Below are 72,089 nucleotides of genomic sequence, written 5' to 3'. Positions count from 1 at the left end.
TCTAGTCAGTCCTCACAGTAGTCACATAGGACAGTTACTGCCGTTAGCTCTACTTTGCATCTGGAGAACTGCACTAGTAAGTGGTAGGGGTAGACTTTGAATTTTGGTTTTTCTCATTCTAAAAATTTTTTGTTTCTCACTAAATTACACTATTTCCTTTGTCACTCCCTCCTTAGCATCACTTTTGTACTTTGTAGACACTTATCATTCTCTTTACCATAATTATTATTAGTAAGGCCCGTGTCTTGATAACCTCTTTAGCTTCAGCACTCAATACAATCCTTGATATTAACAGGTATTCAGAAGGTGTTTGCTAGACACATGCATCAGCTATTGGATGGCTACATTCTCAGCTGGCCTGTTGTCCTGCTTGGTCCTCTGGTGCTCTTAACTTACTACTACCCTCTGGACACTCCTCTTGGCCAGACTTACAGAGTCCTTACCATTAAGTGCCTTTTAGGTCTTATTTCTCCATTTTTCCTGTCTTGCTAGAATTGACAGCCATGCCACATTGATTCCTGAAATATGACATTCTAAATGCTTTTGTTCTGGCTGTAAGGCTGGGGCTTGTGTGCTGCAGTGCATGGCTCATCAGTAAGAGTGAAGAAAATAGGCTCTTCCAGAAAATAAGTATTTTGGTTTTTTAAAATATGTCTTGAGTGATTTCAGAGAGGAAGGGAGAGGGAAAGAGAGATAGAAACATCAGTGATGAGTCACTGATCGGCTGCCTCCTGCATGCCCCCTGCTGGGGATCCAGCCCAAAACCCGGGCATGTGCCCTGACCAGGAATCAAACTGGGATCTCCTGGATCCTGGGTCGATGCTCAGCCACTGAGCCATGCTGGCTGGGCAAAAATAAGTATTGTTACTTGAGGTTATTTGGCTAGGGAGCCTGAGAAGCTTAACATATATCTCACATGAATTTTTTTGGTCTTAGCTATGACTTACATGTTTTATTATGACAGAAAAAATGAACCAGTTATTGCTAGTTACACCATGTGCCCCCAAAAGTGATCTTTTGTTGAATACAAGGATCTTATTAATAAGATTTATTATGACTAAGGGTTGTAGTTGTTGGGGACTTACCCTAGCTATCAGAAACCCTTTGAATTTGATAATAGGGTCTATCACCAAAATAAACTGTTATGTGTTTATATCCTTCTAGACTCCTGAAAACAAAAAGTCTGGAGTAGAATATAAGTATGGGAGTGCAGTTACAATATCTTGTCTGATAGGGAACCTTTCATAAGCAGGTGGAAACAGAGTAAAGATTAGGTTCAGGCTTTGTATAGGGGTTTTGGTGTTTTGATCTAGAATGAGAGCTTCCAGATGGAGTGAGGATTGCTGGTGTGTTTTTTTTGCCAGGAGACTTACATAAGAATATTCTGACTTTGTTTACATGACAGGCCACTGGCTGTCTTACACTAGGCAAGTACATTGTACATTATATTTGTAAGCTGTAAAACACTTTCCATAAATCAGTGAATGACTTTCAATCAACAATCCTTATATAATGGAGGCCTTTTCCTGGCTGGAAGATGACAGAACATAGTTCCTGCCCTGAAGGGGTTCAGGGTTAAGAGAAATAGTTTTTGTTGTTTTCTGTTTTACTAAATTAATATTATTTCTACAGAAACTTGAAATCAAGGACCATGACATCTATTTTTGGTGTCTTGTTGTAGACTGTTTGGAGTTGTCCAGTGTGCAGAGATATGGCCACAGGAGGAAAGTTGCTGGATTCCTCTGAGTTGTGCTGCCAGTACTGAACGTGGTCTTGAGGGCCAGAGTGCCGTGTCTCACGCGGTGTGCAACATCTGGATCGGAGCGCTCTATCACACATTTCCTTAGCTAGCAAGTTTCGTGGAAAGTTGATGAGTTGGGGAAGTTCCTGTCTTTCAATATTTCTGGGAGTATTTGGCATTCAGGAAAGGCACTCTGACCACACTTACATTAATACATTTTATTAATGCAAAATTATTCATTTGATAAGTGAAGTTTGCAAACCTCTCAAATTTACTGTCAAATTCTTAATCTTTTTGATCTTTTGCTAATTGGATTAATATTCCTGAGTACATATTTACTTTGTGTGTGTGTGTGTGTGTGTGTGAGAACATTTAAGTTCTACTCTCTTAGAAAATTTCAATGTTTAATACAGTATTATCAATGGTAGTCACCATGTTAAACATTAGTCAGACTTTATCCATGTTATGACTGAAATTTGTACCCAATAGGTGAAGTGGTGGATGTGTTAATTAACTAGATGGGGGAATTCTTTCACAATTTATACATATATCAAATTATCAGAGTGTATATTTTAATTATCTTGTGATTTTATTTGATCAACAAAATGAAAAGGGAGCCCACTGTATGGGAGAACTTATTTGCCAATAATACATCTGATAAGGGGTTAATTTCCAAAATATATAATGAACTTATACAACTCAACACCAGGAAGACAAACAATCCAATTAAAAAATGGGCAAAGGACCTAAATAGACACTTCTCCAAAGAGGACACACAGATGGCCATTAGACATATGAAAAAATGCTCAACATCACTTACCATCAGAGAGATGCAAATTAAAACCACAATGAGATACCACCTCACACCTGCCGGAATGGCTACCATTGGTAAACCAACAAACAACAAATGCTGGTGAGAGTGTGGAGAAAAGGGACCCTCATCCACTGCTGGTGGGGATGCAGACTGGTGCAGCCACTGTGGAAAACAGTATGGAGTTTCCTCAAAAAATTAAAAATGGAACTGCCTTTTGACCCAGCGATCCCACTTCTAGGAATATATCCAAAGAAACATGAAAGATTAATTTGAAAGAATATATGCACCCCTATGTTCATTGCAGCATTATTTACAATAGTCAAGATTTGGGAGCAGACCAGGTGTCCATCAGTAGATGAGCGGATAAAAGATTGGTGGTACATTTACACAATGGAATACTATGTGGCCATAAAAACAAAGGAACACTTACCTTTTGCAACAGCATAGATGGATCTGGAGATTAGTCAAAAAACATGCATGCATAACCCATAGACACAGACAACAGTGTGGTGATAGCCAGAGGAAAGAGGGTGTGGGGGCTGAGTCACGGTGGGCAAAAGGGGGGAAATGGGGACATCTGTAATAGTGTCAACAATAAAAATAAAGTAAAAAAATAAAATACTGTTACAGAGAAAAATAATTATACCTCAATAAAGCTGGGGGGGAAAAGATTCCTGAATACAAGAATACTATTTTCTTTTAAGCATCCTGGATGGAGCGTAGCTGAGGTTCAGGTGACAATCCTCAGAGTGGTTCTCCTTCTCTTCTAGTCTGTTGGCAACGTGTTTTTTGTCTGCCTTAGCTACATGTGGGCCCACTTCTCACACTTCGCCTATATGCTCTGCTTTCATGAGTGGCAGGAAATCTTATTTCCTTGTTCTCACAGCATCTTTTCTTCACTTTATTTAGCTTTTTCTTCTTCTCCAGCCAGGGCCAATGCTCCTCAGCACGTGAGCCCCATCTCCGCCCTTCCTCTTCCTGCCATCACCCCGCCGGGGTCAGTCCTAACAGTGCTGCTCTGCCGCAGGGGGACGGATTGGGTGAGATGAGTTTGGGGCTCTAACTGGTTTGGCCTGGTTTGTGGTAGAAAAGCAGGATTCCCATTGCAATTCCTTTAACTGTTTGCTGTGCCTCAGTTGATCATTAGAAGGAGTGATTCATCTTCGTAGACTTTTAGGGCTATTAGGAACCTCCAGACATCCTAGTCTATGTTTAAACACCTCTGATTTCCTGCCAACTGACCTTCTAACTTCTACTTTGTATACTTCTAGTGACTGAGTCTTTTCTTTTATCTTTCCCAGTTCTAGCTGTTAGGAAGTCCTCTATGTTAGATTGAAATTGGCACATACCCTCTCTTTGAGTCACACAGAAGACTAATTCCTTAGGCCTAAGCCCCCACAGGTCTTTGCAGAGTGCCCTTGCCTTCCCTTTGAGATAGCCCCCCTCCATGGGGCCCTCCTTTCCTTGGTGACTCTGCCTAAATGATTCTTGATTCTGGCTCTGTCCCACAAAACTAACAGGCAGAAGTTTTTATTGCATGTCTGTTATGTACAAGGACAGGTCTACAGTGGCACAAAGGTCGCTGGCTTCAGGTTGCGTATTTTGTACAGGGAGAAGAGACACTCGATAGCAACAGGGAAGAATCAGGGAAAGGGTCTCCTGGTTTTATCCGGTCTCTTTAATCCACACTTTCTTAGTAAAGTCTGTTCTTACCTTAAACTGTAGGTATGGGGGCCACATTTAAGACTGTCCCTCCAGACTATGGCTTAATTGGTAAGGAATATTATGCGAATTAAAATGGAAAGAAACACTAATAAGCACGCATGAACTATTAAACATTTTTTAAAAATCTGTGAAATAATGTAAATTTTAAATACAGTGTAAATCCTCTTGTAAGACAACACAGACTCATTTCCCTAATCATGCCCTTGGTGGAAATAGGGAACAAGTGCTGGTCCCCTTAAAAGGTGACGCTGTGCACTGGAAGCTCACGCGGCCCTTGCTAGGCTCTGTGGGCATGCTGTGAAAACAAGTTGGAAGTGACTGTGCCGTCGTTCAGCTTGGTGTCAGACAATCCAAGTCCTTTTCTTCACTTGAATAGAACATGTTTTTGACCGAATTGACTGACTGTTTAGGTTTCTGTGGACACAGTCTTAGCAAAGAAAACTAAAAAATTGTTTTTGGGGAAGAAAATTGTAGCTAGTTATATCTCATAAAACCATTCTTGTGTTCATTTTCTTGAGGAAATTGCTGTAAGTGTATCTTCTAGGGCCAATAAGGTAAGGAACCTTTTTATGCTCAAATAAAAGCTCAGACATTTTTCCTATCAGAGTTGTTCCATTGACTTGTCTTAGTTCTGAAAATAAAATGGAAATCTTTACCAAAGGGAAGCTCACACGTTAGTTAAATACTGACATGATTTGAACTTACTTTATTTGTTTACATATTGTCTAATACCTATGCTGTCCAGTCTTTGGAGACACCAAGAAACACTATTATATTAGAAGCTTCTTTGGTTTTCTAATATATTTTTTTTATATCTAAAGTCCTGTTTAAACATAATTCTCTGATTCTATAGAAGAGTTATTCATCTTTGTGTTTGCATAAAGATATGTTAGGTTTGCAATACTTGATTAATTTTATGCCTCTAAAATATGAATGACATTATATGGCCTGCTAGATAGTAGATTTATTTTAGTAACAAATATTTCATATCAATTCATAAATGAGAAAGAAAGAAATGTGAGTAAACATTTGTTCTATTTTGATTTTTAAGCTAAAATAATTAGAATTCAGCCAGCCAAAAAGGAATTATATTTGAAATCTAAATCTTGTCAAGAAATTTCACATGCAGCTGTTCAACCTATTGTTTTCTTAGAATTGCTGTGGTAAGAATGTAGAGCATTACTTTGGCAAATGTAGTGGTTGGTAGGTTAGAGAGCAGAAATGAAATTCCTCAGTGAATAATAGGAGCTCCTATGCTTTCTGAATACGGCTACTAAATAATTCCAGGGCAATTGATAAATCCGAAACTGGAACAAGAAAGTGCTCAGAAGTCTGTGTCAGTATCAGTGATATTATGATAATATGATTTATTCAGAAATTGATGAAAAAATGGAAGGAAATACGTTCTGAACAGAGCTAAGAAAAAGATAACTGTTTTTTGATTCACAAAAAAAAATACATCTTAAAAATGGGAAATTTAATATTTAAAGATCCTGTTGAAAGTATGCACGCACACACACACACACACACACACACACTTGAAGGATAGGGTAAGCACACTTTTAGGAGTACTGTCTGTAATGAACTCAGCCACACTTTAAATAAACCTTTGCATTATGAACACTTTCTTCATTTTCTCATAAAAAGTGCTGTAAAGTCAGTATTCTCAATGCACATATAGAATGATGCCTCACACATCCGACAAGGGACTTTTCTACACCTGCAGAGAGAGAATGCTATTTTTCCTAAACAGAAAGGTGGTTATTTGCAGATGTACTTCACTGCTCTGAGTCACTGATGGTTACAGGCTTTATATTTAACCTGAAATGCAAAGCATTTTCTTCCAAGGCCTGGAGTTAAATCATTTTGTAAAGTGTATACAAATATATTCTGAGGTTTTTTTGTCTTGCTACATATACTTGAAAAACAAAGTCAAACATTTGTAAGAAGGGTGTGTGTGTGTGTATGTGTTTAGTGGCATCAGTTATATTCTTTTTTCCTTCTACCTGGATGCTTTTTTTCTTTTTTTAATCCTCACCTGGGGATATTTTTTCCATTGCAGAGAGAATGGAAAGAGGGGGGGCAGAGAGAGAGAGAGAGAGAAAGGGAGAGAGGAGGGAGAGGAGGGGGAGGGGGAGAGAGAAAGAGAAAGAAAGGGGAGGGAGGAAAAAGGGCTGAGGATGGAGCCTGCAACCGAGGTACATGCCCTGGACCGGAATCGAACCCGAGACCCTTCAGTCCGCCACTCTAACCACTGAGCCAAGCCAGCTAGGGCGAGGATACTTTTTATACACCTTTTCCAATGCACATCATCATGAGTTTTAATCACAGCAGGAGAAATTTTTCACACCACTAAATTGAAATGTCATATTTATTGGGCTGACTGGTCCATTATTGCTATCTAATAATCTTACAGGGTGCTGCACACATTTCCTGGGGTAAACACAAGTGCAGCATTACGATTTTTGCTTCTGTTTGAGAATGAGACTGGCCTGTTCAGAACTCCTTTTCCCCTTTTGAGATTGCTGCCATGGTCAGATTTTGGTTATTCCCCCTGAATGAAATTAACTGGATGGCTTTTCATTGCTCTGAAGCGGTTTATATAGGAATCACCTGTTCCCTAAAAGTAGGAAAGAACTCTGGGGAAGAACTCCTGAGTGAAATGATAAGTGCTATGAAAAAAAATAAAGCAGGGTAAGGGGACAGAGTAAACAGGCCTTTGTTTCAGATGTGGTTAGAATAGGTCTCTCAGATGAGCAGAACCACCATGAAGCAAGGGAGCTAGCCATGCAAATGCCTGAAGACAGATCGTCCTAGGCAGAGGAAGCCAAAGGGCCAAAGCCATGAGAAGGACATATGCTTGCCATGTTCGAGCAACAGCCGGTCCCTAGTGTATCTAGAGCAAGGGAGAGAAAGGCAAGATATGAAGTTGGAGAAGTAGTGAGGGGTCAGTTTACTTAGGGCCCTGTAGTCAAAATTCAACAAAACCTACATTTCATTGTCATTTATATTCATCTTAAATTTTATTCCTTAATCATATTTTTCTCTTTTTGCTTTGACAGCTCATGTGGTATATTTTAAATATTTTTTTCAGTTTTTAATGAAGGTTTAAGAATATAAGTTTTCTTTTAAGTACAGCTTTGCTTGCATTCTGTAAGGTTCATGGCCACAAGTCACGTCTCCATCCCTAAGCTACAAGAGAGGCTAGCAAATAAACTTTAATGAGCACATCGCTGCCCCAGACAAAATCAGGATTCTGTTAGTAAGGAAGGATGGGAGAATAAATATTGGATAAACTACTAGCAATACCATAGAATCCTATGGACCTAGGAGATTTTCCTTCAGATTCCCATACTATACAGATTGTTACCAAGCATTGTGAAATGGAAAGATAACCAATTTATTTTATTAAACTATCCAGAATCTTGTATCAAAATCTGACAAAGAAGGCCAAAAAGAAAAATTATAGACCAGTTTAACTTATGAATATAACTATGAAAACTCAAAATACAAACATGTCAATTTTTCAGCACATTAAAAGAATCATCCATCATGATCATGTAGGGTTCATACTATAAATACAAGAATGCTTTAATATTAGGAAAGCTTTTGACACACTAGAACATATAAAAAGAGTCAATAAGAAAAAATATAATCATAATTGATAAAAATTTGATAAAAGTCAGCACTCATTTCTGATTAGAAAACCAGTCTTAGGTGAGTTTCTAACTAATCTAAAGCTAGAAAGGTATTTCTTTAATAAAATAAAGACATCTAAATTCTTATTCAGTTCAAGTTTATTCCAGTTCAAAGGGCAAAGGTATAGTCCATGTATATTCAGCCTTTTATTCTCCTGCTGTGATTAAAACTCATAATGATGAGCATTGGTAAAGGTATATAGGTCAAGACTTCTGAACAAGATGGCAGAGTAGGTAAACTCTGTGCTTGCCTCTTCCCATGGACACATCAAAATTACAACTAAGTTATAGAACAACTATCATTGAGAACCACCTGAAGACTAACTGAACAGTATTACTATAACTAAGGATATAAAAATGCAGCCATGTTGAGATTGGTGGGAGGAGTGGAGACACAGAACAGGCAGGTACCATACCCACAGTGTGGAGATTAAGAATTGGGAGGAATACTTTGGCTCTGGAGGTACCCCCTAAGGAGTGAGGGGATCCAGTCTCACACTGGGCTCCAGTGCCAGAAATCTGGGGCATCAGTGCCAGAAAGAGGAGTCTCCACAGTCTAGCTGTGAAAACCAGCAGGGATTATGTCCCAGAGACATTTCCAATCAGAATGGTATAAAACTAGAAATCAATTACAAGAAAACTAAAAAACACATAAACACGTTGAGGCTAAATAACATGCTACTAAACAATAAATGGATTAACAAGGAATAAAGTAAGAAATCAAAAGATAACTTGAGACAAATGAAAATGAAAACACAATAACCCCAAATCTATGGGATGCAGCCAAAGCAATTCGAAGAGGGAAATTCATAGCAATACAGGTGTACCTCAAGAAATGAGAAAAATCTCAAAAAAGTCAATCTAACCTTACACCTAAAGGAACTAGGAAAAGAGGAACAAACAAAGCCTAAAGTGAAGAGAAGGAAGAAAATAAAGATTAGAACAGAAGTAAATGAAATAGGGTCTCAAAATTACGATGGAAAAGATCAATGAAACTAAGAGCTGGTTCTTTGAAAAGTTAAAATTGATAAACTTTTAACCAAGCTCATCAAGAAAGTAAGAGAGAGGGCACAAATTAAAAAAATCAGAAATGAAACAGGAGAAGTGACAACCAACACCATGGAAACACAAAGGAAATAGAAATGAACCATTATATGCCAACAAATTGGACAACATGGAAGAAATGGATAAATTCCTAAAAACATTTAAACCTCCAAGTCTGAACCAGGAAGAAATAGAAAATCTGAACAAACCAATAACTACTAACAAAGTCGAATCAGTAATCAAAAAACTCCTAACAAATATAAGTTGTGGATCAGATGGCTTCACAGGAGAATTTTGCCAAAAAAGAATTAATACCTTTTCTCAAACTATTCCAAAAAATTGGAGAGGAGTGAAGGCTCCCAAACTCATTTTACAAAGCCGGTATTACTCTGATGCCAAAATCAAAGACACTACAAAAAGAACTATAGGTCATTATCCCTGATGAACATCCACACAAAAATCCTCAACAAAATATTAGCAAACCGAATTCAGCAATATATTAAAAGGATCATACACTATGATCAAATGAGATTTATTCCTGGGATGCAGAGTTGATTTGATACCTGTAAATCAATTAATGTGATACACCACTTAAACAAAATAAGGCTAAAAATCATACGATCATTTTAATAGATGCAGAAAAAGCATCTGACAAAATCCAACATTAATTTATAATAAACTCTCAGCAGAATGGGGATAGAGGAAATGTAACTCAACATAATAAAGGCCATATATGACAAACCCACAGCTAACATTGTACTCAGTGGTGAAAAACTAAAAGCTTCTCCTTAAGATCAGGAACAAGACATGGAAGTCCACTTTCATCAGTTTTATTCAACATAGTATTAGAAGTCCTAGCCACAGCAATCAGACAAGAAAAGAAATAAAAGCATCCAAATTGGAAAGGAAGAAATAAAACTGTCATTATTTGCAGATTATTTGATACTGTATATAGAGAATGGTAAAGATTCCACCAAAAAACTATTAGAACTAATAAATGAATACAGTAAAGTAGCAAGACACAAAATTAATATTCAGAAATTATTTGCATTTTTATACACCAATAACAAGCTATCAGAAACAGAAATTAAGAAAATGATCCCATTTACAATTGCATCAAAAAAATAAAATACCTAGGCATAAATTTAATCAAGGAGGTAAAAGACCTGTACTCGGAAAACTATAAGACATTGAGGAAAGAAACTGAAGAATATAACAAATAAAAGAGAATCTATTCCATGCTGATGTATAAGAAGAATTAACATTGTTAAAATGTCCATACTACCCAAAGCTATCAAAATACCAATGGCATTTTTCACAGACCTAGAAAAAAAATAATCTAAAAACTTACATGGAAACACAGAAGGCCCTTAATAGCCCAAACAATCTTGAGAAATAATTACAAAATTGGAGGTATCACACTACCTTATATCAAACTATGCTACAAGCTTATAGTAGTAAGCATGGTACTGGCATAAGAACAGACATATGGGTCATTGGAACAGAATATAGAGTCCAGAAATAAACCCTTGCCTATATGGTCAATCTGTGATAAAGGAGGCAAGAATATACAATGAGGTGAAGATACTCTCTTCAATGTGATACATATATACAATGGACTATTACTCAGCCACAAAAGGAAACCTTACAATTTGTGACAGCATGGATAGACCTAAAGGGTATTATGCTAAGTGAAATAAGTCAGACAGAGAAAGACAAAACCATATAATTTCACTTATGTGGGAAATCTAAAAAAAAAAAAAACAGCAAACAAAACAAAAAACTCATAGGTACAGAGAACATTTTGATGGCTGCCAGATGGGAGAGGGGTTGGGGGATGGGTGAAAGGGATTAAGAAGTATAGATTACCAGTTATAAAAATAGTTACAGAGATGTAAAAAGTACAGCTTAGGGAATATAGTCAGCACTGTTGTGATAACTATATATGGTCATAGGGGTACTAGACTTATTGGGGTGAGCAATTCATAAGGTATATAAATGTCTGATCACAATGTAGTATACCCGAAACCAATATAATATTGTATGTCAAGAGTAATTGAAAAATAAGTAAATAAATAAAAGCAATAAAAAGCTTTGTCAAATGTAAAATGCTATCTAAATGTGAATTACAATTTTGATTTTGTGCTCTTTGGAATAAATTTCAACTTTAAATGACAAGCCATCTTTGTGAAATGCCAATAGCTTCGATAAATACTCAGCTTTACAATTTCCGATCAGTTATCCAAGGTGGCATAATAATGTTTGTTTTTTTGCCCATGAGTGCAATTTCATTTTCTTCATCTTGATATTACTTTATTGAGAAAAAAATAAATATTTTATTTCTGGTTGACAAAAAGAGAAAGAAAAGGTCTATAAAAAGTACCCTCTGGACAGGCAGAGGGGCAGAAGAATGCAACTGATGCCAGTAAGCAGGTGTGTGCACGCACACACACACACACACACTAAAAAGTGCTAGACCTTGTTTTTCCACAAAAACCTGTGACTACAAAATACAGGGTGGGGCAAAAATCGGTTTACAGTTTTGAGTACACGAAACACTTTGTTTTTATATCATTTATTAATTATTGTATTACTTTTCATTGAACAACCGTAAACTGACTTAAATAATATCTGAAATAGTATAGCACAAGACTATAATAACGTACTCCCAGTTACTCCTGGAAGTTTCTCCAGGTATTCTCTTATATGTACCACAGAACATACTCCTCCCTCCTTCCTCAGCTCAGATCTTTCCAACTTCCCACCGTATAACTGCCAATAATCCCAGTTAGGTAGCTTGCTGGGCATACCTATTCTACACTCAGGGAAAAACAGCACCTGTCATTTCCTATTTTTGCTATTTGAGTTAAAAATGAGTATACTTCTAATATTGCCTTTGAAGTTTATTTCTTTGTGATGTGTGTTGTATGAATCTTCTCTAATAATTAGTAGACTAGGGTTTAAATTTTGAAATTACGGTAATGTATGTTTTACACTAGTATTTTAAGCCTTTTTTTAAAAACCAAAGTCACATTAAGGAATACATTTTATAATGTCACCACGTATACACATGCACACACACACACAAATATTACATATGTATATGTGATTAAATGTATATATATAATTTAAATTTTTACAAAACTTACCAAAGATCTATGCAAAACACTCTGATATTATCTATTCTATTTCATTTAAAAAATTATCAACCCACCTAATTGATTTCCTTAGACCATGCTTTTCAGCAGTTTCATGGTTCTCAACAGAGAGGGCGATTCTTTTGATTGTTAAATACAATTTCTGGAGTTCAAGAATTCAGTTTTGAAAGATGAGGATCCATTGCTTTTTAGAAATATGTCTTAATTTTGTTGTAAATGTTAACTTTTCATTTACAGGCAGGATGCTTTTGGTGCTAATTGCTAGCTTTTCTCTCATTTCTAGGAGAGTGGTAGGGTAAGAAAGAATTTTCTAAATGGTGATTTCTTTTCTTTCTGCAGCTCTCATGTGTGAATATAAGTCTAGTGCATCATTAACACAAGGACCTCACCAATTGGAAGTTACAAATCTTGCCATCAGCTTACCTTATCCTTTTTGGTCTGGTTCTTTTTCTCAGAGCGGAAACATCTTTCTTTCAAGTTGCTTTTGTTGCAGAGTTCAGAAAATGGCTGATAGTGGCTTGGGGAAAAACCCCGCCAAGTGTCCCATCTGTTCGTCTACTCAGAAAGGTGCACTTTGTGTATGTTCCTATAAACCAAGGTTTTCTCCAGTGGTGGTGGTGCAAGCGTCAGCAACATCAAGCCTTGATTATTCAGACTCTTCCGCTTCATCAGACAGGAAAAAAGAACAACACATTATTAAAGATAAGGCCTCCGCAAAAGATTTGGTAAATATAAAAAATTCTACCTCTCAACACAAGTTGAAACCCCATTCTCTAACCCTGTCCCTAGCTCCCTTCATGGGCCCTTGCCAGCTAATTCATTACCTTTTTAACTGTTAAAGAAACATTTCTTTCTTACATGAGAGGTGAGCAAGTTGGTTAGCACATTCTTATATGATATTTCCAACACGGCCCTAATTAATTATTTCCCAAGATTGTAATAATTTGGAATGTTGTTCCAGCTGCTGCTCCTGCTTTTTTAAATCCTCATCTGAGGATATTTAAAATTGACATGAGAGGGACACATCAGTTGGTTGCCTCCACATGAGCCCTAACCAGGGCCAGGGATTGAACCTGGCAACCGAGGTATGTGCCCTCGACTGGGAATCGTACCCAAGACCCTTCAGTCCACAGGCCGACACTAACCACTGAGCAAACCAGTCAGGTCTGTTCCAGCTTCTTTTTAAAAGTAGTTTATATAGAAATAAATTGATTTTCAAGTTGAATTAAATCTGAATTTGGGGGCACTTTTTTCAATGCAGAATGAGATTTATGGTTGTAGTTAAGTATAGGTAGTTGTTATTTAAGACAATTTCTGGTTATCAGATGGAATATCAAATATACTCTACAAAATCAATTTGCATTAGTTATAAGCAATCTATGACTACCCAGTTGGACTGGTTTGGGTGTACTCACTTTTCTAGAGGCAGTGTGGAAGATTTTACTTGATATAGCACAGCTTTAGAGACAGAAAGCAGTACGTTTAAGAAACATTAGGCTCTCAGCCCTCAAAGTCTTACCTTTTTCAAATTCTCGCCCTAAACTGTTTCTTTCCTGATTTGTATCACAGTATAGTTATTGCCATATGGGCATCTCTGAGTTAGGCGTTACTGAGTGAACTGCTACTATGTTTTCATTCGAAGCACATTTTGTGAATATCTGGCCGATAATTTTTTTGTATAACCTATTTGCAGTGGTGGTTATGTTTTGAAACAAGGATGATTGAGAAAGCTGTGAAGTTGCCTTCTCACGATTTTAAAGAATCATTGAGGAGGTTCCGACCTAGCTGCTATGCAGGTTGTAATGTACACTTGCTTGGATTTAGGAGATTCGACTGAGGGACTTCTTAAGGTCTCTTTTAGCCTAATAAGCCAATAAATTGTATAGGGCTTAGAATTTGAAAAAGACAGTGAATTATATTGTACATAATAAATATCATGCCACACACTAAAGATTTGTCATATAATCTAAAATTAGGGTTCGTTCTTTGTCAACATGTGTGTTATATCTTAATATTACTTTTTTGTGTGTTCCTTTTTCGTCTAAGCCCTCAACAATCTCAAAAACCTCAAATGTAGAGAGAAAGGTATCTCAACAACAGTGGAGTCGGGGCAACTTTGCAGAAGTAAAAGTTCCTCACGTCAGGATGGACAATGGAGCTGCTCTTCAGGTATTTAGAAAGCAAAGTGAAGTGACTGGGAACTTTCAGGTTTCTTCTGTGTCCATGGTTAATGGCAAAAATGATTTAAAAGTAAGTCTCTAAAGGAAGGGAAGGAAAGAAAAGGGGAAATGTACCATTTTCAAGTATGCCGAAGTCTTTACTACAGAAAAGGCATACTATTTTTCCACTCATAGAGGACCAAAGGGAAAGCGGAGGGCATTTTTATTAGATCAGATGAGAACATTTTGGTCTTCAGGTCCTGCCTGCTGCTGAGGGCAATCGTAGGGTCTGTGTAGACCTCTGTAAGGTGCAGACAGAGAGGCCAGATGACTTGAGATGGTTTGTGTTCACTTCCTTGAGGCCTTTCTTTGAAGCCTCTGATTGGATGAATACCAGTGCTGTCTTCCTAGGATTCTAGTTACAACACAAATATTAATTAAATATTAGTGCCATTTTAGAAATTAAATGTGTCCTTTTAACATCAGTTTAAAGGAACTTCAGTGAGAAGAACTACAAGAAGAAATTTGCATTAATGTTAACTTTAAAAAAATGTTCTAAGAGATATTTGGCAATATGCTTGAAGTGATCAGAAAAACTTACGAGAAATTCTGACTTGAAAAGTTTAAATCTCTCCTTTTAAAGGGAAGGTGTGCATTTTTAAAAATCTACAAATTTGCTGAGTTTTAAATTTAGTCATAAGAACTTCTATAAAATAAAGGTGTGTATGGTGTGAGAAATTAGGAAAATATAGATAGAAAAGTGAAGAAAATAAAAATCATGAGCCAGATATAAGCAATTTTAACATTTATCACCTTTACTTCACTTTCTGTGCATGTGTAAGTCATCCTATTTTTTCTTTTCAGTTTTTTCCCCATTTTAAATTGTGAAAGATTCCAAGTATGTACATATTTTTAAGAAATAGCCTTAACTGGTATAGTTGAAATTTTTCTTCCTCCTCTTAATGGACAGGCTCATTTTGAAGACTTTAAACATTTCAGTAGAGTACAAAAAGGAAGTTGCAATCATCCAAAATTCTATTTCCTGGTGATAACTACTCAAAATTTAAATGAACATCATTCCAAACATTAATGTAAACACCCCCTGCCGATCCCCCCCCCACACACATTTTCAACATTTTCATAATGGGGTTGTATCATGCATGCTTTCACACTCCACACTATATCATGGACTTATTCTTTGTCAATAAAATAGACCTATATTACTATTTTAATAGCATCCTCTTAAATTAATACAAATAAGTCATTTTCCTCTTATTTTTACCACTATGTAATGATGTCAAAGTAGGTAGTGAAGAAAAAGATCAGTTTATAAAAAAACTAGTTGGGCAATTGGGCTATTCCTCTACCCAGACCTCATTTTTAAAAGTCCTGTTTAAACAGTATTAAAATTCTGTGTCCAGGTTGTGGTTCCATAAGTTTAGAAAGAAAATGAGAGTTTAGTTTTTAAAGGTCAAGAAAAATTGGGGAAATGGTTATGGAGTTGAGATTATTTTGTTCTGTGGTGGGGGGAAGGGTAAATGACCATTTACATTTAGACTGAACTCATTTTACATAATATATAGTTGGGAGTGGCATATAAATATAATAAAAGTAAAATATTTTGTCTTATTTTAATAATCTTAGTTTCCCAACTTTAATGCTCGCTATTAAGTGGTAGCAGGGGAGGGAGGGGAGCCAAAGTAATTATAAGTCCTCAGAAAGCAGTGTCTTGGCGACAGGATGTGCCCCACGTGAGCCTAGGGGTCTCCTTTTACAATAGTCAAGGCCATAAATCGAGCTCCTCCCACAGGGTTCAGCTTCACATACCCAGCCTGTCATTTCCCTCAGCTGTGTATATGCAGGAGGATTCTGACTGGCTGGCTTGCTGACTGGATTTATTGCTTCACTCATCTATCAGTTTGCTAACTCATTCCACATTTGCACTGCTGTCCCTTTGGAATGCCTTCCTTGCCTTGCTTGGATTATTGGCGGGGGGAAAAATCTCAATTTGTTTTGGCCTTTGTTCCCTTCCATGCCAATCTCAGAAGCCCCTCTTTCACAGTGTTTCCCTTTACCCTCCCAGTGTTTTAGCTCTGGTCTCAGGCTCCAATGCCATTTTGTATTTTTATTTTAACTTAAGACTTTCTGATATAAGAATAATCTTGTCTCTTGAGGAGATGACAAATTCTGAGAAAACAGGAATTATATTTTACTCAACTGTGTAGCCCCCAAAGTGTATTTATCACAAGGAAATAGCTAAGGAAAGTCTAACATGTTAAAACTGAATTATTTCCTTCTTTTCTTCCCTTTCCTTCCCTTTCCTTCCCCCTCCCTCCTCTCTCTCCCTCTCTCTCCCCCCATCTCTTTCTCTTTTTCTTTCCCTTTCCTTCCATTTTTCCTTTTCTCTCTCTTTTCTTCCTCCCCTCTCCTCCCCTTCTCTGCCTTTCCCCCCTCCCCCCTAAGCCTCCCTCCCTCCCTCCCTCCCTCCCTCCCTCCCTCCCTCCCTCCCTCCCTCCCTCCCTCCCTCCCTCCCTCCCTCCCATCTCTGTCCTCCATGCACTAAACATGACTATTTTGCCTACAAGATTTCAGGGTACGCTTTTTAAAGGATACAAAAGAAGCAGCTTCTTAAGGAGCTTCTAGACCAACATGGGGGGTGGCGGGAAGTGAGTGAAATAAGCAAGAGAGTAATAATAGTGTTTGGGGACCAGTGCATACATGCTGCAAGGAGTCAATAAAAGGAACAGTCTGACCACAGTGCAGTTAGGCAGGGCAGCCCTTCATGAAAGAGGTAAATAATCAGTTGGACATTGAATCTTCTTTTACTAAAGTAAGAAAGCAAAGTAAGCAGTAGAAAATATGAAGACTAGCAACTAATTTACCTGTTGCATGGTGAAGGTAAAGGTGAAGGTGATCACAGGGAAAGAGCAGCAGTTCTAGGGAAGACTGGCTGCAGACCCAGCAGAGGTGTCACCTAGTGGTATTACCTCAGCTGTTCTCTCTTGTTCAGAAACTCTCAATATCCAGAAATTCTTGTTAATGCCCTCAAGTTGGTTTGGATTATGGAAACTGACTCCTCCCAACCAAATTCACAGGAAATGAAAGTGTAAATGAGTGGCTGGTTATCTTACAGTGTGAACCAGAATGCTGGTGTTGGCAAAACCAGTGCTTTCTGTGTTTGTAGGCAGAAGCTGAATGGTAAGTGGAAGGATTCTTGGTCTGGACAGTATTACTACAGATGGTTTTTGTTTTCTTCTCAGTGCTGATTTATATTAAAATTTCTGTCACATATTGCTTTTTCTAGAATAAAACAACAAAAGTGATTTTTAATAAATTAATGAAGATAAAGTGTTATTTGGCAAACAAGAAAGCAATTGTCAATGGTTAATATGTGTTAATTTTATAGTACAGCTCTCAGAGTTTTGGGATAATTTTGGGTGTGAATATATTTTATACACATATATGTACGTATGTATTAATATTCCATTGTTTCTTTTTCTTATGAAGATATTTTATTAATATTATAGTTTGCAAGGGGTTCATTTTCATACTTTTGTGGCTTTCCACATTTCTTCATTAGGATTTTTATGGTTTTCCTCCAAAGGACATTTAATGAAATTCACCAAAGCTTATTTTGTTTAATTAAGATGTGTTTATTAATTTTGAATCAGATACGTGGCATCTTTTATTTGATTTTACCCTGGAGCGGAACCTCTCTTCCCTGGGGTGGATATCTGTCAGCATTGTGTATTCATTTGTAACACCCAACGAACCCTTGTTTTTTACCCAGGAACTATATGTATTTGGAAGAATATTGGGAAAAGGGAGCTTTGGAGTGGTCATTGAAGCTACAGACAAGGAAACAGAAACTAAGTGGGCAATTAAAAAAGTGAACAAAGAAAAGGTAAGGCTTACTAGCAGCATCCCACCGAGGCGGTGGCAGTGGCCGTGCCGGGCGGGGCGCGGCGGGCAGCACAGTTCCGACGCGAACACGCCTGCCTCTGACCTTGTGGGCCGGGGTCGGGCTGCTCCCCGGGGCCTGTGCACGTTTCTCTAGCCTTCTGCGAAGGGATCAGTTCTTAAACGCGGGTAGACAAGTGTGTCTGGAAAAAGCACATGGAAAGATAGCTCCCATAGCCAGTATAACCAAATATAGGTACAGGTTACCAGAGTGAGCTGAAGGTGAGGCCTGCTGGTCAGAGGTGTGAATGCAGGGCTGCCGGCGGGCGGTGTCCAGGCCAGCAGCGCGCCGGGCCTCTCCTCGCGTCGCTCTGCCCTGCTCCCTCCTGCCCCTCTCCTCGCGTCGCTCTGCCCTGCTCCCTCCTGCCCCTCTCCTCGCGTCGCTCTGCCCTGCTCCCTCCTGCCCCTCTCCTCGCGTCGCTCTGCCCTGCTCCCTCCTGCCCCTCTCCTCGCGTCGCTCTGCCCTGCTCCCTCCTGCTCCTCTCCTCGCGTCGCTCTGCCCTGCTCCCTCCTGCTCCTCTCCTCGCGTCGCTCTGCCCTGCTCCCTCCTGCCCCTCTCCTCGCGTCGCTCTGCCCTGCTCCCTCCTGCCCCTCTCCTCGCGTCGCTCTGCCCTGCTCCCTCCTGCTCCTCTCCTCGCGTCGCTCTGCTCTGCTCCCTCCTGCTCTCCCCTTTCCTGTGACTTCCCCTTTCCTCGTTGTTAGTTTATTCTGTGCGTTCACCCTGCCTGCTCCTTCAGTGTGAACCACCTTTTCCCCAACTATCTATTATGCTGTTAACTTGTATCCCCTGGATTCCTCACTGGATTTCTCCTGGGCCGGAGAATGACTGGGCTTCTCTTTAAGAGAGAGCCTAAGTTCTCAGGTTGAAACCTGATCATTTCGTCAACTCTTCAAAGATTTCTGTGCCTGGGGAAAAACTATGATTTTTTTCCCTTAGATTTCTCTTTTCTTCTTTTCTTTTCTTTTCTTTTTTCTTTTCTTTTCTTTTCTTTTCTTTTCTTTTCTTTTCTTTTCTTTTCTTTTCTTTTCTTTTCTTTTCTTTTCTTTTCTTTTCTTTTCCTTTCCTTTCCTTTTCTTTTCTTTTCTTTTCTTTCCTTTTCCTTTTCCTTTTCCTTTTCCTTTTCTTTCCTTTTCCTTTTCCTTTTCCTTTTCCTTTTCTTTCCTTTTCCTTTTCCCTTTCCTTTCCTTTCCTTTCCTTTCCTTTCCTTTCCTTTCCTTTCCTTTCCTTTCCTTTCCTTTCCTTTCCTTTCCTTTCCTTTCCTTTCCTTTCCTTTCCTTTCCTTTCCTTTCCTTTCCTTTCCTTTCCTTTCCTTTCCTTTCCTTTCCTTTCCTTCTTTTCTTTTCTTTTCTTTTCTTTCCTTCTTTCTTTCTCTCTCTCTCTCTCTCTCTCTCTCTCTCTCTCTCTCTCTCTCTCTCTCTCTCTCTTTCTTAAAAAGTAACTGTCATGTGTGTTGCAATGTTCTCACTCGTGTTTTATCTTATTTTATTATTTTTTAAAATTGACTTTTAGAGAGAGAGAAAGGAAAGGGGAGAGAGAGAGAGCAAAACATCGAGCTGCTGCCTCCTGCACGCCCAGTCCGGGGATCGAGCCTGCAACCCAGGCCTGTGCCCTGACCAGGAATCAAACCAGTGACCTCCTGGTGCATGGGACGACACCCCACCAACTGAGCCACGCCGGCCAGGGCTTTTCCTTAGATTTCTGATGATAAATATTACAATTACAAAATGAGATAGTAGGTATTTTATGTATTCTTTAAAACAAATGATAGCAAATTATATACCATTTCTCCTTAAAGGTAATAAAGTAACATATGAATCTTATATATAACAGAGATCCAGAGCTTTTCTACAAATCTTCAGAATTTTAGAGACACAGTGCTACATGGGATATTGTTTCCTTTGCCCCTTTGGCATCAGATAGGGTTAGGGCTTAGGCTTAGGGTTATATAGTCAGGATACCTGGCTTGCAATTTTAGGAATTCACAATCTTGTACACTAATATTGATGCTGAGAGTTTACAGAACACTGAGATAGTAAAACAGAATTATATAATCAGTGTATGAATTGGATAGTATATTATTGTGTTATATACAGGTCAAGCTGTTTGGGAGGGAGGTAGAAACAATTGAGGTGGATTTTAGGAGAAATTGTGGTAACTTTCCATGTCGAGGCAGAAATTCACTCCTCATAGTCACTATTTCTCTTAACCCTCTTAGAATAACCTTAAAATGTGACTTTCAGCCTCCATGGGAGAGTGGTTTCCTGCTGGCTCCCGAGGTGGCAGTGGTTAAGGGTAAAAGTCACTGGAAGCAGGAGTGACCCCAGGTAAAATTTTTACTTAGCTAAGGTTGCCTTTAAGAACTGTGCGCACGCTCCTGAACTGGGAGGAGAGGAGGGGCGTGAGGCGGCAGGAAGGGGTAAAGCCTCTGTTATCCCTTTCAGGGGTGCTTTCCCTGCCTGACCACAATGCTTATTTGCAAATAACGATGCTAATTTAGATCCAATAGGGGTGATGATTGGGGTGGTGGTAGTGGCAGTGAAGGGGGAAAAAGTCCTTCTAAAATTCTTAGAGGACATGGTAGAAAATCCGTGACTTACACCCTGACTGGAGCATTGTGCCCCCTGGGGTGTCGCTGCCTTTGCTTTTGCGGTCAGGCGTGGCTAAGGGCTACATGTGAGGGGATAAAGCTGGAGTGACACTGGTCGGAAGGCAAGATCTCAATTTCTCTTTCGCAGGTAATTTTTGAAGCTTGGGGACCAGGAAGTGGTATAATGCAGGGCTGAGTTTAGAATCTCTCGTCCTATTGTTTCTTTTGATGTATATAAATATAATCAAAGCAAAACAACAAAATAGAAAAAACACTTTGTTTTTATCTTCTCCAATTGATGTCCTTGGAAAGTAGATTTTGTTTTTATTATGCAAACATCAAAGGATCGACAGGATTCTGAAGGAAATACCAAAAAGCATATTAAAAATTGGAATAATTTTTGTGAAGGAACAGAGACCATATTGTAGCTAATTTATAGCAAAAGTCCAAGAAACATATGTAGTTTGAAGCAAAAGTATATATAAAATTATATATAAAATTGGAGAAAGGGGCATAATTTAATTTTATTATGGAAATAAGTTGCACGTGTGTTTTTCTCTCAAGAAAATGTAGGGGGAAAAAGAATTACTGTAACTTTTATGTTGAGGTACGTAGTAGTGACATTCATATGTGACATCTCTATGTCCTCATTATTTAAGGCTGGAAGCTCTGCTGTGAAGTTACTTGAACAGGAGGTGGAAATCCTAAAAAGGGTGAAACATGAGCACATCATACATCTGGAACAAGTGTTTGAGACGCCCAAGGTAATGCTTTAGCAGGGGCTGCGCTGTGAAAGTTGTTATTATTACAAAATGAACATTATTCCTCTCTGAAGTAATCCCTCTGAGGCACAGCTGCTCATGTCCTTGGCATGAGTTTGTCACTGAAGATTGATGAGAGCGTTCTGGAGGACTTTTATTATTGATTGTATAATTAGGTGCCTGATGATTAGATTGATGGCTTTAGTGATATTTTTAGGTGGCATATTGAAAACAAATGTTTAAAATTGAAACAACTTCACACACAACCGGTGATTAGAATTTCCTTAGAGATGGCTTTATTTTGCTTTGGTCCTTGGTTTCTCCATTATAGTCTCTTGGAATATTGTCATAATTTTGCAAGGTTAGCTTTCTAATAAAGTTAGCATGGGTATATTTGGCACTATGTAGAAGGTATTTTTGTTGTCTGTGTCTTACCAACATGTTTAATCTTCCTTCTTCCCTAGATGTTATCATCCTTCTCTTTGAATGCCTGTAATTTTCATTTAGAGTTATTCTGAAGCCCCGGGATTTGCCATTCTACCTCCAGATTGTTTAGTGCCTGTGGGCTTTGGGTGTTTCTTGGCTTGGAGGCAAAGTAATTTAGTGATTAGGCATGTGGACTCTGGGGTCAGATTGCCTGTGCATTTGAATTCTGGCTCCATTATTGGCTATGAGACCATGACAAATTACTCGACCTCTCTAAACCTCAGTTTCCTCATCTGTAAAATGGGTTTAATAATAGTATTGACTTCATTTGGCTGTTGAGTGATTAAATGGGAAAGTGGATATAAAATATCTGTCTCATTAAATGTTAGCTATTGTTCTTTGTTTCCTTTGTCAGTCCCTAAGGCAGTGATGCTTGATTCATTAGGAGTGCGTAGTACCTACCAAAGACCACAGGTATCCTTCATGGGAACAGCATGTGGCAAGGGTGCTGAAAGTCTTCTCTACTTTCAGTCTTAAAGTCATGGTTTTTTTATCTCCTAATCTTCTTAAAATAATTTTGCTCTTTAATCAATAGTTTTAAGCAGTTTGATTATGTTGTGTCTTGGTATAGTTTCCTTCATGCTTCTTATGCTGGTGGTTCATGGAGCCTCTTGGGTCTGTGAGTTGATGGTTTTCATCAAATTTAGGAAATTTCTGGCCATTATTTCTTTAAATATTTTTTCTGCCATCTCCCATTTTGGGGACTCCAAGTACGCATACTAGATTGCTTCGTGTCAGCCCACAGCTTACTGATGCTCTTTTCATTTTTAAAATCTGTTTTCTGTCCTTGTTGCATTTAGCTTAGTTTCTGTTGTGACGTTTTCAGATGCAGCAACCTCCTTTTCTGTAGCGTTGTACACACTATTTGTCCTTCCCGATGGAAATTTAGTTTGAGCCAGTATTTCCTCCTCCTTAAATATAGTTATAATAAATTTTAATGCCCTTTTCTCCTTCCATCATGTGTCATTTCTAGGTCAGCTTTGACTGATTTTCTTTTCCTTCATTACAGGTTATATTTTCCTGTGTCTTTAGATGTCTGTTATTTTTTTATTGGTTGCTGGATATTTTTATATTTTTATAGCTACTCTTTGGCTTTATTGTGGGACATAGTTAAGTGACTTGGAAACTGTCTGAGACTTTTGAAGCTGGCTTTAAGGTTTGTTAGGTGACAGTGGAGCACCCTTTGGTCTAGGGCTGATTTTTTCCTGCTTAGGAGGAAAGACCCTTCTGAGCACTCTACCCAAAGCTCCATGAATGATGAGATTTTCCACCCTGACCATGTGTACGCTCCAGTGATTGTTCCCTCTGTTCCTTTTGCATGGTTCTTTTTCTAGCTTTTGGAAGTTTCCCCATACGCTTGTGCTGATAAGTATTCTGCTGAAGCCCCGAGGGTGACCCTCTGCCAATCTCTGGAGCTTTCTCTGTGTACAGCTTTCTCCTCTTTGGTACTCTGCCCTGGGAACTTTAGGAGTCTTGGCCTTCCTGGACTCCGGCTCCATCGCCTCAATTCATGGAGACTGTTGGGCTCTACTTTACTTCTTCCTGCTCTGTGGCCTGGACGCTCTCTCCAGAGAGCAAACCAGAATAATTCTGTACTTGTCTCTTGTGTTTCCCCTCTCTCAGGGAACACTGCCTGATGTCTAATGCCTCAAACTTGTTGTTTTATATATTTTATCTATTCCTTAAGTTATTGCAGGAGGGAGGGTAAGTCTGGTCTCTGTTACTCCATCTTGGGCACAAGTGAAGTTCCAAATCTAGAATAGGTCCCTCCATGCTGTCTCAAAGGGTAAAAGATCCTTCTTTTTTATAGCTGCATAGTATAGAATAGTTAGAAGGTAACAAAACCATTATCTATGATTGTCGTTTCATGTACTTCATGCTGTTGATTCATGTAGGTCAGACCTGCCTCCCCTCGCTCCCCGGCTCACACAAATGCCTAGACTTTCCATGGAAGCCACCTTTAGAATGACTGGAAATTGCCAGCTGATTGGTTAGGCTGTGATATTAGTACTGATCACTCAGGCTGACTATGTTATGGTTTCTTTCGAGTCCAAATGTTCTCCAGATTGACATGATTATTTCTAATAATTATAAAAAGACTTAAAAAAACTTGTATTGCTATAACTTGTATCAATGTACATATTTAAAATTGATTTTATTTGTATTGTTGGCTAATGTAACTGTTCCTTCTAAATAGTTCACTTACCATTTCATGTACCAGTGATCTCTGCAGTGCCGTCAGAAGAAACATGGCCTTGTTACAAAGCTTATTTGTGTTAAACTTTGCAGAATGGTTAACTTTGAAATTCTAAAGCATCCTGAGGTTTAGTGAGTCAGAATTTTGACTATAAAAAGAAAAGGTGTTAACCTTCTTTTCCTGTTTCCAAGTTTGCCGATTGAACACAGAAGTTGCATTCCTAGTGGTTACAGAATAGAATCAGACCCCAAATCTTAAAAACACCAACAGAAGTCGAGCAGCGCGGAATAGAATGGAGAACGAGAGGGTGTTCTGTGACTGAAAAACAACGGGTGTGGAAAAGACTTGCATTTTAGTTGGCTGTGGATCTTTTTGATTCAATAGATGACCTGACTGTTGGAATACCTAACGTGATCTTAATATGCACCAACATCCAGCAATCTGGAAGAGCATTTCATCTATGGCTTTCACCACACACAGCCCATTAGTCACTAAGTCCCACTGTTTCTTTCTCTTCGTACCTTTCACATCTTTCTCTTCCTCCCCTTCTTGTCTCCATTCTGCGCCTCACATCTGCCCTCTGCAAACAGGTCAGCACACCACTGTGTGCAAGCCAAATCTGGTGCGCTGCCTATTTTTTTTATGACTCATAAGCTAAGGTTCTTTTGTTTTTAAGTGGCTGAAAGAAATTTTAAGAGTAATACTTCATGATGTGAAAATTATATGAAACTGAAATTTCAAAGTCCATAAATAAAGTTTTGTTGGATTGCTTACGATTGCTTTTATGCTACAACAGCAGAGCTGAGTAGCTACAAAAGAGAGAGGTTGTATGGCCTGCAAAGCTGAAAGTATTTCTTGTCTGATTCTGGTCTTTACAGAAAAAGCTTGCTGAGCCTGGCTCCACGTTCCTGCTAGAGTGTTCATTTAGAAATGCAAAGCTGATCTTAGCATACACCTCTCCCCCACCCCAGACACCGGCTTCTGAATCCTCAGTGGCTCCTTGCTGCAGACGGGGACAAGTTCCAAACTCCTTGTGATATCCGAGACTCTTTACAACCTGGCACCAGCCTGTTCTTTCAGCCTCAGCCCCCCACCGTCACCCCCGCCACTGCCCCCACTCTCACTCTCCTCAGCCCTACCAAACTCCCAGTGCTATTAACACTGAGGAATTTGTCATTCTCTTAACAGCCAGTGTCATTTCAAGTTTTGTAGTCTTTGCAAATACCACGTGTTCTACCTGTTCTTGCCCACATTCCCTACCCCTGTATTGCTACTCAGTCATCCAGGCCTGCCTTTAACATCACCTCCTCAGGGAGCATTTTTTAGGCAGAGGCTCCCATCCTCTGTCCTCTGTAACCTCATGGCACTTTGGGCCCGCCTCTTCCACCAGCAGTTACCACCTGATATTAAGTATAACTACATTGTGAGCTCCTTGAGGGTAAAGACTGTGTCTTATGCTTCTGTGTCCCTCTAGCATCCTGCACAGTATCTTGTACATGAGAGATAATAAATATTTTTCAAACAGATTGATGATTAAGATTTTGATCATATTTTTACTATATATATAATATATCACGTTTAAGATCCCCACCTCTATAACTTGATCTCTCTCTCTCTTTAAATATGTAATGTCAGAAAATGTACCTTGTGATGGAGCTTTGTGAGGATGGAGAACTGAAGGAAATGCTGAACAAGAAAGGGCATTTCTCCGAGAATGAGACCAGGTGGATCATTCAGAGCCTCGCCTCAGCTATCGCGTATCTTCACAGCAACGGTAAGAAGGGCCTCCCAGGCCCGACTCCGAGGATGCAGAACGCGTGGGTTCAGGGCGACCCTACTCAGGGTTCATAGTCGCAGAAAGAGCGTCTGCTAGTACAGGAGATTGTGTTTAAGAATTTAAAATGTTTTCCTTTTAAACTTTATTTAAAGATATTTCAATTGGAAACAAGGTGGGCATACAATTACACAGTACATGGACAAAGATGAACTTCCGAACATTTCTAGTCAGCAGTGTGAAAACCAGCCATTATTATCAAATCGAAAATAGACAAATCTATAATAGTGAAATTCTTAAAACATTTACATATGAATAATTTAAAAATTTTTCTCTGCATTTTGTTTTTGTTGTTTAGAGTCATTTTAGGTTCACAGCAAAACTGAGCAGAAGTTGTAGAGATTTCCCACACAGGTTTCCCCACCATCTGAACGTAGAGCACCCCTGTGAAACCTTCTGTAAGCTGAAATGGTGCGAAGCAAAGAATTACCATTGATTTATATGGACAAGTTTTTGAGTGTTCTCAGGCCCATAAAATAGCCTACCAAATCACACCAAATAACGCTAACACACAGTAAGAGCAGGAACGATATGATAAATACACAGCGTGTCTTGTATAGCCATCAATCCACTCAAGCAGCAGACTTTCCATTTTGTCCATTACTGGATACTGACTTTGCTACTTGAAAACCAATAGTGACTTTGGCAGTTTTCAAGATTGTTTATCTCTGTGTATAAATGGTGCAAGCGGTGGATGCGGGCAAGTTCAGCGCATACATAGTATCTTTATTTCATTCACTATGATCAAAATGCTTAATTATGTCCAGTTTTACAGTAACTGTAACACCCTTATGAGCTCTCTTAGCCTTTTTTGATACCTTAGGACACATCTTGTTAACAGATGCACAAAATAAATCGAGATAAAGCCCAGATGCTCACAGACACAGTTCAAAGCTCGACGCCGAGATGCTGAGTGCACTTCCCGGGAAAGGCGCAAGGCGGCGCCCCTCACGCTGCGCAGGGTGCGCGCTCCTCTATAAGGCTCCCTCGAAACAAATGCTAAACTCATTTTTTTTTCTTTCATATTTTTTCATAAAAGCAAAAATCCTCTTTGGATTTCTATTAGTTAGTGAAAACAGGTACTAATGTAGGTCTTTTATAAAAGTGAAGTGGTGTGACATGAACGATTGAAAAGTGGGGGATGCCTGTATACCCCCTGCCCATACTGCACAGCCTCCCCCATTATCAGCAACCCCCCAACACAGAGACATTTTTATAATTGATGAACCTACAGTTGACACATCATTGTCACCCAGGGTCCATACTTTACACTGGGATCACCCTTGGTGTTTTATATTCTATGGGTTTCAACCAATGTTTAATGACCTGTATCCACCATTATAGTATCATACAGAACAGTTTCACTACCTTCAAATCCACCTTTAAAAATTATTCTAGTTATTCTAATTGCTTTTCTTTTGTGTTGCTGCTTTTCCTTATGCTCCTTCCTTTTTTTTTTTCCTCCTTCAAGATTAGTTGGCTTATGTGTGATTTTGGACCCTTTTCATTTAATAGATGAGAGAAAACTTTGTCCTAGAGAGGTGCAGTGCCATGTTAGGTGTGGCAGAGCCAGTACTGGAACCCAAGGGTTCATTCAGCAGATACTCCCTGAGCACCTACTGCATTGTGGTCAGTCCTAGAATAACAAAGATTAGAAGACAAGGCCCCTGCTCCTCTAAGAATTCAGGCTGGTAGGAGATTGAATATGGAATCGTAATTCAACGTGGTACTTTCCCTAACAGGGAGACACAGAAAGTGCAAGGAGCATAGGCGTAACAGGGCCTCATTCAGTTTGGAAAGGCAGGGGACAATTCACAGAGGAAGCAAAACACGAGCTGAGGGATACTGACTCAGATGGAAAAGGGAGGGCTTTCAGGTAGAGCACAACAGTTTTTGCGAGGCTGGCAAACCAATCCATAATATTACGCTGTCAGTTTTCCCACATCAAGCTATAAATCCAGTATAATTCAAAACAAAAATCTTAACCAGATTTTTCATGAAATGTGATAAAATTATTCTGAAATGGGTGAGAAGAGCAAAGAAAACAATGAAAAAGAACAATGGAACAGCAAGGAGACTTGCCCCACCAAGAATCAAAACATACTATAAAGATATGTTAATTAAAACGATGTGGTATTTATGTAAGAAGAGGTAAGCAGAGCAATAGAAACAATAAAAACCCCAAAATTATAGGCTGGGAACTGTGTAAGGGATCTACAAATGGTTGGGTATAATTGCCAGACCAGGGCTCATTCAGCTACATTTTTCCAGCCATTGTACATATAACCTTTTAGGCCTGGAGAAGTGATTGCTGTGGATATGAACCAAATCAGTTATCTGCAAAGGAAGTGCTTGGAACATGATTATCTGCATGTACATAAAAACCCTGCCTGAGGTCTAACACGTTCACCTGGAGATTTTGTGTCTCAAGAGTGTTTGCTTGTTTTTTATTTTAACATATAAAGGGTAGTAAAGTGTGTGCTGATGTTATAGAAAAATATACCAAAGTAAGTGTAGTTTGTATACATGTAGCCGGGTTGCAGTGTGTTAAGTGTTTATACTGGCAATACCCTATGCACAGAAGGAGAGAAGTAATCCTCTACTTGAAGATCTAAGGGTATGTGAAACCTCCCTGGGCTTGTAACTACACTTGTCTCCCTCCTGCTGGTAATTCCTGACCCTGGGCAGGATCTTCTTCCACACTCACCAGCTACTCGTCCTGAAGAGCAGCAGCCAGGTGGGGCAGCAGGCGAGTGGGGAGAGGTGAGGGAGTCAAAGAAGGTGGTTAGAAACGTGGAGAACAGGGATCGGAATATAAGGAAATGGAACAGAGCAGAATTATGCTTGGCCCACCTCAAATATTTCAACGGTGGACATTAATCTGTCCAACATATTTATCTGTTGTATCTGTGTCCCCTCTAATTATTTTTCCATTATTCATTTCATTTGATTTGTTGTTTATTTTCTTGGTAGATATAGTACATAGAGACCTAAAACTGGAAAACATCATGGTTAAAAGCAGCTTTACTGATGATAACAATGAAATGAACTTAAACATAAAGGTAAGTATTAGAAATGGTGGTAAATATTTGCCTATAAACAGTTTGATAACTAAGTGATAAAGCACATCCTCTTTTTAGACACATTTTGGAAGCTTTGAGCAGCCAGAAAACAAGTGGCTGGGGCTAAAAAAATTAAAAAAGAAATTCACAAAAGAGGTTGTAACTGACAAGAATAACTTTGCAAGTTAAGTGGTACTGTTGAATTTTTTTAAAGTACATAGTCATTTGGATAGTTCTAAATCATTAGTTAATAGCAAGCAAACAGATGCTCTGAATTCTAATTAATTTCAAAATTATGCCTGGTAATTTGATGTAAATGTGTTACAGATTTAGAAAAAACACACCTTGGCTGTGCCTCTGATACTAAATTAATGCTAAAGTTTGCATTTCTCACTGAAAATCTTCCTGGGTATTAATATTTATATCCCAAGCACAATTAACATGCCAAGTGTTTATTCTTGAAGATTTTATTCAAATTAAGTGTTCCTTAATGTCAAATAAATGATAAGATACATTATTTATTACTTAGCACTTTAATAGTGGCTGCTTTCAAAATATATGAATGCGTTAATTTAGGAACAAAATGTCTGTGGCTAATGCGCTCTGTTGCAGATGCTAAATCCCTGTAATTTAAGTAGGTTTAACAGCATTGTTGTTTTACCTGAGTAAATGTTCTTGAATATTTACATCATAAACTCTGCGAAGGCAGGAATTGTGTATGCCCTATTCACTGTTGGTACTCGGAGTAATGCCTGAAACATAGTATGTGCTCAATTAATATTTGGTGACTGAGGGAATAAATGCTCTCCAAAGAACTGAATTGGATCGTGAAAGCTTTTGTTTATTTGACATCTGTATAGATTTTCTGTGGAGAAAGATATGTGTCATAGTGCTCCAGGTGGGATAATTGAGAAAACTCCTGGGGAAGTTGATTAATCTATTTAGAAGAACAGTGATATCACCTGTTGACAGGAACATTTTCTTACTCTGTAAGGTACTGGAAACTTTGCACTCAGTGTCTATGGACCAACAGCCCATCTTTGGTTGTGTGATCAATAAATGTGCCTGTTTTTCTGCTTTCAGCCCAAGGCTGTTCCAACTTGGGAGACAAGACCAAGGGCACATACTGAATATTTAATAACCACATGTTTAATGACCAGGTTTAGAACTGAGCCGAAAGACTGCAGTTGCAGCAGCAGGCCTCCAGTGTATTTGTATTATACTGTATTTTTTTCCTGTTAATTTGCTTCTTGTAGTTTCTAATAGTGTAGTTTTAATTAGTACACTCTAGAAACACAAAGGAAATAACAAAGAAAAGATGGTATTTACCAGAGATAATGTTTTTTAAATAATTACAAAAGGGGGGAGTTTCTGCTAAAAAGGATAGTGATTTGCATTTATAACAGTGCTTTAAACAGAAACATAGCTTGAGGTTCAGAAAAGTAGATAATAAACATAACAAGGCTGGACTGAATCTTACAGTGAAAAACTTCTTAAAAATAACTTCTATTTGAAAAAAGTTAAATGCCTTCTCTCAAGATGCCACTTGCTATGTTGAGCTGGTGAATTGGGTCAGTAGGAACGAACTGTCAGCATTCTGGGTGTTTTCTCAAGATCTGAGGAGCCCAGCTTCTCTCCATCAGGTCTCTTCTTCACAGAGGGGGTGGGTGGGGAGGGAAAGCAGGCTCCTCCATCTTCAGGGACCCCTGAATTACATGCAGTCACAAAACCCAGCCTTCAGTGTTGGACGCTGGGACAGGAGCGCGGGTGACTGAGCTTCTCCTTCTAGGTGACGGATTTTGGGTTAGCGGTGAAGAAGCATGGCGGGAGCGAGGCCATGCTGCAGACCACGTGCGGGACTCCTATCTACATGGGTAAGTCAGGAAGCTTTAAATGGTCTGGATTTTTTAAAATTAAAATGTAGAATGAGTAATGTGGATTAAAACTTGAGCAATTTGATTTTGCTGTCATGACTTAATGGTCCTGATCGAGCTACTTTTTCTTTTATTAGGTCAAATAATTTCAGTTGTTTTAGCATTTTTCTTATAGCTTTGACCTTCAAAGATGGTAGTCTTTATGGTTTCTCTGGGCTCTTGTTATCGTTTTTTATTTCTTTAAGTAATACCCCAAGCTTAATTACTGTTTTTGTTAATTCATGCTAAAATCATGTGTGTTTTGCTTCTTCCATTTTTTATTCAATTTCATTGCCATCAAATAGTTTTTCATAAAGAATACGGATTAAATATATTTGTAAAACAATTTTCCATTTTTTCTAAATGTGATTTTAACAACTTTCCTAAAGTCTAACTTAAATACCATAAAAAAGGTGCCATTCAGTGATTTTTCGTACGTTTGCAGAGTTGTGCAACCATCACCACAATCCAGTTTCAGAACAATCCTACCCCAAAAAGTTGCCTCATGCCTCTTTGCACTCAGTCTCATGCCCATCCCAAACCCAGGTAACCACTAATTTTTTTGTCGCTCTAGATTTACCTTTTCTGAGCATTCCCTGCAAACGGGACTGCACAGTATGTAGTCTTTTATGCCTGGCTCCTTTCCCCTGGTGTCGTGTCTTTGAGGTCCAGCCTTGTGTAGAATGGGGCTGGAGGCTGTTCCTTTACACTGCTGAGCAGTTGTCCACTGCATGGATGTGCCCCAGTTTGTCCATCCATTTGTTAGTTGATGGTCAGGGGGGTTGTTTCCAGTTTGGGGCTATTAGGAATAATGCTGTTATGAACATTCATGTACAAGTATTTCTGTGGCCATATTGTTTTGTTTTCTTTGTGTAGCTTCCTAGGAGTGAAATTGCTGGGTTACGTACTACTTATGTTTAAAATTTTAAGAAACTGCCAAATGATTTTCCGAAGTGGCTGCAACATTTTACTATCTGCTAGCAGTGTGTAAGGGTTTTAGATTCTTCACATCCTTGCTGACACGATACTGCCTGTCTTTTTAAATTACGGCCATTCTAGTGGGTATGAAGTAGTATCCCATTGTGGTTTTAATTTGCGTTACCCTAACTATATTAATGGCTTTTTAAAATGTTGAACCATCCTTGCACTTTTGGGTTTATCCCCATTTGGTTTAATACACTGCTGTATTCAGTTTGTCCCCGCGTTATTTAGGAGCTGTGAGAGCAGCTTGCTTTCTTTTGTGCTGCCCTTGTCTTTTTTGATGTTAGGGTTATGTTTGCCTCATTTAAAAAATAAAACACTTTCACTTTTTATATGCTCATGAACCATTTAGGTAGTAGAAATTATCTATGCATTAGTTTGATGAAATTTCCTCTTAAAATATTTGGTCCTGATATCCTTTGGGGGATGAAGTTTCTATTATATTTTCAACTTATTCTAGGTTATTCAAGTTTTTCACATCGTTTTGAATCGTTTTTATAATTTATGTTTTTTAGAAAATTGTTTGTTACATTGAGATTTTACATTTTATTAACATAAATATGCAGATATATTCACTTGCAATTTTCAGATTCTCCTGTGTATTTGTGGTTATCTCCCTTTATTGGTCCCTAATGTTTTTTAGGAAGGCAGCACTATGATGCAATATTGGTAATGTGGCCTCTGAGATCACCTGCCTAACTCAGGATTTCAGCTCTATCACTCACTATCTGATTAATCCTAGGCAAATAACTGCTTTTGTCGCAATTTCTACATCATATAATAGGGATTATGCTGCTCATTTATCAAAAAAATTTTCCGTATCTTCTTTGTGTCAGACACTGGTCTAGATATTGGGAATACAACAGTGAACAAAACATAAAAATGTCATGCTGGCAAAAACCTTAAACGAGATAAAGAAGTAAAATATCTGGTACATCAGAGAAAAGTGCTAAGGGAGAAAAATAAAACAGGGAAAGGAGAGGATGTATTTAAAGTAGTAATAATAATGCCTTGTCAGGCTGGCAGGAGAATTAAATGGGAAATGTCTGTAAAGTGATTAGTACAGTGCCTGGCTCGTGGGGCTCAGTTTTAGCTCTTGTGCTAATACTGATCATTTTTTTCTTGATCAAATTTGTTAGCGGTTAGGCAAGTTTATTGTGATTTCAAAGAATCAGCCCAAGTCTAATGTTATTTGGGTTGCTTTTTCATTAATTTTTGCTTTTATCTTTCTGAATTCCTTTTTTTCTACTTTCTTTTGGTTTTTAACTTCCTAACCTAAATGTTTATTTGTTTTCAGCCTTCTTGTTTTCTAATAAATGCATTTAAGGTTATGTATTTTCCTCTGAGTACTTCTTTGACCATTTCTTTTGCTATAGTGCCCAAATTATATCGACTGTTTCTTTTTTAAAATATTTTTATTGTTGACCCTATTACAGATGTCCCCCGTTTCTCCCCCCTTTACTCACTTCTACCCAGCCCCTGCCCTCTGCCTCTGGCCTTCACCACACTGTTGTCTCTGTCCATTGGCTATGCATATATGTTCTCTGGCCAGCTTTAGTTTTAGTCTTCCTCTTTAGTTCAAGAATTATTTAGAAATGCTTTTAGAATTTTCCAGGTGGTTATGATGTGTTTGCTGTTCATGTGAATGTGTGATAGTTTTCCTAGCCTTTTGGTTTTTCTGTCTGGTTTTCCTCATTGTAGAGGGCAGTTGTGACCTAAGGCTCTACCAGCTTTTAGGAATTTTCTTTATGATTGAACACATGATTGTTTCTGTAAATGTTGCATTGCGTATTTAGAAGTATGTATATTCCTGGTTTGTTGAGCATAAAAATTTCTCTGTATTCGTGTTTATAAAATCAAATGTGATACCATACCTTTGTGATTTAAACTTTCCATGTTGTTAATTTAATTTTGCTTGCTGCTTCTCTTGGTTTCTCAGAGAGAAAGTTATTAAAGTCACCCACCAAGATAGGGCTTTAGAAATTCTTTTTTTCTTTCTAGTAGATTTATTAAAAAATCTACTTTACTGAAATATAATCTGCATACAACAAAATGTATAAATATTAAGTGTAAAGTTCGATGAGTTTTGAGAAATGCATATCCTTATATAATCACTACCCTAAGAAGATACACAACTGTCACTCCAGAAAGTCCCTTTGTCTCCCATCCAGACTCCAACAGCCACTAATGATTTCTATCACCACAGCTTAGTTTTGCTTGTCTAGAACTTGATATAAATAGAATCATACAGTATATATTCTTTTGTCTGTTTTCTTCTGTCCCGTATAATGATTAATGCTTTTTAGACATGTTAGTAGTTTCTTTTATTTTGTTGAGGCGTACACTGACTTCATTAGTTTTTTGCCTACTCGATGCATAAAGTTTCTAAATTGTTTTATCTTATTTAGGAAAAGGCTACTTTAGATTCTGTTCATATCCTCCTGTTGGCAAAAGACATCTGGTCTGTAGTTATATGGGGAAAATATATCCAAGCACCCTGAGTTTTATGCCTGCTTATTAGTTGTCTACACTGATAACAAGTGAGAGAACAAGAGAGAAGACAGATGGTTTGTAGAGCTTTGCTGACTTTCTAAATGGCTCCTTGGCACAGTTGCTCTGGCCTCTGCCCCCCTGTGAGAGCTGTGATGACAGTGCGGTAGAAATGCCCCTGGTAATTAAGATGCCTCTGAAAGATGAGCGCCCGGATTCGGGCCCCGCTGTGTGTGAGCACCTGTGTGCAGATTCTTCGTGGACGCTAATCCCAGGATTTGCCCTTGTCAGAGACACGTGGCCAGGAAGCAACTTCAGTGATTCCATAAAGATTTAAGTAGAGCTAAAGAATACGAGTAATTGCTTAGAGGAAAATATTAATTAGCAATTTTCAATGATTTGGACATGAATTATTCATCTGTTAATTATCTATAGTTAAGCCTTTTCTCATTCTTTCTTCTGTTTAGTTTTTAACTTTGTGGTTGCTTTTTAGCCCCTTTAACAAAGGAAGAGGAAATAAAATTTCATTTGCTTTTAGTAGTTGTAAAAGGCGTGGGTGGCCCTGGCCCGGGTGGCTCAGTGGCTAGTGCGTCAGCCCTCGGACTGAAGGGTCCCAGGCTTGATTCCTGGTCAGGGGCACGTTCCTCGGCTGCAGGCTCGCTCCGGCCCTGGGCGGGGCGTGTGCAGGATGCAGGCGTGTGCAGGACGCAGCCAGTCCGTGTGTCTCTCATAGAGACGCCTCTCCCTCCCTCTCTCTCTCCCTCTCTCTCTCCCTCTCTCCCTCCCTCCCTCCCTCTCTCTCCCCTCTCCCTCCCTCCCTTCCACTCTCTCTGAAAAGCAATGGAAAAACTATCCTCCGGTGAGGGTTAAAAAAAAAGGGTGTGTGTGTGTGTGTGTGTAGGTGAGGGAGATTGAAACTGTCCTAAATAAAAACACCTTTGTAACTTTAGGCAAATCACTTAATATACTGAAACTTAAGTTTCCTCACTGACAAAGTGAGTCAGATGCCTGATACCTATCCCACAAAATGCTTAACATAATTAATGTAAATACCGTAACTTATACAAAGGCGTATTATAAATGTTAAAGTTCTATTGAAATATATACATATCTTTTATTTTTATATTTATAGCTGTTCTATTCTCCCTTTTTCCTTAAAGAAAGATATTTGATTCCTTACTGTAGAGGTACAGTAAACATATTCCTGAAATATCATACGTGACTTTCTTAAAAACCAGCCATTATAAAAATCTAATCATTAAAAAATGTGCTACCTTAAAGTTAAAAAAAAAAGTTCTGCTTTGAAAGATTGTTTAAAGGAGCCCTATTGTGAACACAGTGTAAAGTCAGAAGCAGTCGGGGAGTCGGGAGTGCTGTGACTAATTGGCTTCTTGATCCAGTTATGTCACAGGAACTCTCTCTTTGTCTCAGTTTTTTCATTTAGGAAACACGGAAAATAATTCTCATTCTGTCATAGGAGTGCTGTGATTTTATTATTATTTTACTAAAGTGACTTATAACCATTTATCTTAGTTTCTCAGTGAATCCAGATTTTCACATCCTGGGCTTGCTTTAAATTATATCCACGTATTTAATTCTATTTTTGTAAAGAACCGAGACACTGTTGTCTTCTACTGTAACTCCACGATCTTCACAAAACCATTTCTCAACGATTCCAGAGGAGTGGAGAGTAGCCGTCCATTTCCACAGTTTGTGCAGTCGTTCTGTTACAAGTTAAATGACAGGAGTGAGGATACGGCGACATCAGTGGTTAGGCCCGTGCGGGATTCATTTAACATCTGCTGTTGGTTCTCTTTTTCCCTGTGGGGGAGTACATTACAGCACATCAGCACATTTCTCAGGCTTTGTGTTTAGGCATTTAAAAGTCATTGATTGTATTATTAAAACTGTTTTGTTTCTGCTTGTTTGGCAGCCCCTGAAGTGATCAATGCCCACGACTACAGCCAACAGTGTGACATTTGGAGCATAGGTGTCATCATGTACATGTTGTAAGTAGCCCGATAAATGTGCAGTTAAAAATGAATGAATCATTTCTAACAGTAGAATCATGCATATTTTTTTAAAATTTATTTTTTAGTCCTCATCAGAGGACATATTTTTCCCCCCATTGCTTTTCAGAGAGTGGAAGGGAAAGAGAGAGGGTGGGGAGGGAGGAACATCAGTGTGAGAGAGAGACATCGATTGGTTGCCTCCTGCACACTCCCCAGCTGGGGCCCAGGATGGAGCCTGTAGCTGAGGTACCTGCCCTTGGTCTGAATCGAACCCGGGACCCTTCAGTCCACAGGCCAATGCTCTAACCATTGAGCAAAACCAGCTATGGCAAATCATGCAGATTTTAAATTAAAACTAAACAATATAGTTTTTAAAAAGTGACTGGAAAAACAATTGGGAAGTCACTCTAAAAGCTCTCTTATTCATTGTCAGGTACATAGATTAGGTATTCTTTTTAATACTATAAATTTATAACTTTCAGCTTTGCTTTTTACTGATCTGCAAATGCTACAATGCACTGTATGATCAGAGCCAAGTGAAAAACTTGCTGTAAAACTTCCCCGATCCACCCGGCCGGGTGTGACTCAGAGGTTGAGCGTTGACCTAGGATCCAGGTGATCAGGGTTCGATTCCCAGTCAGGGCACATACCTGGGTTGCCGGCTCAGTCCCCATTTGGGGGCATGCAGGAGGTGGGGGTGTGCAGGAGGCAGCCAATCAATGATTCTCTCATCATTGATGGTTCTATCTCCCTCTCCCTCCCTCTCTCTGAAATCAATAAAGATATATTTTTTAAAAAACAAACAAAACTTCCCCGATCCTTTGCTACAAACCAAGCTTCTTTGTATTTTCTCCAGGGATTCACGCAGGGCCCAACAGGTAGAGGAGGTTCTGGGACCTGGTACTAGAGCCGCCCTATGGAGAGGCAGGTGTGACGGGTGGAAACTAACCAGACAGAGGTTCCGCCCAGAATCCCTGTATCTCATGCTTCTGGGTCTTGGCTTACGTAGTTCCTTCTGCCTAGAATCTTCTCTTTCTTCTCTACTGACCTCTCTCCTGGATGTGCCCAGGTCAAACGTTAGCACCTTATATTTCCCTAACACCTACTCTACCTCGGCAGAGTTACTGCATTCATTATGTATACTTTCCCAGGGGATTTAAGGTAACATAGAAAAATGCGTGCAAAACAGCAACATTGAAAGAAAAACAAAATAATAAAATAAGAATATTTTAACCAGGAAGGTTTGCACATGTGTAAATTTGATAGAATTCATTGTTCGCTTCTCTGTGTTCTCCTAGCCTGTTTAAAAACTAGATTATAATATTGTAATATAATTATTGTATTATGTATATTGCATCTATTTTCCTGGCTCTAAATTCCATGAAGGACAGACATCTTATTCGTCTCTGCATCCCTGGTGTCTGGTACGATAGTTGGCATGTCGTCAGTGCTCAATATGTTTGTTAAATTGAATTAAAGTGAATTTTCTAAGAGGTGTTCTGAAAAGTTAGTGACCATAGTTCTGCCTCTTGGTGAATATGAATATTTTTCTGTTGATGCAACATTAGTTTTACGGTCATATTGAAGATTTCCTGCGTACTGCCTCTTCAGATCATTTCTAAGCATTGACATCACAGTGGGCTCATTTTCGTAGTTCTGTGTAATGGGATACACAGGCAGAGGGAATGGGACGATGTGGTCACAGCTGTAACTGCTTAGAGTGCATAGAGTGTAAATGTATTCACAAAGTTTTGAGCATTGTTTTGTGCTAGTTAGAATCGTGTCATAAAAATTCTAAACCTTAGTCTTTAATTAAAAATATGACCATTTTAACTTAGTGTTTTATACTCCCAAGACTTTCTAGACAACACAAGTTGAATATATGTGTAATCGAATATTACACAATTCATGTGTTTGCTGCCTTCTTAGTTTGAAGTTGGTGTTAAGGAAAGTGATAGGGTATTAATATGTTAACATTTTTTCTCTTTCTTCAAGACATAATTTTAATTTTTCTGCTTCAGAGCATGGCTGCATAGCATCACAAATGACACCTTTTTTCCTTTACAGTAGACTCTCACTTAGCTAATCAGAGCCTATTCATTAGTCTGCCTGAGCCCAGTGGTCTTATAGATAATTTCCTTCACCAAGGGCACAAACATATTACCTTCTCCAGGGGGTTATTTTCTTGTTTATCAGTTACTCCTGATTTATTTCTACTTAATTGGACAATGATAACATACTTCCTCAAGGTGAAATCAACATAAATACTCTTTATGTGTATATCCTCTGCTGCTTTGATTCCTATGAATGCAACAGAAAATAATAGGGAAGCTATAAGAGGCATTTTTCATGTCTTGGGTTTCCTTTTCTGGATGTGCAGAAAATTGCTATCATAAAATTTCACATGCTGCTGATTGACCAACCATTAGATACATTCTTGTGTAAGTAAAATTGCAAAGGACAGAAAAAATGGAATTTTAAAAACATAGCCCTTGAGCTATAGTTGCTTGCTAGTCAGGCAGTGCAGGGGCAGCTAAGAAATTGGTAAATGTGCACGTCCCTGGTTATTAACAGGCTCAATGAGCTGGGCTTTTGCTGGCCTATGCTTATTACCTATAGGTAGTAATTGTCCATAAGACCATTTTTCTGGCTTTTAAAAAAGTGCATTTTAAAAGTAAATAATAGTGAGGCAAGTAAGATCAGAGAGAGGGGGGTCAGAATGAGCTGGAGAAGTAAAAAGTATTAAAGTGAGAATTTGTGGAACCATTCGGTAAATACCTCTCTCTTAACAAGAACCTGTTGGTAAATGAAAAGCTTCATTGTCCAGCTCAGTTTGATAACCTACTAGGATGAAAACAACCTCCCCCCCCAGGAAAATCATCGTCGTCATTTTCATGCACAATATTTATCAAACTTAGACTTATTTGGAAAATGTTCATGGGAAAGATTTTTAAAGAACTTAAAGAAAAATAGCTAAAAATTCCATAGAAACTTCCATGCCTGTTAGAGGCCTGCAGACCATGTCCGTAAACACACAATGGACCAGCATGGGGGGTCCAATGGAGTTGCACCATTTTATTTGTTCAGCGACAAAGCGGAAAAATACAATCTTGAGAGTCGACCAATAAACACAGAGCTGCCTCTGTGCTGAGTCCAGGCCCTGCTTCTGTCTGGTCGCCACTGGGAGAGTCTGGTCGTCGCACACAGCGTTGCCCTCAGGAGTCGAGCTGACAGTGGTGGGGATGGCTAACATTTGTTGAGAGTGACCATGAACTGAACTCGACTTTGAAGCGTGTCTCTGTGGGTTTGGGCTGGATTATCTACTGAAGCATAGGCTTGCCATGCTCTTCGTGAGTATAGCACAGTTTACCCTTTTAAAAGATTCTAATGCCACATCGTTCCTCTACTCTAAAATGTGCAAACAAGCTCATGTCTAGACAGACTGCTCGTGGTTTCACTGATGTTGGTCTTATGTACGCTCAGCTTTCACCCTTTCAGACCGAGGGATCAAATCGTCTCCATCTGATTTTTCTCATCCAGACCCTCTTCATTTTGTAGACTATTTTTGAAGAGTTGTGGTCATTTTAATGAATTTTTTTTAGCTTTGACTCAGAGCCTATAGACATTCCCAGGGTTATCCTAGGGTTAGTCTTACTAACGTTTGTATAGTATTTTACTGTGGGTAAAACTCTTACATGGCCATTGAGACTCTGATAACTCTCATTAGACTGATAACTCAGTATATTTTCCCACAAGTTTAGTTTGGATCATGTACCTTAGGCATTGCATTACCCTTGCTCACAATAAAGGGTATCTCCTCCATTGTCTGCAGCTATTACCGTGTATACACCTTCCTGTATTTTAACCCCATTTAGGCTTAGTGTTTCTCTACCTGGAAGAGGTTTGGGTCATTTTCAGATCTGGAGGTTTCAATGTATATAAGCGCCTAGCACTGATCTCACAAAACCCCTCTGCTTCCATTCCATATCCAGAGAGGCACCGCCTCTTCCTGTATGTATGCTGGGTGCCACTGAGTTGGTGCCGCCTCCTGGAGACCCTGTGCGTGAGTGATGTCTGCGATGTCCTGTCCCCAACAGCCCTGCTCAGCTCCTGTAGACTCATGCCTATGGCTCCTTTCACAGAGTCAATCCATTTCATATTTGGTTCCCCTCTTTTCCTGCTGCCTTCAATTTTTCTAAGCATTTGTTGTCTTTCACAAAGAACCCTGTCTTCTCTTAATGTGTCCCAAGTAGGACAGCTTCAGGTTTGTCACTTTTGCCATCAGCATTGTGTCAGGCTTCGTTTGCTCTAGGACCCATTTGCTCACCTTTCTGGCAGTGCAGAGTATCCATCGAGGTCTTGTCCAACATATTCCCAGTGAATCATGCTTTTCCCTGTCAGCCTTCTTCACTGTCCAACTTTCATATCCGTGCACAGCGACTGGGAATTTGAGGGTGTCGATGACCTTAGCCTTGGTCTCTCATGACACATCTTTGCTCTTGATGATCTTTCCTGATTCTTCCATTGCTGCCCTTTAAAGTCCCCATCTTCTCTTGATTTCTTGGCTGCAGTCTCCATTATTTTTTAATGTTTTAATTATTTTTAAAATTTTTATTGAGTTTATTGGGGTGACATTGGTTAATAAAATTATATAGGTTTTAGGTGTAGTCTCCATTTGAATTGATGACTGAACCAAGGTAAGCAAAATGTTGAAGTGTCTTCATCACTTCATTTCTGTCCTTAAATATGAAGCACTACTACTTCCAAGTCCTGTGGAAACTTAATTTTTAATTGCCTTATTTTTATTTAAAACAATCTAAAGAGAATGATTGCCTTTGTTGCAGGTTGTGTGGAGAAGCACCCTTTCTGGCAGGCTCGGAAGAGAGGCTTTTTGAGTTGATAAGAAAGGGAGAACTGCACTTCAGTGGTCTGATTTGGGACTCCATAAGTGACTGTGGTAATACAGATCTGTTATCATTTATTAAAGCAAATACACGCAACATAAGAAAGTTTGCTAGTAATTCAAATACTGTAAATATCTGTTTAGTCATTAATTTACTTATAGAAATAATACTATTTACTTGTGGAAATAGTACCGTCTTCACTGATATAGTCAAAACTTCCAACCAGAACAGAAAATACATAGTAAAAATTGGGGAGGAAATTTGCTGATTATCTAGTTAATTTTTACCATAGAATATAAACCTGGTAATCCAGGCAATAAAACCTCACTATAAGTCTTAAACTTTATTTCTTAGCCATTTATACTGATGATATTTCTTTTATAATTTGCATCTTTTTTTCATGTCATACAGACCTAATTCTAAAGAAATGGGAAGTTATATGCTATTAATTGTAGTTAAGATAAATAAGATACTCAGGATTTTCCTTTATTTGCAGCTAAAAGCGTTTTGAAACAGCTCATGAAAGTCGACCCTGCTCACAGAATCACAGCTAAGGAGCTGCTCGATAACCAGTGGATTACAGTAAGTACAGCAGTACTTGCGTTTATTCTTTTGGCCATTCTACCATTGCTTATTTCTTTTCGTTTGCCTTGTAGCTTATATATAGTTGTTTTAAATAATAGTCAATTTGTCTCATCTTCTGACAAGTTTAAAAATTATTGAGTCTTGATACATTTCTGAAATGGGTATTTTCAAACTGTTAAAACCGTGACCACAGTTGTTGATATATGTTTATGGAGGTTTAAATGAACTTTGCTTTGCTTCATGTCATGAAGTCATCAAGTCCAGTAGAATAGAGCTGAGAAGTGTCCATTATTAATGCTGCGGAATATTGAAGAGTCCCTAGAGTTTAGTGATATGAAGCACTGGAACCGTCCACTTCTCCTCAACTCTTTGGATGCAGAGAATATTATGGGACTCAGAAAAGCCAGTGCCTCCCAAGAGTGCCTAGCTTGAAGTCTCGAGTAATTATTCATTTACATATTGCTTTTCCCCCATTAGACTGCATTCCTTGAGCAGAGACCCTCTATCTTAACTGATCTTTGTATCCCTGTACCCAAACGTTACCTGGTCACAACAGGAATTTTGGAAGAGGCTGCTACTTAGCTCTCAGTATTTATTCTCTTTGTCTCTTATGGTAATGAAGATTTTTACTTTTAGCTGGAAACATTGCTGTCTAGTGTTCTTTGCTAGTTATCCTGTCTTTGCTAGTTATTGTGATCGTCAATGAGATCTGAGTGGAACTAGATGCAGTTTCTGGGAAGTGTCCTTAAATAGAGGGGCTATGACATTCCTCATGCCTATCTTCTTTCCTGGTGACTGGAATACAGATGTGATGGCTGGAGCTTGAGTAGCCATATTGGACCATAAAGTGGAATTCATGAGCTAAGGATGGCAGAGCAACAAGATGCAAGGACCCAATTAATACAATACTCAAATAATTACTGAATGAGTGAATGATTCAGTAAATGAATTAGCCTGGAAGTATCTCTGAAAATGTCTGGGAACTGAGACTGGAGATTTGTCAAGACACATAGGAATATTGCTGATCAGTAATCATCTATACAGAAAATTATTTTACACCTATTACTTTGTTAGACACTATGTTAGGCCCTGGAGATATGCGATATGCCCACACTGCAGTAGTATTTTTGAGAGATGATGGTGGCTTGGACAGAATGGTAGCAATAGAATTGAAAAGAAATAAATGTGACATATTTTTTTAGGTGTGATTGACAGGATTTGGTGAGGGGTCAGGTGAGGGGTGAGGATAGGGAGGAATCAAGGATGACTCCTAGGTTTTACTTTAATAACTGGTTGGATGATGGTGCCATTTACTGAGATGTGGAAGATTATAAGAAAAATAAATTTTTTTTCCTGGGGGAAGGATGGTGACTCAAGAGTCCCACATTAGATATGCTAAGTTTGAGATGCCTCTGTGGCATCCACATAGAGATATCAAAAATAATTGAATATATGAGTCTGGAGCTGGAAAAGTCTGGTCTGAAACTGTGAATTTGGGAATCAGGAGTATATAGATGCCATATAAAGCTTTCGGGCTGAAGAGATAAATTAGGAAGAAACTACAGATAGAAAGGGAAAGAGACCCCAGCACCCTGCTTTTAGATGCTGCATCATTCAGTAGAGGAGAAGCTGGCGATGGAGGCTGAGAAGGAATAGCTGGTGAGGGGGGAGGAAAGTGAGGAGAGTGGTGCCAGGGAAATGAAGTGAGAAAAATGTTTGAGAAAACAAGAGCAGGCAGCTCCCAGGTGGATGCTGCTGAGGGGTCAAGATCAGAAGGAGGAGTTTCCATTAGGCCAGCAGACAGATTGGTGGTGACCCTGAAGGTTTAGATGAGTTTAGATACCGTAAACCTACAGTGATATCACTCTTCTTTTAAATTTCCTAATTTTCCTTTGGCAGTTTCCAATCATTTCTTTGAATAATATTTTTTTCTTCAAGAGCCAGAAGAATAGTCTTCTCAAAAATGGGTTGTATCTGCCCTCTTTTATGACTGCGTTGCTCTCTCAAATCATTCTGTGCAATAACTATTTCTGGCCTAAAGTAATTGCGCAAATGAGCTAGCAGCTAAATAGATCACTGCAAACGGTACGGGTAGATTTGTAGTACAGCAAATCAAAAGCTGTAAAACAGATGGTGTGCCTTAGAAACCCATCTCTTTTCAGCATCACACAACATTCGGGTTGGGCCATGGAATTATTTGTGTTCTAATTAGTACAGCTTTATTTCTGGCTTTGGTCATTTTTCCAGAAGTCTCCATTTTTGAGCCTCTGTAACATTTGTTTCTGTGTAGTCTTTGCCAAATGGGTAGAGAAGCGACAGATAGCGTGTGCTATATCAGACTATCCCGAGGAGTTCAGTGTATGAAGTTTAGAATTCCGGCATTTTACAAACTTCTAAAAGGCAAAACTCTTTTCTTCTTAACCACTTGAAGTCTTACTTCCTATAATTCATGTCCTCTGTTTGAAATAATCTAAAGGGAACGTGTGAGTTCTCTCGGTGCCTTGCTGCTTTATAACCAGAGCTTATCTTTTGCAATATCTAACACATAGTAACTTTTTTTTTTTCAAAGAGCTTTATCGGATAAGAAGTTTCTAAGGTTTAACCTATGTATTGTTCGTTTTGAAGTATGGTATATATCTGAAAAATATTCTGAGAAACAGCGTTTCTCTATGTACATTTAAGTGAATGACTTAAAATAAACAGATATTGTCATTCTGATATCAAAAGTCCAGAGATTAGATGTAAGGAAAAAGAGCCAAGAAATGACTTTCCTACAGAGGCAGAGTTGGTGGTGACTCGCGTGGCCAGGAGTGTGCCTGTTACCCGCCTGTGCCCGTTTCTTCCCGTTGGTCCTTGTTACTCTCAACAGTGGTTTAGGAGTTTGTTCCCTCTGTTAGGTAATTACAGTCGCCTCTTGGTATGCCTTCAAGTCCCCTGGTGACAGTTAACACCAAGAATTTTCACTTTAAACAAGTTCCCAGGTATTTTTAATGCCTACTTATATTTAAGAATCCTTCTATAGATTAAGGAAACATTCCTCTCCTATGGCTTGTCAAGAAGTAGTTTCCCGATTTGAGCTCTACCGCTGCTATTCAGACGTTCGGTGGCTCCTTCCACAGATCGTGGGCGTGCCTACCACGCGCCAGGTCCCGGGCTGGGTGTAAGCGTAGCTACAGACACGCAGGACGTGGTCTGTGACGGAAGGAGCTCGCACCTGGTGGGAAGCAGCTGTGTACAGGTGCAGAGCGGGGGGGAGAAACGGCGGAGGGAGTTGCCAAACGACCAGCGGGGCGGAGGCAGCAAGTGCGAAATCAGGGAGTTCAGTTTGACTGGCAGAGAAGATGCTCGAAGGAAAGAGGTGGGAAAGGAGATTAGAAAAGGAAAGAAAATTGTGTGGGGACTTGACTCTCAGGCTGGAATTTTAACTCCCTGTCATAGATAGCGGAGACCAATAGCAGGCTCTTTGAAATGAAGGAGCTTGCTGTTCCAGCGGGTAGCCATGTCAGGTGGCTTATTCTGAATGGGACAAGAGTCATTTAAATGTCTGTATCAGTTTTAACAAGTATCTTTTTATTTTAATCCACTGAGCACTATAAGGATACAAAGATGAATAAAACAGTCTCCCCTGGAGTAATTTACCACAAATTACAGTGTATTTTGTTTTATAGTCACACTTGCAAAGGCACATGTACTCAGGGTGTGGGGGTCTAATTTCTAGAACAATCTTTTCCAATGTGTGAACAAGGCCCTTGTTCATTAATTTAAAAATTGTTATTCATGGTCTGGCCATTAACTTTTGACCGTTAGCCTTAATATGTATTCTCTGCATAAGCAAGTGTAAATTTTCTGATGCCTAACTAATTGAGGGGTGTTTTTTCCTACTGTATATTTTCATCCTAAATATGTTAATACCAACCTTTACTATATTTAGTTATTCTTAGATTCTGAATTATGTTATGTATGTGAATATACTATTGAGGCCCTGTTTAAAGAAAGTTTTTATAAAAATTATGTTAAGAAGCAGCTCATAAACCAGAAACCTTGGGGATTTATTCAGTATTCAATGATTGACATACACGTAATAATTCACCAAATATTTACTGAACAGCTGTTATGTGCTATGGAGGTCACAAGGAGGAATCTGGTACAGCCCCTGCCCACAGGTTTTCCACAGCCCAGTAGAGGGTATAAAACAAACACCCGGCAGAGAATGAGCATATAATGAGTGTGTATAAGTATATAAAGGTGTACTCTACACATTACATATAGCATAGAGTAAAATATATTCTATAAAATATGTAAATGTATACTCAATATAGAAAATATTTTATTTAGAGTATATAATGCAGCTGTAGGAGTGCTGTTAGGGTAATCCCTCTAGGGGATTAAAAAAGATACTTAAGGTGAGGGTAACATGCGATCGGGCTCTAAAAGAACGGGGGAAAGTAGAAACTGATGTTGGGGTTATGGTAAGAAGGAGGGAGGTTCAGAATAGAAAGAACTTTACAAAGATTTAAAGACAGAAAAAAAAGCATATTTAGAGAATTTGAAGTGTATCAGTAGTTCTATCTTTCTAGAACCCTGGAAGACGTGTGGGGAGGTAGTGGGAAGTTAAGCTGTGAAGACAGGTAAAGCTGTTTTGCTGCAGACCGTGGCTTACACAGAGAGTACTTTATATTTGACTTGTGTTGACAATGGGTTGCTACTGAAAGGCACTGAAGTACCAGGATCACAGTTGAATTTATGTGAATTTTCTCCTCTGTCCACCCCCAACAAAACTTTGTTCTGTTTTCCAAAGTGTTTGTACCACTCACTCACCAGCAATGCGCCAGAGTTCTAGTTCTGCTTTGTATCTTCTCCAGTGCATGTTGTTGTCAATATTTTTTAATTTAGGTACTCTGGTAGATGTGTAATGGCATCTCACTGTGATTTTAATCTGTGTTTCATGAATTACAAATGAAATTGGTCACCTTTATTTATGCTTATTGGCCTTTTTGATATCTTGTTTTGCAGAATGCCTGTTTGAGTCTTTCCCCCATTTTTCTATTTGGCTTTATATCTTTTACTAATTGATTTGTAGAGATTTGTTACATAGTCTAGATATGGGCCTTTTATCACACACACAAACACACAGATAAATGTATGTACACTGACAAACATCAGAAGATACTGACTTCTGAGAACGAACATGGAAAGAATGACTGCAAATCCTTACCCAAGCAGATGAGTTGAAAAAGAATAGGTCATTGGAAATTCAGGGTCTTGAAATTGAGCCCTGCAAACTGTCCTTCCCACGTGCCCCTGGGAAAGTCTTTATGCACAGCCAGATGTCCGCACACACCGATTTCAAGAATGTCAGTTTGGAATATACTAAGTTCACTTTTATTTTTCCAGCTTTACTGGATATAATTGACACATAACATTGTAAAACTTAAGGTGTACAACATAATGACTTGATATATGTATTTATTAGAAAATGATTACCACAATAAGTTCAGTTAATACATTTATCATATCACAGTTATTGTTTCTTTTCTCGTGATGAGAACTTTTAAGCTACACCCTCTTAGCAACTTTCAAATACACAGTACAGCACTGAAGGCTCGGCAACACCTCTAGCTAGAAGTTCTTGGCAGGCAGTTGGAAATGTGCTTCTGGAATAATGGTAAATTACTGAATTTCTCAGGCCGTTTCCCCCTGAAGAACAGGAATATCAACACCAACCTGTCTGCTCACATAGTTGCTATACTTGTGGGGAAAAAAATCAATGACTTGAAAAATGTTAAGGTGGTGTACAATTGCTTACTTTAGTGGTGGTTATTACCTTGATATGCTGTTGCCTTGGACTCATTGAGACCCATTAGGACATGTTTGGTGACTTTATTGGGTGCTATCAGTCCTTTGTGGGTATCTGCAACCTACATTATTTCTTTTCCTACTGTAATTTACATTAATTATTAGTCATATAAAATAGTTTAAATTAACCATGATAAATGATTTAAGTGATAAACAAACCAGAAAAAATAACTTTCTCCTTCCATTAACCTCATTCCCTCTTACTAAAGATAACCATTGTTAAGTCTCTTATGTGTTCTTTCAAAAACATTCTACGCATTTTTCTGTATATACTTTACCCAAATGGGTTCATATTATGCAAACTATTCTTTTTTATCTAATATATCTTGGGAAGATTTTCTTATTTTAAAAAAACAGCACTGTATCTCCAACTATGGATACACTGTTACTTTGTAAATAATCCCCAGTGAATATGGATCGTTTAAATTGTTTCATATCTTTCCTATTACAAACAGTGGTACAAAAAAATGTTCTCGTAGCCCTGGCTGATGCGGCTCAGTTAGCTGGAGCTTCGTCCAGTACACTGAAAGGTTGTGGGTTCAATTCCCGGTGGGGTGCCTCAAGGAGGCAGCCACTCGATGAGTCTCTTTCATATCAATGCTTCTCTCTCTCTCTCTCTTCCTCTCTCCCTTCTTCCATCTCTAAAATCAGTGAAAGGCATATCCTCCAGTGAGGATTAATAAAAAAAGTTCTCGTAAATATATATTTGCACACTGTATCAGCATATCTATAGGATAAATTCTTAACAGTGGAATTACTGGCTGGAGAGCCGGTGCACTACACACAGGTTATTGCTACTTTACCCTTCCATAAAAAGCAAGTAAATGAGAGCCTGTTTCCCCACACCCTCACCAACAAAGTATTATCAAACTTAAATTTATATCCATCTGTTAGGTGAAAATTGGCATCTCATTGTTTTCATTTAGATTTTTATGTTTAAAAAAATAAATAAATTGACTTTCATTTTTCTATTGAAAAAAATATTCCTAGGAAGATTACTAAATGAAGAGCTCTAGCTATTTACAAAAAGTAGAAAATGATGATTATAAGCTAAAGAATCAGAATGTTTTCTTTTAGTTTTGCCAATTTTATGTTTTATACCATCTCACCTTAGCTTGTACATATATATCATTCATTCATTTACAAAGTACCGACTGTTTACAAAATACTGATAGACACTGACCTTGAAGAGGCAGATTTTGTTAGACAAAGACATATGCGTGGGTCTGCATTTGTGGAGCCTGTCTACTGAGGTATTAAATCCAAATCTTCGTATTTGCCCAACGCTTCTCCATGAATGTCCATTTTTTCAGTTTTTCATAAAATAGCTTTAGCTATCTGTTAAACAAGTGGAAATTTATTAACCAAAAGGAGATTGGGTTTGTACTTGTCACACCAGGTTATCTGCCTCTTACTTGCTCCTTCATAGTTGATTTCAGTGTCTGACCCCCTGAATGTGGCCAGTAACGGAGTTCAGGGGTCAGTGTTCAGATGGTGAAGTGACATGCAGTTTACACTGTCTGTTCATTGGTTCGTTTGTAATTTTGTAATTTCCGTTGAACCTAGAAGACTGATGACACACAGCCCTGGGCCACGTATACATTGGTCAGTCCAAGGGTTTGATGCAATCCCTGTTCCAACTACTGGCAGCAAGAAGGGGACAGTCTAGTAAGTTATTGGCTGGACTTTAGACAACAGGGAAAGTCTGGAATCGATCCTACCATTTGTGCCCTCCTTGATATCGCAAGTGAATATAGGAAGGAAAGAGTTAGCATTTTCCAAATAGTAGAGTGTTTTTGAGGTGTTAATGCTCCTTTTCTAGAGCCTTTGCTCTCTCTACCACCTTTCTGGAATGAGACATAGGGTCGTTTCATTGAGTGCGAAGGCCCTCTAGGCATGTAGAGTGTCAGTCACCACGCTCTTGGGTGTATGTGTATGTGAACTGGGCAAGTGAGAGGTTGCCGGAGAGGCCTGCTCAAGATAATACAGGCGATCCTTGCTTTGCACAGTAGTACAGGGCCATAAAAATACTGCAAATTGAAACTGTGTAGTGTGATTTGAATAATCCATGGAAAAAATTATGATCCATGATTTTTAAAATTTTTGTTAAATAATGAAAACTCTCTGACTGTTGGTTATAAACATGTAGGGAATTAAACAAAAGCAGCACTAATATTTTTAGTGCCCTGTAATTTAAAACATTAGAAATATTGAGAATTAAAGAATCTTATTTTTTGGTAAAAAACTTATTAAGATTAGTTTAAACAGTGCTTGCTGCCTCTTGTCGTGTAACTTACAGTAGAGAGGAGCACCTTTTTCATGCCTTGGCGAATTGTCACACTGTTTTCTGAGTTTGGGTCAACTTCCAACGTTTTATCCTTTGTGCTGTCAGTGTTTTCAAATATCTCTGAAAATCCTGTAAATGTCAAATATTTTGCAGGCGCCACTTTCTCTGGGGCCAATTCATCCTTTCCGTCACAACCACTTTCCTCATGTGTGTTGAGAAGTTTGCCTCACTAAGTCCCTTTGGTTGCATATCTAGATTCTCTCAAACGGTGGCAGTGTCATCGTCCCCATGTCAGCAATTCTTCTGTTACTCCACTTGCATTTTACTCACATTTCACTTCCAGCATTATCACTTCTAATTTCTTTACTGCGCTTTCATCTTTGTTGACAAGTTCCTGGGAGACAAGGGACGACATAAGGGCCCACTTTGCTGCCTGCGCGTGGACCTAACAGCAGATGTGCAGTGTCAGCCACCAGCAGGCTGTGCGAGGGGTGGCAGGGCTGGTCACTCAGCGTGATGCGCACCGGTCCTTTGCATAGTGATTATGGATTAAAGAGTTCGAGGTGAAATTTGAACTTTATGCCGTTGTAGTTAATATACCATGACGACTGAAATTTGAACTTTGTTGATGTTATTTAACCTAAGTCACGGCGACTGAAATTCACGCCTATCAGGACTGTGCAAAGCAAGGACTGCCCTGTAGATTGGCCACCAAGTACGTGGCCCTGACGGCATGTGATTTCAGTAGTAATTACAATTTTGTTGAGTATGCTGGTTGTAGATTAGGCTGACTGTTTTTAAGGCTTTTTAGAGATAACTTCGAGAATGTAAATATTTATTTGCTCTCAGTATCAGGATAGGCTAGATCATGCTGTGGCATCAAGTGACCCCCAGATCTCAGTGCTCTTGATACCTTCCCATGCACATTGGCCCTCACTTCTGTGCTTACACTGGAACCCGGGTGAGGGAGGCCTCATTTCTGTGCTTTTGTAGTTACTAAGGCAGGAACTGGGAACATGACAAATGCATGCTACCTCTTAAAGTTTCTACCCAGAAGTGGTACATACCATTTTCAATCCCATTTCACTGGCCAAAACAAGTCACATGGTCCTGTCTCCAAAGAGGTAGGGAAGTACAGTTCTACCATGTGCTGAGAAGAGAGGGATGTTGGGCGAGCGGCATTAGTACTAGTATAGAATCCACAGAGTTAATTGATGAGGGTGACTGAGGGCTGGGATTACAGACATACGTGTTAGGTTATCTCTGTCTGCTAGTGAAAGAATCAAGTTGTGGCAAAATTGTGTGTACTAGCATTGCAGGACCCTGGACCCTGCGATTACGTGAAAATTAGGGCGGAAGGTCAGGATGAAGCCAGGAAGTTTCGATGGAAGGGAGATGAGTCACAGAGGTCAAGCGGAGCCTTGACAGAGCCCTGGAGACTAGAACTTATTCCCATGGGAGCCCTGAGGCTACCTGCTGTTCTAAATGGTTTCAACTCTTTTATGGTCTTTGAACCTCTTTCTGTGCTTTATTTACATTTAAGTTGACAGCAGCCTTGGAAGTTCTGGGATACCTAACAGAGATGACTCAAAATGAGCCTTGAAGGAAATGTAGGCTGTGGCTTGGTGGAAGGTATGTTCAGGGCATTCTGGAAGGAAATGGGAGAGGAAGCATAAGTGCAACTAAAAGTAGGCTACTATGAAATTGGTAAGAGTATAGACCTCCTCAAAACAGGATGAAGTAAAAGAACCACAGGGACTTAATTGCATAATCATCCTCATTTAGTTATTACTTCTTAATGTTTGCCTTTAACCACAAGTACATTAAACTCTACAAATCCTCAGCAGTGTACTCAGATGGCTGCCTTTAAAGTACCTCGTCTCATAGTACCTGTATCACCGACGCTTAATGCTTCAGTCCACCCACATGCCAGTTTAATTTAGAATCGCTCCCTAGTTGTACTCACGTCTGAACTTCCCATTTTAATCTAAATGTGATCCAAACTTCTTGTCCAAACTTTCTCTACTAGTCTGAGTTAGGAGAAAAAGTATATATAAGGCATACCTAGTCGAGCAGAAACCAGACTCATTCGTGGATTTCTTGGCATTGAATGGAATATTATATTTGAGAAAAACCTAGGCAACATAAAGTGGTCAATTATGGTATTGTATTGTCACATCTGGGATAAAAACAGTACACTGAATCTGTTATAATCAAGTGACCACCTTATATCTAAACCTTCAGTCAACTGAGGGCCTTCAAATCAAACATCTGTGTTCTCGGACACAGCACTTGACCGATCAACTGAATTTAGACTTTTTACCTAGGCATTTTGGTATGGTGTAGGCTCGCCCTTAGTGTTGGACCCACTGGGCTTTGGGGAGCTGCTTTCATTCTTTCGGCTTCCTGTTACTTTTGTAACAACAGTGCCCTAAGCAGGTCTTTGGGTCCAGGGGATGGCCCTGCTGCGTGTCATTTTCAGGACAGGGACTGTGCTCCAATGGCGTCAGCAGTTTTGCCACTTATCCGGCATTTTAATTTTTCTGTGTGACTTATGGAACTTGGGAGAATATATTACTAAAAGATGTAAGACGCCTTTTAATTTTGCAAACTGGTTATAACACCAGAAATCCTTCGTTAACATTAGGGCAATACACTGTCTTCTGCGAGACCAGCCAACGTGCTAGAAATGATGAAAGAGTGGAAAGATAACCCGGGCAGCGACGAGGAGAGCGCGGCCGACCGGACGGACAGGCCGGCCAGCCCCGGGCCGCTCGAGGGCTGCCAGCCCAGCGTGTCCAGCGGGAACGTCCCTGGCGCCATGTCCACTTCGGATGAAGACGACGAAGAGAAACAGGTAGGAAACGCCGCGGCCGGGAAGGGGGCCGCCTCCGTCCCCAGCTCCGCGCCCTTCGGGCTGCTCTGGACGGGCCTGTGACACAGCAAAGCTCTCCCCCCCTGGAGCCCTCCCCCCGGCAAGGCGGCCACCAGGCTCCTGGGCCGCAAGGGAAGGCACGGAAATAGCCCAGTCGTGGGGTGGCTGTCCCTGTCGCAGCTGCTCACCTCTAATGCGGAGCACGCGGCTGGGCGCAGGCCGTTAGGACAGGCCGGGACAGCTGGTGCCAGATTTGGCCCACGGGTCAAAATGGATAATTTTTTTTTTGCCAGGCTATACAGTTTGGGAGGGGTTTATGCATTACCTAGAAAAGAGTTATTACATTGTTCTCTTATTTGCTTCTAATTTTATGATACCTAAAACAATTTATGTAGCTTTATCATTTTACATTATTAAATCCCAATATAGTCTTATTCTTTTTGGTGAATAAAATTTCATAACATTTTGATTAATTCTAGATTGTGTCCTACTAACTGGATATCCTGATGATTTATCCAGTTTTCTGTGTTTTTGGAGAAGTTTTCTGTATGTTTTCTTTCTTGTCTTGAAATCTAATGAGCACACGTTAGCTCTTCTTTAATAATTGAGCACCCTGCCAGTGGGGGCTGTGTTCCCCTCAGGGCAGCCCAGGCTTCCTGTGAGGAGCTGCTACTTTTCGGGTCTCTGAAGCCCAGAGCAGTGGATGGAGAGGGACTGGGGTAAGTCCCGAGCCTCACCCCGGAGGGGCAGCGGTGCTGGCCTGCACCCTCCGTGCTAAGAATCCCGGCAGAAAGAGACCTAGTAAAGTGATGGATTGGTTCTGATGTACTGGCTGGGAACTTCTTCAGCCACTTGATAGAAAATGTCTAGGTTATAAGCTTAACATTTAATGATCCAGGTATTTTGAAATATTTGTATTTTTGCCATAATGTAAACATACGTTTATTGAATTCCCATCATCCTCTCTAGTCTGCTAACAGCTCCTGCAGGGCTTAGCAGCTATGAGCATTTTATATTCTTGTTAAAAATATTTAAAAACCCATGTTTGCACTCCCTTATTGAACATAGTTTGAAGGTTTTCCCGTTAGCTGGCTTGACATTTTACACACACATATACATATGCACACACACGTATACATACCCCACACACACACACGTTTTCATACACGTAGATTACACAGATATACTCACATGCATCTACATATACTCACATATATACAAACACAAACACATATACACCAGTACACATACATTGTTTTGTAGTCGGGTTGTATCTGTGTTACTGAAGTTGGCATAAAATATCCCTGTGACCCAAATGTTTGATTTCCTTCCATCACCTTTTCCATCGCTCCGTCACACACCTGCCCTCTGCTCCTCCAACCTCCAAGTCTCAGAGTGATGAGACTTGCTGTGCTCTTCTCAGCTGCTTCCAGCTGGGAACAGAGGAATTGGAACTGAAGGTGCTTATAGGTGATAGAACTATACCCAGGGGGTCAAAATGGCAAGAATATAGATTTTGCCCTGGCAGGGTAGCTCAGTTGTTTAGAGTGTTCTCCCGATATGCCAAGGTTTCGGGTCAATCCTCAGTCAGGAAACAACCAATGGATGCATAAATGGGTGGAACAACAAATCGAAGTTTCTCTTTCTCTCCCCCATCTTCCTCTTCCTCTCCCTCTCTCGCTCTTGCTTTAAAATCAATCAATAAAAATTTAAAAAAAGAATATAGATTTCTACTCAACAGAGAGAACTTTCTCACAATCAGAGTTCACCTGCAGTAGGACAGGCTGGACCATGGGTAGTAAACCCTACCTCCCAATCATTGGAAGTATTCAGGCAGACTCTGGAAAGCTACTTGGAAATGCTGTAGCAGAAATTCCTGCCAGATGGGGTAGACCTTTGCCCTGGAAACAAAGGACCCACTAAGGAGCTTTCCCACACTTAGGTTTGGGCTGTGATATTTTAGGAGGAATACCTTCCCTTATTTGGGAATTTTCCTGAAAAGTGTTACCCCTTAAAAGAAAGAATTCTCATGCATTTAATATACTAAGTTTTTTCAAGGATTTTTGTGAATAAATATGTTACTTTGTTAATTATATTGAAGTTGAGTTTATGTTAAGAATTTACTTTTTCCTTTCAAATCTTCATTAACAGCAAGTAGTGGTATATAAAATTCTTAAAGTGATAACTGAAAACAGGGTTGGCCACTTACTCTTGAATCCATACAGGATTCATGTAGTAATTAATATTCTTAAGAGTGAAATTTTATTTTTGTTGAAATTTATTCTATGAATATTGAAATACTTCCCATGGGAAAATTTTGTTTGTTAAAATTATAAGGACAACTTGATGTGATAATATGAATTAAGAAAATGTATATGATTCTCTTTCCATTAAAATGTTTGAAAGTTGGCTTTAATTTAAAAGAATATCTGCCAGCAGTTCCTGCTTTCCACCTTACCATTGTTACCTCTTCTGGAGAATCTCATAAATCCATTTGGAGCTCCGGATTTTGTATTTCTCACAAGCCAGGAAAATCACACTTTTTAGATAAGTGGCAGAGCTCTTAGAAAACTAGCAGAGAAAGTGAAGATTTGTCATAAACAGAAACACTTAAAATAAGCACTTTCCTCTTTCCCTGAGTAGTGTTGCCCTAGTTCCATGTGCCTGGACATTGCAGAAGAGCTCAGTCCGCATCCCCGCACTAGCCGTGCTTGGACTAAAGGCGTCACACTTCACTCTCAAACTTGCTTTCAAGTAGTTGCCATTTGGCAATGTCCTTTTTTTCTTTTCTAACTTTTAGCCTATATTAGGTAATGGTATTCTTTGAGGACAGAAAAATTGTCTCATGTTTATCTTCTATTTTCCAAGCTGAGTAGGCCTAGATAATGTTTTGTGTTATTAGGTAACCCTCTGAATTCCCTACAGTGGGTCCTTAATCTATTCTCTCAGGTAGACCCAAGACTAACTCCTACATTTACTCATCTTTAAATGATACACTTGGCAGACCATTGTTTCTTGCAAGAGAGTGAAGCTTTTAACACTAGCTCCTTAGTGATTTCTGATAAATAGTACAATACTTCCATTATTTATTAAGCTCAGAAAACAATTTAAGAGAAATGAATGTCACCAAGGGAGGCACTAGAAACTCTGGATGTGATAGAAATACTATATTTGCATCACAGAATTCTTGCTTCATAAAGGACATACTTCTTAGTTGTTAAATTATTTGTTGAATGAGGTTGAATATATTTGTTTAATGAAAATGGAAAAAAAATTTTTGATTACTTTGTGATAATTTTTCTTGACTGAAAACATGCCTTTATGATATCACAGGAGATAATACATGTAGCAGATACTTTACCTAGTCTAGAAAGTAGAAAGGCACGGTGGCTTAGAAACTTTGAAAGTTATTTTGATCAATGAAATGTATTTATATAGTAGTTCTTAAAGACATGAAGTGTTTGAAATTTAAAAACACTGAAATCAAACAGTTGAGTTATGGTACATCGATATGTTTCTCTAAGGAAAAAGTCAGGTTTTCTTGGTATTTTAGTTGAATGGGATAAAAATTTTCTTTACAAATTAAATTCTAACTCTCTGAGCCCATGTGAGTCACATGCAGGCTTGGTGGTGCTTGCACAATTCTGGCACATTTTTGTTCCCCAGCAGTGAAGCATTGCAACCTGGTATATGTGCCCAGGCACTGCACTTAAAATATCATAATGGTTAAAAGCACAAGCCCCGGATCTAGGCTGCCTGGGTTCAAATCCCGGCTTTACAACTTATAAGCTTTACTACTTTGAGCAAGTCTCTAGGCTTGTTTTCTCATCTGTAAAATGGGATTAATGGCCTTAACCAAAGACTAAATGAAGTCTCACATGTAACACTCTTAACATATGGTAAGCACAGATTAGTGTTAACTTATTTTTATTATTATATTGCATAGAATATTACTAAAATTGCGTGATTTTTCCTGCCTGCTTCAAGGCTTCTCTGGATATAGGTGTTGAAATAAACTAATGAAAAAGAAACTAAGAAAAATAATTACTATTTTCATAGGTGATAAGGGAATCCCTCCAACCTCATTTTCCCTCTGCGTTTGGAAGGGTCCCTAGGGTACTGTGATAACATTATTTCCCTCAATTATTCAATCCCTCCCTGTGAGGGATTATACATTCACACCCTTTGCCATGTGACTTTGCAGCTCTCCCTGTTATAGTAGATGAAGGAAATTCTCTCACTCCACTAATGTTGGTCTGAGCTGCATGACTCACTCTGGCTACTGGAATAGTAAGAGGTGTGATGTAAGCAGAGACCTTAAAAGCGTTTGCATGACTGAGCTTGCTCTCTTGTATTTATGCCACCTGCCATGAGAAGAATATGCCTACGGGAAGCCACAGTTCTTGGAATCATGAAGATTTGTGGAGCAGACCTGAACCTAATACAAAGCCTAAAGTCTAGCCTACCACAGCCAAGCCCTACAGCTAATTGAGAGAAATTGTTTGTTGTTATAAGATACTGAGACTTTTGTCATATTGCTTATGTAGTTGTACAGAAAAGAGTTAACATAACAAGCCTGAACTGCTGTCTTTGGAAAGGTTTGCTTGCAAGGCTTGCCCTTGGTTGGCTTCTGGGAACTGAGATTTTGGGATGGGTGCAACCGTTAACTGATAAGAATGATTCATCGAGCCTAAATTGTTTGTACAAACAATATGCTTTCTGCTGAACACCTGCTTTCCTTCTGGGAATCTGGCCTTCTGGCAGGTGCTAGGCAGAGGCTGCCTCCATGACCAGCTCCCAGTGAGAACCCTGAGCGCTGAGAGAGCTTCCTTCGTTGGCTACATTTCACATGTGTTGTCGCAGCCTGTTGCTGGGGTAATTAAATGCATCCCGTATGACTCCTGGAAGAGAATCCTTGAAAGCTTGAGCTGGTTTCCACTGATTTCCTCAAGTGCCTTTTACTTTTGCTAATTGTGCTTTACATCCTTTCACTGTAATAAGTCATAGCGATGATACAACTATATGCTGAATCCTGTGGGTTCTCCTAGTGATCATGGAACCTGGGGGTGATCTTGAGGACCGCCCAGCCCAGTAGCATGATTGCAGCGGCTGCTGACTAATACAGATACAAACGATTGATTGTGCCGACATGAATCTTGGCCTGTTGTTCTTTGATATAATGCTGTTTGCAATGCCAGTGGCTAGTTTGGATTTATAGAATTCCATAAACAACAATGCTATTGTCTCTGTTTTACTCCCACTAGAACCCCCTGTGTAAAGGCTTAGGTTTCTCCATAGACTTTGCCGGGCTTTCATAGTTAAAAGGATATATTAGTGAATCCTTTCAAATCATTTCCCTGCTCTCCCAAGCCTATACTATGTATATCTTTTCCCTGTGGAGAAACAACCATTAGGTTGGGTTATAAATAGTACTGCTTCAAATCAGATGCATTAATTTGGGACCATTCATCTTTTTTCCTGCCTTTATGCAATAACTGTCACATGTAATTATAAATTCCACAAAACAATGTTTTAATTTTTGTTTTAAACAGTCATATGTATTTCCAAGAAATTAAGAGGAAAATCTCTCATATATTTACCCAGACATTTACTATTTATGATGCTCTTCTTTCCTTCCTGAAAATCCAAGGTTTCATCTGATATGATTTACCTTCAGCCTGATGAACTGCCTTTGCATTTTTTGTACTGCACGTCTGCTAGCAATGTACTCTCCTAGTTTTCTTTTATCTAAAATGTGTTTATTTTATCTTAATTTTTGAAGGATATTTTTTGTTTATCTTAAAATTATTTCTCTTAATTTTTTGAAGGATATTTTCTGTCAGTTCTGTCTTGACATGTTTTGGGTTCATCCAAGCTTTAGACATGTCTCTGGCTTCCAGTTTCTCTGCTGAGGAGTCACTGTAGTTTGAAGTGTTCTGTGCCTGTATATAATGCACTACTATTCTCTGAATGTTCTCAAGATTTTCCTTTTCTCTTTGGTTTTCAGCAGTTTGACAATGACATTTTTAGACACATTTTTCACATTTATTCTGCTTAGAGTTTGCTAAACTTTTGAAATCTATAAATTTATGTCTTTTAGAAATTGTGTCATTATTTTTTTCTTAATTTTTTTTCTGAGACTCTAATTACTTACATGTTAGACCCTTTGATATTGTCCTATAGGTCATTGAGGCATATTCATTTTTTCAATCTGTTCTTTAAACTGGATATATTCTATTTCTGTCTTTAAGTTTACTCTTCATTTTTCTCCATTTTCATATTAAACCTACCTTGTGAAAGGTTTAATATTTAATTTCATGTATTATATCTTATTCTAAAATTTCCATTTCATCCACTGAGACCTACTTTATTCATTAAATAATATTTGTCTTTAACATCACTGATAATAGTTATGATAACTTTTAAAAATCCTTGTTTGCTAATTCTAACATCTGGGTCATCTCAGGGCCTGTCTCTATTCATTATTGTTTCTGTTGAGTAACTTTGGATTGTATCCTGGATATTGGAAATGTTATAAGCTTAGGTAAGTTCATTTATCTTTAGCTGGGCAGAATTTAGAATACCCCTTCTCTGGCTATCTCCTTTGAGGGATTCTCTCATTACTTTCTAGTATCTATGATTGCTTTAAATGCTATTCTCTAATTCTTTAGACCAGAGAGAGAAAATTGTAAACATATCCAGTTAGGGGCAGTGGTGGGGAGAGGGGAAAGACACATTGCCATCAAAGGTGCATCATTTGACATATCAACAGAAATTATGGAAGCCAGAAGACAATGGAATGATATCATTAAAGTGCTAAAAACAAAACAAAACAAACCTGCCAACTTTGAATTCTTTATTTAGTGATAATTGTCTTCAAAAATAAAGATAAAATATAAATATTTTTAGATATGCAAAAGATGAGGGAATTTGTTACCAGCATAGTTTACTATAAGAGATACTAAAAGAAAAATTTCAAGTAAAGAAAATGATCCCAGATGGAAGTACTGAACTACAGGAACATATGAAGGGCATTGGCAAGAATAAATATTTGAGTAAATATAAAATAATGTTGACTTTAAAACAGTAGCAATAATAATGAACTTTCATTTCAATATACTAGAGAAAGAACAGCAAATTAAGTTCCCTCCCAACAAAATAAGAAGGAAAGAATGATTTCAAAAGGAAGATACTGTGAATGACTTAATGTTAATAAATTGGAAAATTTATATGAAATGGTCAAATTCCTTTTAAAAACATCAAAACAGCTACAAAAATAGAAAAATATAAGTAGTTCTACATTTATTTAAAATATTGAATCTATAATTAGAAACTTTCTAATAAAGAAAACTCCAGTCCCAAATGATTTTACTGGTTAATTCTTCCAAATATTTAAAGAAAGAAGAGAAAGCATGTTACACAAACTCTTGAGAATATTTGTCAACATATTTATAAGGTGAAACATGAATCTTTGCTATTATTACATTAATACCGAAACATGACAGGGGTATTACAAGAAAAGACAATTATTAGCCAATATATCTTAGAAATATAGATCCAAAAGTCCCAAACTCAATATCAGCAAACTGAATCCAGAAATATATAAAGAAGATAATGCATCATGATCAACTATACAGTATATTCCAGGAATGTGTGTTTGGATTAACATCCAAGAATCAACAAATGTGATTCACTGTATTAATAGGTAAAGGGGAAAAGCCACATGATCTTTTCATTAATTTTGAAAAAAAACCTTTGATAAAATTCAACAATCAAACATGAGAAAACCCCTCAGCAGAGTAGGAACAGATGGGAACTTCTTTTACATATTTAGAGATTTTTACCAAAAAAAAAAAAAAAAAAAAAAATCTAAAGCTAGTATTATTTTTAATGGTTTAATATTGAACAGTTTCCTACTGAAGATAAGAGAAAGGCAAAGACATCCTTTTTCTTTCTTTTTAATATGCTAAAGGTCTTAGCCAATACAACAAGGGAAGTAAAAGAAATAAAATCATGTAGATTGAAAAGAAAGAATAAAACTCTACTTGCAGATGACATGATTGTGTACATATTAATCTCAAGGAATCTACAGAAACAGGTTGCAGGATGCAAGATCTGTATACAAAAATCAATTGTATTGTTATATACTAGCAATGACCAATTGGGAAACAAAAATTTAAAATACCATTTAAAGTATTCTTGCAAAACATAAAATACTTAGTGATAAATCTAACAAAATAGGTGTAAGATATTTATAGTAAAACCTATAATATACTGCTGAATGAAATTGAAGAATACTGAAATATATGGAGAGATACACCATGTTCAGTGATTGGAAGATCTGATACTGTTAAGATGTCACTTCTCTCCAAATTATAGCTTTAAAGCAATCTGAATTGAAATCTAGGGTTTTTGCTTTTCTGTTAGAAATTAACAAGATGATTCTAAAATGTATTTGGAAATACATAAGATTTAGAACAGCTAATATAACCTGAAAACAATGAAGTTGGAGAACTTACATGATCTGATTTCAACATTTACTGTATAGCAACAGTAATCAGTACAGTGTGGTATTGGTGTAAGAACAAACAGATCAATAAAACAAAATCAAGAGTCTAGAAATTGACCTACACTTGTGTAGTCGCTTGATTATTGACAGATATTTTAAAGGCATTCAATGGGGAAAGAGTAGTTTTTCAATAAATGGTACTGGAATAGTAGGATATTTATATGGACAAATTAACTTTGGCACCCTTAGCTTACACTGTCTACAAAAATTCATTTGATACGGGTAATAAACCTAAATCCAAAAGCTAAACTCTCTTCCAGGGAGTAGTCGGATTTCTTAGAATACAGAAAGCACTTTTAAAAATGGATAAAATGGACTTCATTAAAAGTAAACACATTTGGCCTGGCCGGGCGTGGCTCAGTGGTTGAGCATCAACCTAGGATCCAGGAGATCGAGGTTCGAGTTCCAGTCAGGGCATATGCCCGGGTCGCAGGCTCGATCCCCAGCAGGGGGTGTGCAGGAGGCAGCCGATCAATGACTCTCTCTCATCACTGATGTTCCTATCTCTCCTTCTCTCTTCCTCTCTCTCTGAAATCAATTAAAAAATATATATATATGTATATATACATATATATATGTATGTAAACACATTTGTTCATCTAAAAGATATTAAAAGGAATAGGCAAGCCACAGACAAGGAGAAAATCTTTGCAATAAATATGTCTGACAAAGGACTTGTATGCAGAATATGGAGACAATTCCTACAACTCCATAATAAGACACCCTGGTTTTAAATTAGGCATAAGACTTGGACAGATGCTTCAGATAGGAAGATAAATAGTCAATAAGCTTATGAAAAAATGTGCAAGATTATTAGGAAGATAAAAATGGTATTAGGAAAAGCCACAATGATATAATACTATACCCTATAGAATTGTCAAATTTAAAAAGACTGGAAAGTCCAAATTTTAGCAAATACTGGAGCAACTGGCATTTTCCTGCATTGCCAGTAGAAATGCAAAATGGTACAGTTCCTTTGGAATACAGCTGGGCAGTCATTTATAAAATTAAGTGTTACCTTATCATTTACCCAGCAATCCCAAATGTAAGTTTGAAAAAGGATTTTTAGAAAATGTTTATAGCAGCTTTCTATATAAACAGCCTCAAACTGGAAACAGCCCAAATATTCATGAATAGAAGAATGGGTACACAGATTGTGATATATCCATGCAATAAAATGTTACTTGGCAATAAAAAAAAATAATTCATGGATGAATCTCAGAAACATGATAAAGTACTATGAGAATCTGGAATTATCTGAATAAAAATTTCAATTAAAAAATGTGAAGTCAGGCACAGAGGAGTTCATACTGTATGTTATTTGATGTATACGAAGTTTTAGAAATAACAAAGTAATTTATGTTGAAAAATATCAGAGCACTTGTAGCTCCAGGATGGAAGGGAGCTGAGTAGGATGTGGGACTAGGAAACTTTCCGGGAAGTTGTTCTGCTTCTCGATTAGCATGCGGGTTATACAGGCCTATGCGTTGTCAAAACCCATAAAACTGTACACTTGAAATTTGTACATTCTGCTGTGTGTAAATTATACTTTAATTAAACAGAAAAGAGAGATGTTTACATCTCTCTCTAATTTGCAAGTTAGATTTTATTTTCATTAACTACATACAAGACCCAGCTCTTTATGTGGGAAGCCACCTTATAAAAGAAATCTATATATGTGGGAGTCAATTTTTCTTCTTTTTTTTTTCCCCTTCCTCCTTCCTTCTGAAAGCTACAGGAATGCGAGAGAAAGTGGGTGACCATGGCAAGCAGAGGTGTAGCCGAAAACTTGTGTCAGAATGCTCTGTCACTTGGACCTTGTACAGGCCTATAATTTGAATGTGTGGCTCTAGAAATGGTTGCTATGGTGATAAGCCACTTTACTTAAATAGCATATATTTTACTCAAAAGTCAGAGAATGGTAACAGTTTCTAGTAATCATGTGCTGGTATTAGCTTTCAGGGATATGCCTAGAGCTTACGGGTTCTGCATCCACTGCCACCAGATGAGTTCGTCAGGTTAAAGCCATGCCAGGGAGTAATGAAATTTGTATAGTTAGCCCAGCTTTCTTGTTACATATCTCCTCTTGCACACACGATGCCCCCTTTTCAAGATGAGTAATGTGAGCTGGAGAAGTCAGGCCAAGGGTGCCGAAGCACTACAAGATAGGACTGAAGGGAACCTTGTTAGGTCGCCTTTTCCATCATTCTGCCTCCAGGAGGACTGACTGTCCTTCAACAGGCCCAAGTGGTCAGACTGCCAAAGGGAGGGACAGTGGAAATGCCCAGGGCAGCCGCTGGTGTAGCCACCCACTGGACTGCTGCGCCCGGAGATGCTGTCCAGCTCCAGCGCTGAAATCTCCCCCTTCTTTGTTTTATAGGTTGTGATTCTATAGAGCCTCCAGTTCTTTATATTTCTAGACTGAACAACTGTCTTATAAAGAAACCTCCACCCTTCCCGGTCTCTTTATTCTGCTCAAGTTGGTTTCAGTGTCTCAGGTGCGACTTCTTCGTGATTTTATGTAAGGACAGATAATTTTTTCTTTGATTTCGAGGATGCTTGCTGATGATAGCCAGGTTTTCTTGGTCACTGTGCAGCAGTGTACCAGTATCTTCAGAGAAGTGTCTACAGTGATTTTTAGACCCTCTTTCTTGGGTTGATGATGGTGGCCAGCAGTCTCATAATGATTATTTAGACTCTTTCCCTCTAGAACTGAATATTGAAGCTCCTCTCTCATCTTTCTCCCCCTTTGTGCAATCTTACGGGAGTCCATCACCTTCTGTTTGCCTTTCATGACCTGGAAGATCTTAGTGACTCCTATAGCCTTGGCAGTTTCACTTTTCATTTCTCTGCCTATTGCTCATAAAACTTACAGATTATATCAGTGACAGCATAGATCTCCGAGGGATTCTATCAGCTATGAGAAAAGAAAAAGAGAAACCTAAAATTTAGATCGTCTATGACCTAAAATCTACGTCCCTGAAAAATAAAGATTTATTCATGTTTCTAGAGAAGAGCCTGGGAGCTAGAATTTGCCTTGGCTGCTTATGTTCCAAGGAGATGAGAGACTTGGCTGTTGGTGAAGAAAGTTTTAGCTCTGCCTGAAGGGCCGCACGAGGGCCAGCCTGCGTCTGTGTTTTGTTGGCATCGGAGAAGTTTCAATGAGGGGAAATTTAAGAGGGCAGACTCAGTCTAGGAAAGCTCTTACGATTCTGCTTCCTAAACTTGATGCGGCCACTGCAAATTAGCAAAGAGAAATGGAAAGTGTACACACACATGCTATTGCACAAGATGCACCCCTATACACAGAAGCTTGTAAGCATTTACAGTGAACAGCTGCGTAAAGATAAGTAGATTTGCATTGATGTTACCAGGGAGCGAAGGAACAAATATTGTGATTTGTTTCCGTGCAGCCAGTTTTAGGCCTGTTTTGGAGCTCAATTAAAATATGGCTGACTATATTTGTTTTAACATGTATTAAATACCAGGCTAGAAACAAAATAAGGAAACAGGCACTCATGTTGCTGGTAAGAGCATTAGTTTAATGACTCAAGTACATTAACTAACAAATGGAAGTGTGAAGAAGAGAGGAAACACTAGGCCAGGTAGGAACGTGAGCGCGTGAAGAAGGAGACGCCGGAGTCTGTATTCCTGCTCCCTGGAGTGTTCGTTGCGGTGGGCAGGCTGGAGAACATTTCCTCCGCGACGTGGACGGTAACTCAGGAGGTGGAAATGTCAGAAGAGAGAGGGTTACACTTAGATTCACCTTGTAATAGGATTTGTATGTCAAGTGAATTAAATTTTTATGAAATGAAATTTCCATGATAGGCTTCATGTCTCGGGGACCAGGGCTGTACTAGACAAAGCAACTTACCTTCAACCAGATTCTAGAACATCTGGGTGCTGTACTCTCACCTATGGCTGAACAGAGGAGCTTTCAGTGAGAGGATACAACCTGTATGACTGAATACTAATGCACTTTAAGTATTTTCTACTCCTTGAAAGATTACACAGAGAAGCAACCCAGAAATTTTCTTGGGGGAAAAAAATCTATGAAGAAAAGGACCTGTTTACATTTCCAAATTTATACAAATTAATTTTTCAGTGAACACAATTACCAGCTCAGGAATTAGCATACACTGTTGCAAAGTCACACACGACTGGCGTTCTGAAGAGGCACATATTTCAGGGCTCTCTTCAATAAACAAACAGAAGGTAAATTTTCTCTTTCCTAAAATACAGGTACCAAAGATGGTTAAATGACCTGTGGTTTTGCTGCAGCGCTGGGAGGTCATTTACTCATTGGACAAATATATATTAAGTGCAACCCCTGTGTATAAAACACGGTCACTTGAATCACAGGAGCCTGAGTGATCAGAGAAACACCAGGTTTATTTGTGTTGTGTTATGTGTAATCTTTTCTTTGAAAATTGCTAACCTGGCTATTAGCTCATATGTACGCTAACCTTCAGTTTCCCTGAGTGCTGACCTTATGCCCCTCCCCAGGCCCTTCTGTGGCAGGGAGCTTGCTCCGTCACCCCCGTGTCTCGCCCCCACCCTGCCAGTGTCGGTCTCCGGAGACAGCCTCTGCTCTTCAGAGCTCTGCGCTCGGCTCCATTTAATTAGAAGCGCTCACACTTTGTTGTTGTTGTTGTTGTTAATCTGTACCTGAGGATATATTTTTTTCCATTGATTTTTCAGAAAGAAGGGAAGGGAGGGGGAAGAGGGAAAGACAGAGAGAGAGGGGACAGAGAAAATCCTTGATGTCAGAGGGACACATCGATGGGTTGCCTCCCACACACGCCCCGAATGGGGCCGGGGATCAAACCCGGGACCTTTCAGTGCCCTTGGCTGGGACTCCAACCACTGAGCAACACTGGCCAGGGATAGAAGTGACCACTTTTAAAACAGGTCTAAGGTCAACATAGACTGCTTCCCTTGCGACAGGATCAGAGACAGTTTCCTCTGCTTGGAGTGAGGTGACCTGAGAAGTACACTTGCCTGTTAAAATCCGTTCTACTTGTGTCATGCTTTAAAGCTATGAAGTCCTTCCACGGCCACTGCCTTATGCATCCCCCTAATGAACCCACGTAGTAAATGTGCAGGCACCGTTTTCCCTGTAGAACAGTGAGGAAGTGAGGCTCCCAGAGGCCTGCAGACCTGTCCGAGCGGTGTGACCGGGACTGGAAGCCAGTGCCGGGAGTCAGCGGAGGGGAAGGTGGGGACGGGAGGAGGGGGCCCTAGGCAGCAACCTTGTACCTAGGGTAGGGAGAGTAGTCACGATGGGCTTGTTGGGGTACCCATGCAAACGTCACAACTTGTCTCGAAATCTGAAGATGAACTGAGTACAGCTGTGTCCAAATGGGCCTCCCTGCGCAAAGGTTCCCAAACGTTTTTCTTTCATTTCATGTGGCAGAGGATCTGAAATTGTACCTTGAGTTTGCTCTACACCAAACACTAAACAATTTTGTTTTCTTGAAGGTGCTAGCGGGGCTCTCTCTGGCATTTCATAACAATTTCACAGTGTAGTTAGTTTGCATCTCCCATCTGGACAGTGTTCAGCTTGCACATCCAGGTCAGGTTTGTAGTTCCTTGCTTCTTTGAATTGATGAATGTTGCTTTGTGTCTGAAAATTAATCCAGGCATTTTATTTCTAGCCCACTGCTTATAAAAAGAAATTTAATGTAACCAGTAAGAAGGAAAATGTGGACGACTGGGACACAAGCGTTTCAAGTTCCATAGCAGGCAGACCCCTTGGAGCTGGAATCAAGGGAGAGCTGGAGAAATCCTCTGTGACTTCAAGCCAAGGAATAGCAACCAAAGCCGCTGCTAAATCCACTGCCCTGCCGAGAACCAAAAAGAAACCGTAAGGTTCCCTCCAACGCCAAACAGTACAGAAACAGAGCCGCTCTTTCCAGGGCTAAAGCGAGGGGTAGGAGGGGAAAGGACAGCACCTTGCGAGCTTTTAGCTTCTTAGCTCCACCGAGTCCTGCCCTGTGTTTGCACCAGTTTAAAATTGAAGCTAGTTGTCTCCGAGCAGTGTGGTGTCAAAGGACAGCCACCAGCAGGCCTGATGGCAGGGCTGTGGCTGAGATCAACCCGAGACATTCTCTAGGGTTGTTTAGAGGAGCAGATACCCTCAGAGCAAGGCTGTAGCTGTACTTGCTCAGTTTTACTTCACATTCTTAGATTGCAGCACAGTTATTTATAGGGAAAATGAGAGCCAAATATGGTAACGGAGGTTCCTGACAATGCTGTGCCCTGTGCACCTAGAGACTTTGTTAGGAAATGACTAATAGACTTACCATAGGTGGAACAGCCCAAGTGCTCCAGCCATTCACGTGCGTTCTTGTGATTGTAGGTTGCTATAGATTGCATAAGACAACTTAATTTAAATGTAGAAAAATAGGAGATTTTGTAACTGCTTGCCATTAACTTGCTGCTAAATTCCCAATGTATTGATTGAATCAATAAAAGACAGCTGTTACCCATGCACATTAATTGTTATGTTCACAAGAAGCGAATGTCGTAAGGTCCTCTAAACTCCTGTGCAGATTATGAGCTTGGCCTGCTGCTGCAAAGGGAGGTGCACATCTTTAGGGAAGGTCATGAGGCTGGATTTGGAGGGAAATACGTCATTGCTCTTGGTATTGTGGGTTTCTTCTTCCACCTGGGCGAATAATTTGCCGTTCCAGGTCAGACCGAGTGAGTGGATGCTTCGCTTGGCCTTCCAAACAAATTCTGAAGAAACAGTTTGCATTGGCCTTACCTTTATAAAGTAGTAACCTAGTTTCATTCCAGTCCCCCTGTCCCAATAGGATTGTCATTTAGGCCTCCAGAATGACCCGCGCCTGGCCAGCTGAGCATGTACTAGTTGCACATACATCCACTCAGTGTCTAAAGGGAGTAGATGTGCTTCTTGCCCTTCATTTGGAAGATGCTGTTGTGCTTCTCAGTGGGTCAAAGATAACCCCGGCCTGTGCTGCCCTTGGCTGAGTAGTTCTGCCAGCATTTTCCTAGTGCCTTCGATGTGCTTCCCCTGGGGGCATCTGACAGCCTTAGTGCATCTAGTTTAAATAGTCTAGACTTTGTTTGGTTTTGTTTTATTTTTTAATATGTCTTTATTGATTGCAGAGAGAGGGAGAGAGAGAGATAGAAACATCAATGATGAGAGTCATTGATCGGCTGCCTCCTGCACCCCCCCCCCCCCCACTGGGGATTGAGCCCGCAACCTGTCCATGTGCCCTGACGGGGATGGAACTGTGATCTCCTGGATCCTAGGTTGCTGCTCAACCACTGAGCCACGCCAGCCAGGCTAGACTTTATTTTAAACTGGTGTTGACATAGCTTCTTCAAGGTCTTCCTCCCTTACTGATTGATTATTACTTCGAGTCCTGTTAGAAGCCCGTAAACCATCTGCTGAGCTTTCAGCTTCTCTCCAGGTTTAGTGAGCCAGTCTTTGAGGAGCACGTTCTGCTTACCTGCTGAGAAGCCAGCCCGGCTTCATTAGATGATTTCCCTTCCCCACTAGTGTTCCTGTTGGCAGAGGGCATGGCTGGCTGCTGGCCTCCTTGCAGAAAAGCCAACCACGACAGTGGCTTTGATTCTGTCCCTCCACTGGGCTTGAAAATGGAACATTCCCTGATTTCAAAATGCTCTTAACTTTTAGAGCAGGGTACAGTCTTTTGTATCTCAGAGAATTCTGTTGTTAAATTGAGTACTATCCAAATTTCTATCCATGTTTCTCTGTGGTCTTAAATGAGTGATTCTGCTCAGTAAGCTCAAACAAAGGTCCAGGACTGAGTGCTAAGTGAAAGGTAAAGTCATTTTTTAACCCCTTAGTGTGTCTGTACCTCTCCCACTCCAGCACCAACCATCCTGCTACCATACAGATGCGTTCAGTTAGCTCTCCTCTGCCTAGATCTTCATTTTATTTATGTAGACTCTTTTGATAGAAACTTAGCTCACTCTTTTAAAGGGAGCTTTAATATTTTTTTCATTTATTTGTGTGGAACACCCCTCGCCAAGCCATGTTTTCCAGCCGCCGTCGTTTTGTTTTGATCCTGTCCCTCACTGTTTTCTGACTGTTGTACCTCTAACGTCTGGGGCTAAATGGCCTTGCTTTCTCCATTTGCTTTTACGGCTGTGAAAAGAGTAGCTCTTCTGTTTCAGATAGGTTTTCGGCGACCTATGGGCAACTGCAAGGCATCAGTAGCAATCACCCTGACATCTTGCACTTCAGCGTGGAGGGCTGGGCCTTGCTGGGACCCAGAGGGACACACTCTCTCTAGGACAGCACAGCGCAGGTGTTATTTCCAAGGAATGCAAATGCTGATCAACATTCCAACTTAAAAATAACAGACAAGTCAAGGCAAGAGAGATATGATAAAAGAGAGGAGTGCAGGCTTGGGGCTGGGGAGAAGTTCAGCTGAGGACAGAAGATGATATCAGAAAAGAGCTTAAATCAGGGAAGAAAGGAAAACTGGTTGGGGGTGGGAGTGGGTCAATAAGAAAACAGTGCATACAATTAATAAGGAACACTGAATGGGTGACAACACGTGGTCCTGCCAAATCCAGAGGCAGGACTCAGAGGAGGGAAGCCTGTTCGCAGAGGAGCCTGCCCCAGGCCCCTCCATGGCCGGCACCCAAGCACTCCCCAAGGAAGGCACGGGCTGAGAAACAGACCCAGTGAAACGGACACTGAGAAAGGCTGTGGCTTCAAGAGTTGGCCACAGAAAAGCCTTTACATGTCGAGGGGAATGTTATGTGGTGTTGGGAGGAGGGAAGGAAAAAAATCAAAACAATTTGAGCTTATTGCTGAAATGCTTTGTTTAAATAATTCTGTTTGACTCCAAAATGTAAGTTCCAGGTTAGACAAATCAAAAGCAGCAAGTCTTGAAAATGAAGCTTTTTAAATTCCAGCCCTGCTGTTGGAATGGAGAAGAAAGGCTTTGTTCAAACATGCGTTCCCAGCAGTAAGCAGAGCCCTGAAATTGGCCAGGGAAGGCCTGTCCTCTGAAGGCTGCAGTCGGCTGGAGGCCAAGAATCCGTGGCCTCTGGGAAGTGACCCTGGGCTGGGTATTTTCCATCGGCCTCTCCTGAGCCACTCTGCCCTGCTCTGTGCTCTCCACCCAGGGAGGCTGGTCTCTAGGGACTCCAGCAACAGGTTCCCTCAGCCTCTGGGTTTGTTGGAATATGGTCGGTGAGAGACACCAACAGGTGACCAAGGGTAGGAGAGTCAGGTCCAGCCGTCGGCTCCCCCCAACCTTTGTGCTGGGCTGCTGGGACTTCACTGCATCTTCCTTCTGTCTCCCAGCTGCGTCCCCTGCCCTTTTAGGCCAAGACTAGGAGCTGTTGCCCTGGGATGCTGTGTCTTCCTTTGTGGGTTTCCCTAAACTCTCAGTCCCTTTATAAATAGCCTCTTTGTGAAACTTTCAACCGCCCCATCTGAGTGTACCACCTGTCTCCTCCGGAACCCACAGCGATCCACACCCTCTCCTTATCAGTTCTGCATCATTCTTGACCTGGGCCAGTTTTGTCTGTGGCTGCCAGTCTTCTCCCAAAGGCAAGCAAAGAGCCTAAATGAGTTCTTCCTGGAGCAAACTGATGTGCCGGGTGGTCACTAGGGGTTGAGGGAGAGGGTGGATGGGGAGATGTCCCTGGGGTTGGTACCTAGACTGAGCAAGGTCAGTCTAACACTGCCCAACTGAGTCTGAAACTGTTTAGACCCAGGAGACTTGCATTTAGGTCTTAAATTCGAACGGTGGCCTTTGGGAGCCTAAAGAAAGCAACACTGTAACCGCCAAGAGGGCCTGTGGGCTGGGCTGGGAGCCGCCCTGTCTCCTGGCCTCGACCTCTGGGCTGGTGGAGGCTTCCCGGGGGCCTGCTGCACCGGGAAGCACAGGCGAGCTGAAGCTATCTCCCTGGGCTGTGCATTTGTTTCATCTCTACAAGGGCTCAAATCAGCTTACAAAGCATTTTAAAGTAAATGTTTCACTCTTCAAAGGTCTCACCATAGTTCAGTTTTACTCTTCAGGATCCCGTATTTTTCTGAGTGAGCTGGCTTTGAATTGGTTTTGATTTCTGTTGAGTACATTGTTATCACTTAATTCTCATTGGTGAGCCAATTTTCTTTGCCTTTGTTCCTCAAAGGAAGGCCGTATTCAGTGTCTGTCTTGCATTTTCTGCAGCTGCCTTCCTCAATGGCTGGTATAATTAACTCAACTCTGTTCCCTCTCTGTCAGTTCTCCACTTTCCCCTAAATTATCTGGAGCAGTTCTCAGCAGGAGTGGTGGGGATTCCCACCGCTGCCCCAGTGGCCTCACTTCAAGCAGTGACACACATGTGACAGTGGAACTTTGGGAAGATTAATAGGGCCATTGCAGTGTCA

General features: G+C 39.6%; 1 protein-coding gene across 1 annotated transcript; it reads left to right on the top strand.

Moving 5' to 3' along the window:
- The first annotated feature begins 12,524 nt into the window (after window positions 1–12,524).
- Window positions 12,525–68,192, top strand: STK33 (serine/threonine kinase 33). Its single transcript, XM_016206609.2, has 12 exons — window positions 12,525–12,905; window positions 14,227–14,349; window positions 18,130–18,243; window positions 21,547–21,651; window positions 25,967–26,105; window positions 29,139–29,227; window positions 31,017–31,101; window positions 36,545–36,620; window positions 41,468–41,580; window positions 42,024–42,109; window positions 52,903–53,112; window positions 67,357–68,192. Exons 1-12 carry the CDS (start codon window positions 12,525–12,527, stop codon window positions 67,567–67,569), a joined length of 1,734 nt encoding a protein of 577 aa, XP_016062095.2. The 3' UTR covers window positions 67,570–68,192.
- The last annotated feature ends 3,897 nt before the right edge of the window (window positions 68,193–72,089 follow it).

Source organism: Miniopterus natalensis, chromosome 11, assembly GCF_054644295.1.
Source record: "Miniopterus natalensis isolate mMinNat1 chromosome 11, mMinNat1.hap1, whole genome shotgun sequence".
Classification (NCBI taxonomy): domain Eukaryota; kingdom Metazoa; phylum Chordata; class Mammalia; order Chiroptera; family Miniopteridae; genus Miniopterus; species Miniopterus natalensis.
This window is presented reverse-complemented; position numbering and strand designations above follow the sequence as displayed.

Bases quoted from the DNA above. Each gene is read 5' to 3' on its own strand.
- STK33 (XM_016206609.2), top strand. From the start codon at position 12,525: ATGTGTGAATATAAGTCTAGTGCATCATTAACACAAGGACCTCACCAA. The intron at 21,652-25,966 runs GTAATGCTTTAG...ATGTAATGTCAG, and splicing joins AAGTGTTTGAGACGCCCAAG to AAAATGTACCTTGTGATGGA. The intron at 26,106-29,138 runs GTAAGAAGGGCC...TTTTCTTGGTAG, and splicing joins CGCGTATCTTCACAGCAACG to ATATAGTACATAGAGACCTA.